Source organism: Apium graveolens, chromosome 5, assembly GCF_009905375.1.
Source record: "Apium graveolens cultivar Ventura chromosome 5, ASM990537v1, whole genome shotgun sequence".
NCBI classification, from domain to species: domain Eukaryota; kingdom Viridiplantae; phylum Streptophyta; class Magnoliopsida; order Apiales; family Apiaceae; genus Apium; species Apium graveolens.
Window position 1 is genome coordinate 10,505,494 of NC_133651.1, and position 72,089 is coordinate 10,577,582.

Genomic DNA, 72,089 nt, shown 5'->3' on the forward strand with positions numbered 1-72,089 from the left:
ATAGTAGGGGGCTGATAGTTTATTCCATACTTGAATCCAGTTGGGCACCAATCAACAAACTCAATTATCCGGTTGGTCTTGGTAGTGGTTCTGCAAATTTTGTTCTACCAATACTTTGGTTCTTACTCGAGTGTAACCCTTGTCAATGTATATTATGTATCTGAGATTATTAAACCATCTATTTATTTGAGAATTAAACTCTGAATGCAATATCAGTAGTAGTTTATTACAGAAACCGGTACATCTTCAGTTGGCTTAAGATGTGGGTTCAGCTCACTAAGAGACTGTTACAAGGTTCAAAATCAGAAAATATACAATACACTCTGCTCAAGCCAGCATGGTAGTTTATTTTCTAAGGCAAACATGTTTATTTAGTACACACAATTGGTTCACGCATCCTCACAAAATAAATATAGATATTCTTTCTACAGATCAACATGACCAAAAAACTTTGCTCAAAGTTTTAACTTTTAAGCATAAACCTGATTTCTTAATGTTAACCAATAACGTTAAAGAACCCCAAGCTTTCACAATCCCAAGTCTCAATAATTAACATATGCCATGTAAAGATAAAACCTAAGAACATATTTGCTTGCATGTCTACATTTATAGAACTTCGACATCAAAGAAAATATGTTATTTAAATAAGAGGAGAATAGATCAGCCAATCCACATTACTTGCTTTCCCTTACCAGTTGAGGTATTTTTTGCGGATTTGGCTGGGGCTTCCTTCTTCTTGAGAAGAGCCACTGGGTCTGCATATGATTCTGTGCCAGCAGACCTATAAAATTATTACTACCATATTATTTAGGTATATGTCCAATTCCCAACAATGGTAACGTAACATATGATTTTCTTTCGAACCTGCCTGCCTTTACACCTTCTACTCCAGATTCCTTATATAATTTTCCTACAAAATTCATAATTTAGTTGAAATGCATGATTTACAAGTTAAAATCCATGACATATTCAAGCATTTTAATTTTGTTTACTTTCCAAGTTTATATAACTACTAATCTGCCAGAGACTGAGTAGGTTTCCAAACTCAGAAACTTATAATGTCCAACAAGTATTTGTATACATCATGAGCATATTGGTGGTATTCTAGGAAAAGGAAATCTAATGTACCATCTTCAGTGAACAATTTAAACTAAATAAGGAGCAACATGCATACTCGAATGTTCTTGTTGAAAACATAGGTACAGGACCACTGAGATTATTGAATGAAAAATCCCTAAATAATAAGAGAACCTAATTCATTATTCACAATATGATAGTAGCCATTTTAATCATCCTACTGTATGTTTAGAAATTCCTACTGGAATAGTATATATAACCCGTAGGATGATTAAGTACCTGCAAAATTAGATATAGTGACCAGCAACAATTGCTATCAAAGAGCAGTAAATAAACTATGAGCCAGTAGTTGTCAATGACTAAAGTGGCTATGGCTTGTCGATGAACCATGAAAATTCTGGGCTCATTCCTTACAGAAGAGCAGCTCTGGTAGATAGAGCAACTGCTGCATGTAATATCATTACAACTGTCAAATAATACGACAAAGTGAAAGTTTAATTTTCGAATACTAAGAAATTATATTACATACACCTCAAAAAATGAACTAACCAGAAATACTAATTGCTCCAGACTTTCATTTTCCTTTCATGCTCATTATCGAGGCCCTCCCCAGTAGCTCTTAAACTGTATCAGAGTTAAATGGTTTCACAATATACAAAACATGTTATCAGTTTCTTTCTGGAAACTTAATGGACAAAAAACTAGTGACATGGCCTCCAATAATTACTAGAGCTGATACAACAATTCGTGTTTTAATAGCCAATTCAAAATTATAAAGAAAGGGCACCACACATAAGCATACACATTTACACAAAATCATCAAAAACTGTTAAGCTACACTCTCCAATTCCAAACCATGAATAAGTATACAATAATAACTATCAAAAAAAGTTCTTATTGCTGACACACGCAAGAGTTATCCTTAACATCAGAAATTGAAACAAACTACATAAACCTATTTTCACCAAAAAAAGGATGAAAAAAGAAAATACCTTCGGGAAGCCAACCGTAACCGACTCTCGAAAGCGTAAGCATAGTAGTCATCAAAGCAGAAGCAGTGGTCATGTGATAGGGTTGCATCGAACTCATTTCAACCGGACAACTACAAAACACACATAAATATCATCTTGTGTAAATAATAAACGTAATAGCACAATATAAAAGGCAAGAGTGTGTATAATAATTAGTACCTGAATAAACGAGTGGAGAGAGATGGCTTTCTGGTGGGCATACGAAAGGGAGACAGAGAGGGGACAGCGTTGGTTTTGGTAGCGGAAGCAATTCTCGATAGTGCCATTATCCCCTTTAAAATCTTTCCCTTCTTCCTCATTTATATTGAGTGACCTGTTGGATTTCTTGAGTTCCTTTTCTCTCAAAAGCCTCTCCAATCTCATCTTCAAAAGCCTCTCCAGACAACCTAATTGAACAAATTAAACCTAATTGAACAAACAAAACTAATTAAACAAATTAAACCTAATTGAACAAACAAACCTAATTGAACAAACAAACCTATTCAGAGATTAGGGTTTCTCGTAGATGGGGTTTGATTAATTAAAGGTGTTCTTCAATTTGGGGTTTAATTGAGACCCTATATACTTGTAATCAACTGATATGTTGTGTGTGTGAGAGAGAGATGGAAGAGAGAGAGAGAGGTAAAGAAGCAGAGTGATGGAAGAGAGAGAGAGAGAGAGAGAGAGAGAGAGAGAAAGAACCAGAGAGAGCTTAGAGAGAGAGAGAGTAGAGAGATTGAGAGTGAGAGAGAGCAGAGAGAGTGAGAGTGAGAGAGAGAGAGATAAGAAAACAGGTTTTTTTGTTAAGGGGGGAATATTTGGGGAATAAAGGGGGGAAAGTTTCCGCGTGTTTTTTTTTAATTTTTTTAAGTTAACCATCGACAACGGTTGTAAAATATAACCGATGTCTATAAAACTAAGACATCGGTTATATAGAAAACCGATGTCTAACTAACGTTTCTAATTTTTGAAAAATAACTATAGACAACAGTTATTTTCTTGACCGATGTCTAATATAAGCAGTAACATCGGTTTTAACATATCCGATATCTAAAAAAACTTTAACATTGGTCGTCTGAGCAACCGATGTCTAACGACCGATGTCTATTGACAGAATTCTAGTAGTGGGCTCCTGGATCGATAAAAGACTATGCCAATAATGGCTTTCTGCAATATTCCAAAAAAGTTGCAAAAGGCCCAATAAATGTTGCAAAAGATTAAAAAAATTTAACGACAACACTTTTCTGATGTCAGTATATCTGATGTTGCCTGAGGGTTCAAAGGCAACATTTTATCAATTAGGGCAACAGCGGAAATTATGTTGCCAAAAAATGGGCCCACATAACAGGTTGATTGTCACGTGGACTGCCACGAAGCGTGACACGTGGCTATTTGACATGTGGTTTTTTGACACGTGGAAGGTGGGGGCCCACTAACATGTGGGGCCCACTTGCAAGATTTTTTAATAAGTACTATGCAATGGTCAATTTGTTTTGTTTTGGATAAATTAGAGCGGCACCTCGTAAAGATTTTATAAGAATTTACAATGGGAGTACTACTCTAAAAATAATCTCTCGGAACAAACTTCAAGAGAAAAATAAAAGGAAAAGAAAAAAGAATAACTAAAGAACAAAAACACAAAAAGACAAGCACAAAGAAGCACAAAGACACCTTATACCATGCTTTAGCACACAGGGAAAAAATAAAAGCACAAAAACACCATGTACCCTGCTTTAGCAAACTAATTTCCAAAACCAAGAAGTAACAACAACCTCCTCTTACTATCAAGCACATCCTACCACATTAAGACTCTTGGTAGCAAATTCAACACCAATAGTTGACTTTGATTCAAGATTAAACTCATTTCTAGTGAATCTTGAAAGCAGATTTGATTTACCCACACCTGAATCACCTATTAAAACCAACTTGAACAAGTAATCATACTCATCTTCACCTCTGTATCCAACTATCTCGCTCATTCTCTCTGTATATATGTGTAATGACTGATCAACAAGAAGAATGCAATTTTTAGAACCACATGTGCTAACAATATGTGTACCGAAAGTAAAAATATAATAAATCATAAACATTTTCCCAATCTGTTTTTCTAATTGGGAGGGAAATTTGCGGGTTATGAAAATAACACACAAGTCACAGTGGACAATTCACCAGGATCCTACAATGTTACTGTCAGGAAATTACCAGTAGATAATGAGAGAAACCCAGTGAATGAGATGGATATATATGCACCTTCATCGAGTAATAAGACAATAGAAGTTGACCAAGACAATGGCCAAAATAAAGATTAGAATGAAAGAATGGTCAAGGACAACAATGCATCAAGTGCACAAATAACAGAACATCACAAAAATATTAAACTACTGATGTAATGTGTGCTGTATTAATGTACTATTATTAGGAAAATTTATCAATGTCTGAAAGAGTTGATGTTGTACTATTTTTCCTTAACCACCTTTAAATTTTAAAGAAGTCCATACAAACAAATAACCTTGCATTGTTTTTCTTTAATAAAAATAACTATTACCTTATTAATGACATAGGGTCGCGCTCCATTGAGAACCTTTTTTTGGTGAGATATGAGATCTCATCACAGCCGTCCATCTGAGCAAAAAAATGCAGTACAAATTTGGTGGTTTTTTTGTAAATAAATCAAAAATCAGTGGCAATTTCTAACATTTACATTTAAAACAGCGCGCCTATAAACACACTTTAACACACACATCTATTGCCTAACAAACTGATACACAAATACACACACCATTAACGACATCTCTCACTAAATCTCTCCCTCTCTCTCTCTCTCTCTCTCCCTCTCACTCTCTCCCCTCTTCTCTTGGTTAAATCATCGATGATGCACTCCGAATAAAGGTAAGAATCGACACATTTTAAGTGATTTTCTGATTTTCCTTCAAGTTTAATAGTCTAATTCGGTACTTATACTCTTTATTTTCAGAAATCGACCCGTTTCTAAGTAATTTTTAGAAAATTATGGATGAATTTCCTGGAGGTATGTAAAATTTAACTTTAACTTATTTTTTTATTATTAAACTTATTTTTCAATATGCATGTTGATATTTTTGATTTTTAAAGTAGAGTACTTATTTTTGTTGATTTTTTGTGATATTGTCACTCTTATGATGATTATCCCAGCTTATTGATGATTTTTTTCGAGATTTATTGGTGATTTTATTATTTAGAATTACAAATATTATTTAAGAGTAATGCCTTGATTTTTTGTTTGACTGACACTTGTATGATGATTAGATCTAATTATTCATTATTTTTTGCTTATAATATAGGCTTACACAGTGTTGAGGAGATTTAGTAATGATTTTGTTAGTATATGATTATGCAGGAGATTATTAGATTAATGTTGTGATTTTTTGTTGTATTGACAGTCATATAATCAGGTTTGTGGTGATTTAGGATGGTTCTTATTAAACTTTTGTTTTGTTTTGTGGAGCAGCTGTAATAGGGCTTATTTAACAAAGAATTAGGAATAGATTTTTGCAGATAGTGTAATGAGTCCTGAGAGTTGTGAGACTTCAAATTGGATTCCAGAGAAGTTGTATTATGTTTAGTTTGGTATTTAAAAACACTTATGTTCTATTTTTTGCATGTATTATGATAAATTGTTGTGTAATTTCTAGTATAGATCATGTATGTACTGCAGGATTAAAGTGAATATAAAGGACATCTTCATTTTCTGTTTCTTGCTCTTATGTACTTAAACCGATAATTGTAGTCGCTTTAACCTTTTATAGCATTTCTAAAAATAAATATTTATATGGTTAATTTACATTTTGCATTTAACATGAACTTTGAATGTGCTCTGTATTTTACGGGTCGAGATCAGCTGCTTTGTTTGCAATGTCACCTCTGTAGCACATCCTATGGTCTTGGCTGAACTGTCTGATTTGGTTTTAATATTTGTTATGGACCAAATTCATTGACTAATTTTAAATTAATATGGTGATTTTTTGTTGTATATGATTACACAGAAGATTTTTAGATTAATGTGGTGATTTTTTGTTGTATTGACAGTCATATAATCAGGTTTGTGGTGATTTAGTATTGTTGTAATTTATTCTTGTGGTGATTTATTGATGATTTTGTTAGTATGAGTAGTTACGGTTTTAAGAATGATGTGGTGATTATGCAGATGATTTTTAGAATAATATTTTTAATGAACCGTTTTAAACAAAGGTGGCAGCATCTTATAAACTTCCCCAATTCCTTTTATATTATTCCCATCTCCTCTATTTTCTCCATTAGACCAAATGCTAATCTTAGGCTGCAATCCTCTCACTGCTTCGTTGTTAACCTTTGCTATTTCTTGGTACATTCCCCCATTAATCATCAAGTAATCTCTTAATTCACTGTAATTGCCTCCCACGGCTTTCAAAAGTTTGCTTACATATGTGCCTTGTGCTTGTGATATCGCGACTAGTCCTTGGGCTTCCTTTTTTTTGCATATAATTCGAAACTTGTTGTCGGGTCTAAAATGTTGCATCGGCTATGGCTTTTTGAGCTTCTGCTTCCTTTTCCTTTTGGTATAGAATTGCTTCTGTCTCCTTTTGTTTCTTGTACAACTCCAAGTTTGCTTCTTGTACCTGTGTTTTAATTAAATGGCAAGTGGAAATTACAGTGATAAATATCTAATTATAGATTGAGAGTGATACTACTGAAAATCGATCACTAATTTGTTCTTTTGCAGAAAGAAAATGTAAAAAAATGGATGATAAGGAATTGTGAATGTAATCATCAAGTAATCCTCTCACTGCTTCACTGTTAACCTTTGCGATTTCTTGGTACATTCCCCCATTAATCATCAAGTAATCTCTTAATTCTCTGTATTAAAGTTTGGAGGTGTAAAAGGTAGGGAACGACGTTAATTGTTAGATTGACAAAGTGATTATGTGCGAAGTAGTTAAATGTTCTACGATTTTAGGCTCTTAAAATTAGGGTGTTATGACAAGGGGTTAATATGTATGTCATGCAAGTTCCTAAAAGTTCAATATTGATCACCTTGGTTTCATATTCAACACTAACCTTGCTCAAGAACTCGGCCTTGAGCTTCTCCGTCTGAGTCAATGCATTCATTTTATCCTGCTCTTTCTGCAAATCTTCCTCCCGTAGTGCGATTGCCTTCTTTACCTCCACCTCACCCACATGTGCGTCTTTCGCCCACCCTGGCTTCCTCTTCGCCAGCTACTTCAGCCTCCCTCTAATTCTCAAAAACCTTCACCTCCGCCTTTACTCTTATCTCCTCATTCCTCCCCTGCCCCTGCCTTTGTGTCGAAATAATCTTCGTCTCTGCATCAATTTTGACATGGTTTGGAAGCTTGTCAATAATACCCTGAACAAGCTCTTTGACATGGTTTGGGAGCTTGTCATGCTGAGAAATGAGCTTGGCATACTTCAAAAGGTTGTCATTGTCGAGGCGCGGGCCAATGGTGAAGACAGCAGGGAGAATCCATGATTTTTTAAGCACCTTGATAATGTTATCAGAGGTGCTGATTTATTGATGTTATGATTAGGATTTTTGTGATTTAGTAATGATTTTGTTAGTATGAGTAGTTATGACTTTTAGAATGAGGTGGTGATTATGCAGATGATTTTTTTGTTATTCTTACAATTTTGTAATGATTAGTTCTGATTATTGATAATCTTTTGTTTTACATATAGACTTAGAATTACGCAAAAATGTTTTTATGTATCTTTTTTGGATATATTGAGACTTATATGATGCTTGGATTATGATATTTGCAGGTAGTATAAGACGTAGCGCACGCCTTATACTATATAAACTATGCAGACCAGTTGCTGCCCAATTCACATTAATTTGGAAGAAGCCGAAGTGGAAATTATTGACGCGGGAGGCAATAATGTAGAAGATAATATAGCTGTAGAACAAGAGATAGAAAATGATGTTGATAAGGTGATTAGCAATATACAAACTGATGAACCAGCAAGAGGTATTTCCTTATTTCTTCTTCTATAAAATTATTGTCTTATAAATTCATCCATTATATTAGTACTTGTCTTCTATTACAGTGGTTTGATGTTTGGCAGTATAAGTGTCATAAATTTGAAGAGCTTAGTGATATTTTTTGATATTAAAAGTGGAGTGTGGTTTATTCCGTTGTGTTACTTAATTTTGTTGCAGAACCTGAAATAGAAAATGATGCTGAGCAGATGATTATCAATGTACAAACAGATGTTCCAGCAGGAGGTATTTCCTTCTTTAATTTATAAAATCATCCTCTAATGTTTTGTTATAATATTAGTGCTAAACTGCTGATTTGCCTTGAAATATTGCTTTCTGCAGGGGAAGTTGTTTATAATTCGGATGATGATTTTGTAAATCCAGCACCGTGGTCGAAAAAGAAAAATGAAGCCTGGGAATCAAAGAAAGTCAACAAAAGACATGCAGTTAAGGTAAAATCATATAATCTATCGGGTATTAACCAGTTAACTAATTGTCTAATTTTGTAGGGGGGAAATGATGAAAAGCAAAGAAAAAAACAAAGAGGAAATTGCGGGAATGATATAGAAAAAAAGAAGTTAAGAATCATAGATGAGGTATATAAATCACCTTAGATTTGCAGAGATTATTTAATAGTAAAAAACATTTCACCATTGAATTTATACTCCATATTTTGTTTAGAAAACTGATGAAGACGTTCCCGGACAACAAAAAATTGTAAACAACGAAGCAGAAATGAAGGGAAAGATGAGAATTCTGAAAAATGTAATTTGTAGCATTTAAAATTTTAGGAGTGAGTTACAGGTGCTATCTGTGTTGCGCTATGTAGCTTGCCAGCTTACCCACCTCACTGTACTTTGTTGTTCTTGGGGTCTTCATATTTTTGAGAGAGAAGTGATTATTTAAGAGACTTATGGTGAGATTTTACATGAATGAAACTGTGAAAGTGCTGTGTTTATAGGTAGGCTAGTACATGAGTGTAAGACTACTCCTTTGGTTTTAGATACCAGATATTAAAAAAATGAAATGATACAAGAAAAATGAAGAAATGTGAATAAAGTGACGGAAATATTTATTATTTTTATATAAAATTAGTGTAGAGAAAAATAGTTGTGAATATAAATGAGTGTAATTAATTTTATATTATAATTTTTTTTACAAGTTTGATAAATTTTAAAATATATAAAATCAGATGAAAAAAGTATTAATATGTTTAATACTTGTAAATGTGTTTCAAGGGGAATGTAAAAGGGAAACCTGAAAGAAGAATAGCGAATGGGAAAATTGAGCAAAGAACTGAGATTGCAAAGAAGGTATAATCAGTATCCATTTTGAGAACCTTTTTAATTGAATACACATTAAAATCAGCACTATATATTACAACATGTAGAAACCTAACTTTTTACGTTGTGCAGGACGATGACATTGCAAAAATTCGCAACTCCCTTAGGTTGTTGAATGACATGATATATGCACTGTCAGATGAACAACAATAATGGGTTAGAGATTCCGGTTTTGAGAGTCTCTTAAATTTTGAGTTGGTGGAAATCCCCTAGAGGATAGCTTATAAGGTTCTTGAAGCATTTGATGATAGAAGTTTCACATTAATACTGAAAAGGGGGGATATAGAAATCACTGAGCAAGCTGTGCACGATGTAATTGGACTCCCATGTGGAGGAGCAGAAATTGAGTTTGGAAACGATGAAATGATTAGTGAAAGAATTGATAATTGGAGATCACAATTACCGGTCACTGAAGGCCAGAGTTTCGTAAAAGCTTGTGAAGTGGTTGATCGCATTAAACAAACAGGGGAGGTCAATGAAATTTTTAAGATGAACTTTTTGGTGGTGATGACAAACGTGTTGATACGATCAAACACTAATAATTTTGTGAGCCAAATGATTCTGTCGTTCAAAGATAACCTTGACAAATGCGCCAATTATAACTGTGTAGCATATTTGATAAAAAGTTTAGTGATCACAAAAAAAGGTGGCTACGGACTTCTTCATTATTCTATACCGGACCAATGATTGTTTTGCTCATAAGTTCTGTTTATATGTAAGTAGATAGAATTTGAACTTTTACAAAAATTATTTGACCACTTGTTCATTTTTGACAGATAATGTACGTTGATCGAGTATGTTTTCAAGGCAAAAAACTTGTCCTAAGACTTTATCCAGCTTTTAGAGGATGGACAAAAGAGAAATTGAAGGAAAGGGAAGTGATGGAAGCTGAAGACAATGCATTTAGTTCTGGAGTAATTTTGAATTTGGCAACAATAGAAGAATTGGAAGAAAATGAGAGATTATTTTGGAAGGTAAGTACAGTACACACATTTGTGTATTATCCAATGTAATTTGTTTCTAACAATTTGTTTTGCATGTTTAGAGAAAAGCTTATACAGAAAATGAGGAAGAAGTTCCTGAAAATGAAAACGAAGATACATGATTCAATAATAGACAGAACATAAATGACAAGCAAAATGAGGTATATTCATGCATTTAATTCTTTTTTTTAATTAATCATCACATTGTCATAGAAAACCACCATAAACACACTTAACTACCATAAGACAGATAATTAACCATGTAGGTTTATATATGGCTAACTTTTAACATCTTCGTTTTGGAAAATGGTATTTCAGAAATTGAGACGCGAGTGGCCCAAATGGGAAAAGACGATGTAGAAGATGTTAATGGACATAACGAAGCACATGAGGTATATCAGTTCATTTTTTTAATTTAAATACTATCATAGCATTCTCAAACTAACCACCACACACAATAGATTTCACCATATATAACAATGTAATTTGTTCTTCAGGAGTGGTGGAACACACTTAGTATGAAGGTAACTTTATTGATAGAGGCAAATATGGAACTAATTGAAGCCAAGAGTCAATATGAATCTAAATTGGAAAAAGCAAAACAATTGCATCCAAATGACGAGAAAATTGATGAAATCGAGATGAATATTAAAGGCTTGTTCAAAGCAAATAAATGGATGGATAGTGAGAGTTATGAAGATGATTTTCATAAAAATGACAGCATTCCAATATTTCCAAGTCAAGAAGAGCAAGCTCACATTGATACATTTACTGGAGTTGAAAAAGGTGAATTACCACCAGATCATGATGACTATCTGGACATTATAGATTGGTTAAAATCTCTCGAAGGGATGTTGGATATTGAAAAAAATTATGAAGATCAATTTTGTCCGTCATTCTCTCTTGGAATAAGTCAAGTCTGTAAAGAAGTGATGGAAGAAAATGGAAGCGACATTGAAAACAAAAACCCAATGCCACCAAAAGAACTGGACAAAAAGACAAAAAAAGAGATCAAGGTGGGACCAGCTTTCCGGTCACCATACATACAAAGAAACATTTACATCAATTCAAGTTACTCTAGGCAAGAAATTGCCGTCTACAGGTGGATGATTGATGAAAATATGGATGACACGTAAGCATCTACAAATCACTACCTGTATTGTAATAATCACCTACTGTATTACACTAATCACTTACAAAAAATTAGCTAAAGCACCACATGTTAGACATTAATCACCTAAAATAACAACACTAATCACTTACACAAAATTTATTTTAATTATGTAACGATGCAATTAATGACAATGACAAATCTGGCTACTATAATGTTAACAGGCATCTCTTAAACGGTAGTGTTTAACAGTTAGTACATCGAGTCTCCTGATATTCTTTAATGAAATAATATCTTAATGGCACCTAACTAGTATAATCAGTAGTATATTCAAATCCTAGCTCTTAAAAGTGGTCGTTATTAAATTCCACTAAATAAATGGTTCATACTAGCTGCATGTCAATTTTAGGTGACATTAAGTGACTCTTACACTCAGGAGCCCATCTTAATACTGCTAATTGCTGTATTAAACAGTCTTTTTAAATGATTAAAATTCTTCTTTTCTGCCACAATTTTCCTCCTTGTCTGCTAAGTTAAAAGTATTTTATCTTAATCTCCAAGATTTCACAACTAATTTACTTAGAAGTGCACCACAGAGGTGTCTCACCTAATTATCAATTCATCAGTGTCACACCAGGACATGGAATTACTTTTAGTTTATAAATGAGTACTTTTAGTAGGCGGAGATTATATTTTCTTGCTCATTATTTTCACTGAAAAAAATATATGTCCTAGTTAATAATGAGATATATTATTAAGTAAAGAACTACATGTTAGACATTAATCACCTACCGGAATACACTAATCACTTGCACAAAATAAACTAAAGCACCACATGTTAGATATTAATCACCTAAAAGAACAACATTAGTCATTTTATTATTTACATAGCGAAAGTTTTTGTCTCTGGGGATTACACATGTTTCGCAGAAGTGCTCTAAGACATTAAAGCCAAAAGAAAAGTTGTCATGTGCTGTTATGGATATATGGTCAATTTTGATGAATGCTAGAGAAAATTATAAATCCACAGAATCACCAATGCATCTCTATATGGATATTGGTCTTTCGGTAAGTATTTGTGTATTATTGTTATTTTCTTGAGAGCTTCTGTGATAAATATATTAATGTACTAACTTGATAATCTCAAAAATATCCAGATTGCACCTTTGGACGGAACAAAGACTAGAGAAGCATAATATAAACTTTTTAAAAATGATATGAAGCATTATTTTGAAAGATACTCAAGCAGAAGGATAGAAAATGATGATTTGGTATGTCTATGATGCATAAAAATATATTCTTTATTTTGGAACTTTTATTTTTGAACTACAGACTTAACTATTTAACAGAAAAAAAATGCAGATATTTTTCCCGGTGCTTGCATATGAACACATGTACTTGATGAGCTTCAATTTAAAGAAACCAGCATTTGAAGTAATTGACAATATTAGGTGAGGGAGAACTGCTTCAAAGCAGTATGGTCAAAAGCCTAAAATGTTGGTAAGTTGAAGTCAAACTAGATTGTTATTTAAATCAACTCTTTAATTTTACTAATCTTAAAATCTAAAGTGTAACATTAATTATAAAATGCAGCTCCGACACTTTGTGAATTACTTGATGGAAAATAAGCTTGAGTACATTGCACATTTATTGAAAAAGGTCACGCCTAAGTACATGGTAATGCCGTGGCAAAAACTTGGCAATTACATGGATTGTGGAATATTCTTGATCAGGCATATAGAAACGTACAAAGGGGATCCAAAAACCTGGATAACTGATTTAAAAGTTGAAAGTGTAAGCACGTTTTCTTACACGAACACATTATCACTGTGAGAAATGTCGTATTTTCTTTCTTTAAACTGAAATGCTTTTTTTCTGGTTTTACTCTTTAAACAGGTTGCCCAATCAGCACAAATGTTAAAGCTTCATGCAAAGTATAGTCACGCCATTCTAACATCTTCTCTCAACGAAAAAAGAAACCACGTACTGGATGAAGCAAAAATTTTATACAACAAAAAGGCATCAGAGAAAATGATGAGCATAGTGCTTACAGCAAGTGAAGGAAAAATTGCAACTATCCACGGAAGGAAAGATATTAAAGGCAAGGTTTTGTTCCAAGATGACGACACCCCAGAAGAAGACACACCTGAAATGTGAATCAATTTCATATCATTAAAACTACTTTAATATTGATCTGGCTTAAAGATTGAGAAATTAAATTCATCATCTGAGATGTTGACATTTTCTATAACTATGAAATTGTAATCAAAATTTATATTGACTTAATTTTTGTGATCATTTTGTCTGGATGAATTAAAAGGATGCCTGATGAATCTCGCTCATACAGGAAAATCAGGCATCCAATAAGCATATCTTGAGTTGGTACTAAGATAGGATACCCAATCACCAGGAGAAAGGTTCATTTCACTTTAGCCTCATAAGATAAAAATCTCTCATCTGTTCATGTTCGAGGAGTTCTAATAATAGGACTTCTGGTCATATATATCTTATCATGTATAAAATATTGGAACATGATATGCTTAAATTATAGGAAAGGTACAAAGAGAAAACTTAAAACATTCTCTCATGGAATGCCACTGTAACACTTGGATACTAAAACTGAAATGCAAAAAAATATAATCTCTTTTACTATACTGTGATACCATTTTATTTTGGTTCTATTGATACCATACTATTCAAGTTCACCAGAGAGATTTTTAAACTTTTAATAATGCATGTCATTTTGGTATTGTTGATTATGACAAATTAGACATAACTCCACAAAAGCACCACAAAGAACTGAAATAATCACCAATATTACAATGTACTAAAAACCTATATTAAATGTCAAAATAGAAAGATGTCATTTACATAAGTGACAAATTACAAAAATGTTCTGCAAATTCAGAAAACTAAATATAGCAAAAAAAGAAATATACTTCACAAAAACATTCTGTTAGAAAAAATTTTAATATAAGTATTTTTAATATCGATGAAGTCATTTACATAAACGAAACACATACAATCCATAAAAACATCATACGAAAAAATGAAAATAATTGCTATCTAAAAATGTATATTAATAGGTCAATGTTGCTCCAATCAAACAGCCAGGCGTTTCTTCTTTTTGGGACAAGCCGCAAATTGCTCCTTTTTTGGACAACCTCTTTTATTGTGCACATACGAAAGACATAATGAGCACTGCCTCTTCCTCTTCTTGGCTTTCACTATGGCTTTTTCCCTTTCGCTAAGAAGCCTCTTTAGACCGGAACTTTTGTTTTTACACTGGAGAGGTGGATGAATAGTAATTTCTCCATCTGGCTGCTTACCTATCAAAGTTGCCAAAAAATCTTTTTTGGTAGAAACAGAATCATCATCACCCAGAGAAGAATGTAAATCTGTGATTGTTTTTCTAACTAGCTCGAGTTTAGTAAGATCACTCCCTACTTTACTCACACACTTAGGGAAGTTAAACCATATATTTGTCACTTCCGCAGATACAATCTCCATATTCAGAACTTCATTTGAAACAGCAACTTGTGACGAAGGCTTACTTTCAGCATTTTTCATCCAGCGATTAAGAAGAAGTCGCCTAGGTATCTTGAACACTTCAAAATGATTAAGAGCACAAAACACGTGTCTGCATAAAATGCCGCACAAAAGGAATTTCTTACAAGAACAATTAGCATATGTCTTACTGACTTCAACCTAAAACACAAAACAAAGAGTTACAATGCAAAACTAAACAAATCATAAAAAAATCACCAAAAGAAATGGATTAATCACTGGATATAGATTAATCAAAAAAATAACATGAACTAAAAAATTACCTTAAAAATCATGTCTTTCATTTTGACATCTCTCATTTCATAACACTTAATGTCATTTATCTCCGGACCAATAGTTTGAATTCGCATATCATCACGAGCTGCCACAATTTCACCTTGCACTTTGTAAAAAATTTCACGCGTGTATAACTCCGCGGCATCATCCTCAAGGAAGAATTTAGGAACATTAGTTGGTTTACCAGATGTAGATTCATGATTCAATCTTTTTGTTTCGTTACGTTGCTTATCCATGGCACATTCAAAGCGAATATAGAACTCTGATAATATACTGCCATTTTGATGAAAATGACTAAAAATATAATTCTCACTTTCAGATCTAGACGTCGTCCGAATTAAACCATACATTGGCTTATCACGAAAATATGCAAGGATCCATGACTCTATCATATCATACATGTCAAAGAACCAAACATGATCTTATAACTTGAATTCTTTCATAATTACTTTCCAACCTTCTTCAAACTCATCAATATCTATACTTGTGGACCATATAACCTTTTTAATCTTTTCCATGAAATCAGTTTCTTTGCACAAGAAGTTGCCTAGATACAAAATTTTTAAAAATACAAAGATCAAACAAATAAACAACTAAGAAGGACAACCACATCACATTAAACAACTAAATCGCCACTCTCATAAAAAATACTAATAAAGCAAAATAAATATACCTTAGCAGGGAACTTTTCAGTTATATGCCACATACACAAGTACCTTTATCTTCAGTACCTTTTTCTTTTTCTACAAATATTTAAATTATTTACACTTTTAAAAACTTACCCATGTTAATGCAGTAACTATACAATATTCAATTATGTACATGAATTTCAAATTTAAAATAATTAAGGGAATATTAACCTCAACACCGGATGTGAGGATGACCATATCTTCAGGCCACGCTAAAAGCGAGCCAACAGTTTGGTGCGGGGTTTCAATTTCACCAACAATTGGCACCAGAACCAATGCATCTTCCTTGATAGCCCCGTCTTGTGAGACACAAACATATCCTGATTGAAGAGGCACTCCATGTACAAACTTACTCATGTCTCCATCAGAAAAAGTCATACCAAGGGCTACCTTGTTGTCAATACTGTCTCCTACCAACTCACATTTTTTCGGATCCTAAATTCAAAAAAAGTAAGAAATTATGATACATACTAATCTTGAAAGTTTTGTAATTTGCAACTGTTTATAAAAATTGCTATTTTTACCTTTCCTCCTGCTGGTGGGGAAGAGTGTGCGGGAATAAAACCCTTTCTTGTAGAGGCTGGTTTATGTTTAAGCTTTCACTTCTCTTCATCAGCATGTTCTTTTTCTTTACCATCGTGTTCTTTTTCTTCACCATCATATTTTTTTTCTTCATCCTCTACACAACTAGCTTTCTCCGAAAACAACGGTGAATGCATAATGGATGCACTCATCTATGACTTCATCTCAACAAGTTGTGAGTTGAAATTTTTCTACGCTCTCTCATATCTTTCCTTAGCTTTTTGAAACTCTTCATCCCTTTCTCGATCATGCTCCAACAACTCAACTTTCATAATCCGGTTCTTTTTCTATTTTGGCAAACTGAAATATGTAGAGGGGCTTATAATACTGCCTACACCCCTGACCCTCCCTGAATGCTCATGGGTTTCCAATACAACAGTTAGCACATCCTCGCATCCAGACGGTTTGAACTCGACTTTACGCTTTTTCCATTAACTCATCAAGTCATCAAAATTATAATTAATCGCAGAATGAACCTGTAAATAAAATACTTTAAAAATGCAGTTCACCTACATTTTTTTTAAATTTCTCTGCAAATTTTGGATCAAGAATTTCTTCGTCATCGGGACTACGTGCTATTTTCCAAACAATTGCTCGATCAGGATCTTCTCAATACTAGAAAAAGTAGAATAAACATCAGCTAAAAACCGATGTCTATGAAAAAAAAATCTGATGTCTTCGTGGGTGATGTTAAAAACCCCCCATTTAACATCAGTTTTAATCTGATGTTAAAGAAGACATATAATATCAGTTTTTAGAGATGTTAAATTTCTAATGTATATCTAATTTTCATATATTATCATAATATGATATTTTTATCAATTTAAACATATTTGAGATAAGCAAAATATTTCCATTTAGCTATTAAACTGATGTTACTAATACTAGTAACAACGGTTTTTAAGATAAACCGATGTAAAAATAACTTTTGACATCAGTTCCTTATTTCAAACCGATATCTTTTGGTGATAAACCGATGTCTATAAAGCTTAATAACATCGATTTTTTGTTTTAAGACTTTTTTTGTTGTAGTATTTAACATCGGTTTTATTCGATATTACTGATGTCAATGTTCCACTAAAACTGATGTATTAAGTTTTGATAGACATCAGATTTTTATTTTATAACAGTTGTTGAAGAGTTAAATTAACATCATTTTCCATTGTAATGATGTCTGGTTACCTGTTTCATTAATGTACATTTTATAAAGATGGAGGGAATGAAATATTTGGTAAGGGGGAAAACGGGGAAGGCGCACTGATTAATTCTTTTAAAACAAACATATAACATCGGTTTAGCTAAAACACTGATGTTTATAAAACCAAAAGACATCGATTGCTCAAAACTGACGTCTAAAACACCTTTTACATCAGCGCCAAAAACAACCGATGTCTTTGAGGCGATGTCTATTCTACTTTTTCTAGTAGTGTCTTCTGGATCGAGCCGCCCTGCTTTTACCTATTAAAAATAATTAATAAGAAAATAAACAAACATTGAAAAATATTTAACCAACAAGAAAACTATAAGAAATTATGAGAATAAATGAAAATCATACTTCATCCTCTTGAACGCCAATATATCCTTTTCTTGATGTTGGATGGGATACTTTCGTTGCCTCACTCTCCCACTCTGCTCTTCACTAAGTGACTGCATAAAATAATAAAATAAAATACTAGTCACTAGTTGACTCATGGGAGGCTAAGTGAATTAAAATATATTAATTAAAATATATTAATTAAAATATATAGTAAATTAATAAATAAAACGCATACCGCCCAATCAGAGGAGGTCCTCATTGCGATGAATTGCTTTCAAGCATCTTTACCAACAAATGCATACTTCCTAGGGGGTTTGACAACATTCTTTTTCTGTCCAACAAATGGCTTCACATAATCAGCTGTTAAATTTGACTTGAACTGTCTCCACTTGGCCGCTACCTACTTCAAAATTAACCCCTCACTTTCTGGCGCCACTTTAAAAGTTTCCTAAATGACAAACATAATTTATAGTTGCAATTTTTTATGAGAAGTGTCCATTTATTATGAAACAGGACAAAAATAATATTTATTTATACCTGAATATCACTCTATATCTTAGATTTTAAATCATCGTCCACTTTCGGCCAAGACGGAATACCAATAGGCACCATTGTCCTAGCACACATGCCTATATATGACTGCAACTTGTGTCTAGTATCTTCAACTGGAACTCCCAATCTATTGTACCTGATTTTTATTTTCTTTCCTTGAGCTTTCTTCATCAGCACCTTGTGCATAGCAGAAACACCTAGCGCTGCACCCGAAACTCTTTTTTTGGATTCTGTAGTAGTAGTTGGCTGTGGAACTTTAGAACTCTGCCGGTGGGGGTGTCTGTACCTTGTGGAACTTCTTCCAATTGCTCATGGGGATATTGGCTTCTTATATTTATTCTTCTTGCTACCTTGTTTAACTGGATATTTGCCTTTTTTCCTGCTTCTTTTCCATCCGTTTATTTCACTAAAATTCCTCCAAAGACATGTCAATACAATATATAACATTAGCTCTTCAAATTAATGAGTAAACAAGTGAACAATTAAGTAAAAAATTAACTAATGCATGACATTTAAGCATAATTTGAGTAAACAATGATGAAGTGCACAAAATTGGTATGAGTAAACAATTAAGCATGTGATGATTATTAAATATTCTAAAAATGGTAAACTAAAACTTTAAGTTAAAACCAACTAGTAGAATTTCATATTAAATATTTATAAATTAAGGTACATTATATCATCTTTTAAGCCAAATCCCCTCAACACCCTCTCTCTGATTTCCAATACTAGGCTCATCCTCATCGATAAAAATATCAACTTCAGGGATTTCCGTACAGAATGGGGGATTTTCCAAACTCGTGTCTACTAGGTCATCATCATTATACACCTCGTGGTAGTCTCGAGTCGTGGAGGTCAACACAACTGACCAGCTAGCATCTACCGGATCTTCGATATAGAAAACTTGCTTCACTTGGTCAACCGACAGGTATTTATCATTTTTGTGACCTTGTCAACTTAGATCAACAAGTGTGAAACCAAGATTACCCACCTTGACGCCTCTATCGCTATCTGCCCATTTACACAAGAATAATGGGGCTTTAAATGCATGGTAATCTAACTCCCATATTTCTTCAATAATTCCATAAAATGCCATGTCACTCTCGATGGGATTCAGATCCTTGGTACTGGATACTTGGACAATCTTAGCAACTACAGAAACACCACTATTTTGGACAACCCTTGCAGCATCCCGCTCCTTTGTGAAATATCGGACTTCATCAACTATCAACTAGATAACCTTCAAAAGTGAAAACATAATAACATGGCTTGCCAAACAACCATCTTAGCGTGTCCGAAACAACTTCTCCATTCTCGATCATTTCACTAATCATCTTTTCAAAGCAGTGAGCAAATAGCCGATTGTTCTTTCCAATCAGCCATTGCATGCTTTTTTTTCCTTATGTAAGTGTCTTCCAATAATTCCTTATACATCCTTAAAAAATACACAAGTAATTCTAAAATTAAACAAATTTTCTTAACTTATAGATGAATCGTGAATAGAAAATATGAATTAACTTACATATTGTACGGATTAACTTCAGAATTGTTCATAAGAACATGAAGATGTGCCTCATCGTGTTCGTTTTCTTCAACTGACTTCATTACTGAAGTGGACAGTGGACCTGAAAGCTTTTCGTCCTTCGGAAGACCCGCAGTTCTGGAACTCTGGCGAATAAATTCCGTGCAGAATTCTACAGATTCTTCTTCTAAATAACTTTCATCCATGCAAACTTCCGGATGATAACGATTGCGCACATAGCTTTTTAACACCTTATTTAACCGTTCAAACAGATACATCCATCTATAAATGACAGGTCCACACAAACGTAATTCCCTCACTAAATGTACTATGAGATGTATCATTACATCGAAGAATGATGGGGGAAATATTTTTTTGAGTTCGCACAAGGTCAATACAACAAATGACTGTAATTTATCTAATTTTGATACATCTACAACTTTACTGCACAATGAGTTGAAAAAGAAACATAATCGAATGATACTGAATCTAACATTTTTTGGCAGGATTGAACGAATAGAAACTGGGAGCAGCTGTTGTAGGAGTATGTGACAATCGTGAGACTTCAGCCTAAACAACTTCAAATCTGGCATCGACACATAGTTTTTGATGTTTGAAGCATGTCCATAAGGAAGTTTCATATTTTGAAGTGATGACAACATGGTCTTTTTTCTTTTCTGGAAAGAGTAAAAGAAGACGGGGGAGATATGTTTTCCTTGCTCCTACTTTTTGCGGAGCCAAATCTTTCTAACTCCCATCTCAACCATATCAAGACGGGACGCCTCACTATCTTTAGATTATTTTTAAATTCAGTAGTGTTCCTATTATATTATCACACACATTTTTCTCGACGTGCATAACATCGAGACAATGACAAATATGATGAAACTTCCAATACTATAACTCAAAGAAAATTAATTTTCTTTTCCACAAACAGTTGACCTTCTTTGAATTCCTAACTTCATTTCCAAAACTGAAATTAATCCGCTCCTGCTGCACTAACACCTCATCTCCAGATAGAGGTTGACGTGCATTTCCAAATTCTTGTTCACCAATAAAAGCCGCCTTTTTTCACCCCTATGATTACAGATGAAGCAATCGCATGATTTGTTTTTTAGGCTCAGATTATAAATTTGAATAGTATGATTTCATATTTTAATCGATGGCACCACTCTGTTCAAAGACAAAGACAAGCATAACTATAAAGGCAATCGTATACAGAGATGCGGAGGTATTACAATTAGGTCACCAGTTGAACAAACTATGCAGAAAAGGGTAATATCTAGATGCGGAGGTATTACAATTAGGTCACCAATTGCAAAAACTACATAAAAAAGGGTAATATAGCTTTCAAAACTAATCCCTTGTTAAAAAGCCGCAGTCAGTGGCAAATACATAGTAAAATATTTAATACCAAACTGTAAAATATTTAAAACCAAACTGTTAATGGAAGGACATTGCATTACAAATCAGATACGTCGCATCGTTAAAGATAAAATGCTTACAAAAAGCATTAAATCCACGTCTTCCATGAATCCTGAATAGGAGAGCCACATAGGAAATTTTATATGTAACTACTTCATATTTAAAAAGAATACATATAAGTACTTAACAAAAACTGTCTTAGCCCCAACTAGAACAAAATTTTTAAAGAAATATATTAGCTATAAATTTTTTTCTTCTATTTTAGCCCCCACATCAATAATTTTCTGGCTCCACCACTGGTGAATAGTGCATGTTGTCGCCAACACCTGGAGTGTCAATAATAGTGCAGCTGCTATGTCATGAAAAACAATTCATGATGTTAGATAAATCATAAATTTGTCAGTGTTTAGATAAAGTTAGCAGACCCCAGCTGCATGGTTTCATACTTTTCTGTTTCCAGCCATAACCATAATGATGGATATCTTTCACATATTTCAAGAGTTTCCAATGATGTAATGCAGATTAAGGAACTCCCTTTGCCTGCTTAGACCTTTTAGAGTTTCGGTCTAAACCTTCCCATTCTGAACACCAATGAACTAAATGAATTATAGCTTCCAAAAGTGTAGGTGCACAAACTTACCTACACAATGTGTACTCTGTACCTCAGATTGACGTCATGCTCAAGAACTGCTTCAACAACACAGTTAGTCAAAAATCCACATTCCAGTTTTAGTATTTCTGGTCGTAAATCCTCATTTCTATGGTGTACCCACGGATACATAATAAACACAAATTCTCATGAGTTTGACTTATTTCATTGGAGAAATCGATTTTAATGTTTATGGACCCTGCATTCACACCAATTCACCCAAAAAAAAATAAGTTTGTGCTTATTGTGTGCCCATAGAAAATTGAAAATAGTTTGTTTGAGAAATTATAGGAACTCAAGTTTGAAGTTTTACAAGAGACATTAAACACATGGACTCTTGAATTTATATCTCTACCCAAGACAACCCCCTAAGATACATTCAGAAAATTATGGACATGTTCCTCAACTAAGCTGTTCATCCTGGTTATCATCAGTAATATCAGTATCATCAGTTGTTTCCAACGACTTCGTGCAATCGAGAAAGTTTCGAGCCTTTCAGCTTTCATGTCTACCAGGTTTTCACTGTCTCTGTCGCTTAAATTCATTGCCTGTTCTTTAATTATAATTGATACGTACATTTCAACTTTTGATTGGTGTGCTATTTAAGTAGTCGGGTGAGGGTTTTATAGCTCGGGTGAAAAGATCATTAAGTCCTATACAAAACTGGAATTTTGATGTAGATGCGGAGGTATTACGGTTAGGTCACCAATTGCACAAACTACAGAGAAAAGGGTAATATAGCTTTCAAAACTAATCTCTAGTTAAAAAGCCGCAGTCAGGGGCAAATACATAGCAAAATATTTAATACCAAACTGTTAATGGAATGACATTGCATTACAAATCAGATATGTCGCATCGTTAAAGATAAAATGCTTTCAGACAAAAAGCAGGGTTTGTTCCCGGAACTCTTGGGGGAGATTTTTGGAAGGCCGAATTCTTACAAAAAGCATCAAATCCACGTCTTTCATCCTGAATAGCAGAGCTACATAGGAGCTAGTGAAGTCTAAAACCCACACTAAGATAGAAAATTTTATATGTAACTAATCATTTTTAGAAAGAATACATATAAGTACTTAACAAAAACTGTCTTAGCCCCCACTAGAACAAAGTTTTTAAAGAAATATATAAGCTATAAAAAATTTTCTTCTATTTTAATCCCACATCTATAAATTTCTGGCGACACCACCGCTGAGTAGTGCATGTTGTCGCCAACACCTGGAGTGTCAATAATAGTGCAGCTGTTGCTATGTCAAGAAAAACAATTCATGATGTTAGATAAATCATAAAATTCGTCAGTGTTAGATAAAGTTAGCAGACCCCTGCATGGTTTCATACTTTTCTGTTTCCAGCCATAACCATAATGATGGATATCTTTCATATATTTCAAGAGTTTCAAATGATGTAATGCAGATTGAGGAACTCCCTTTGCATGCTTCCAAAAGTATATGTGCACAAACTTACCTACAGAATGTGTACTCAATACCTCACATTTGCTTCATGCTCAAGGACTGCTTCAACAACACAGTTAGTCAAAATTCCACATTCCAATTTTAGTATTTTTTGTGGTAAATCGTCATTTCTATGGTGTGCCACGGACACATAAAATTCTCAAGACTTTGACTTATTTCATTGGTGAAATCGATTTTAATGTTAATCGACCCTGCATTCACACCAATTCACCAAATAAAATTGAGCTTGTGCTTATTGTGTGCCTATAGAAAATTTAAAATAGTTTGTTTGAGAAATTATAGGAACTCAAATTTGAAGTTTTACAAGAGACATTAAACACATGGACTCTTGAATTTATATCTCTACCAAAGACAACCCCCTAAGGTACATTCAGAAAATTATGGACATGTTCCTCAACTAAGCTGTTCATCCTGGTTATCATCAGTAGTATCAGTATCATCAGTTGTTTCCAAGGACTTCGTGCAATCGAGAAAGTTTCGAGCCTTTCAGCTTTCCAGTCTACCAGGTTTTCACTGTCTCTCTCGCTTAAATTCATTGCCTGTTCTTTAATTATAATTGATACGTACATTTCAACTTTTGATTGGTGTGCTAGTTAAGTAGTCGGGTGAGGGTTTTATAGCTCGGGTGAAAATATCGTTAAGTGCTATACAAAACTGGAATTTTGATGTAGAGATTGTGAAATATAGAATTGTGGATTGCTTTGCAAAGTTGGGCTGAATGAATATATGGATATTGTGGCCCAATAGCTAGAACAACAAGATTAATAGGCGATATCCACAATCGTTATTAGGAACCCTAATTGGCGAAAATATATATAACTCGCATCGCTTGCTGTGATGTAGAGATTGTGAAATATATATAGAAATTGTGGATTGCTTTGCAAAGTTGAGTTGGGCTGAATGAATATATGGATATTGTGGCCCAATATCTAGAACAACAAGATTAATAGCGGATATCCACAAGCGTTATTAGGAACCCTAATTGGCATCGCTTGCTGTCACTGAAGCCGCAAAGAAAGAGAGTGAGATAGATACAGAAAAAAGAAATGGAGAGCTCCTCATTCGACTCTTCACCTTCATCAACAGATGAATATTTTATGAATACACCTATTCAAGATGATGTTTCATCTGCTGATCCATCTGTGGAAGAAACAAGCGGATCTGGAGAAGCTCAAATCGGAGGACGTGAGAGCATCGGAAATGGAACTCTAGAAGGAGGAGGCCGGACCCGAGGAGGATTCATGATGCGAGGAGATCGAGCCGCAAGACATAGGCGTTACGATTTAACCAGAAGTCCCTTTGGATTCACATCTATTGAAGATGACGATATATTTGATAATTTAGAAGGAAGAAGAGCGCAAGCCGGAGGGCGCGGACGAGGGCGGGGACGAGGTCGACCTCGTGGCAGCGGACGAGGTCGACCTCGTGGCAGCGGGCGAGGTCGACCTCGTGGCAGCGGGCGAGGTCGTGGGAGAGGACGTGGGAGAGGAAGAAGGCACGAGGAAGATGAAGAAGCAGCAGCAACAACAATGGTGGTTAGAAGTGCAGATACTGAGGGAGAAATAACTGGAAATATTGCAACCCTTGAAAACACTAATATGTTGGATTGCTGTATTTGTCTCGAAGCTCTTAACATCCCTGTCTACCAGGTCTCTCCCTGTCCTCCCTCCCTTCCCCTATTTTATCAAGCAATTTTAGTTTTTAGGTTCTTCTTCTATGGTATATTTCTAGCTGTTGACCTTGAAGTAGTATTTCAATGGTCAATTATAGTCAGATGAGGGGGTCTTCTGGTTAGGGGCAAAGGAAAACTAATTTACCAGCTGATAACATGGGTTTAACTCTAAATTTAGGCATGATGTTTTAAAATGTTGCAGTGTTGTTGCCACCAAAGCCAAAAAATTAAGGTCATTGAGGCCTAGAGGATTAAAAAATGGCATACTGGATAGATTTGTTATTTGTACTCCATTGCTCCTAACAGATTCTTCAATAAGTGTCTCTTGTGGGCATGCCAATTATAGGTGCATAGGACTGCCACCCATATGTAGAGCCCTTGAGGTCAACAATCTGTATTTGTTGTTACTATTTGGGATGCCGCTGGGAAATATTTATAAAGTTATAAAAAACTAATTTCTTTGATAATATATAGTTATAAACTAATGACTGAGAGGTGTAAATTATAGTCTAGTTTATCTGAAGTCTGTAATTTTTACATTCATAGAGTTTGGTTGTAGCAATGAAACTAGAAGTGCAAATACCGAGGGAGCAATAAGTGAAAATATTGCAACGCTTGATAACACTAATATGTTGGATTGCCGTATTTGTCTCAAAGCTCTTAGCGTCCCTGTCTACCAGGTCTCTCTCTCCCCTGCCCCCTCCCCTACGTTATCCAAGCAATTTTAGATTTTTGTTTCTTCTTTTGTGGTATAATTCTAGTTGACAGCGGTCAATTATAGTCAGATGAGGGGGTCTTCTGGTTAGGGGCAAAGGCAAACTAATTTAGCAGCTGATAACATGGGTTTAAATCTAAATTTAGACATGATGTGTTAAAATGTTGCAGTGTTGTTGCCACCAAAGCCAAAAAATTTAGGTCAATGAGGGCTAGAGGATTAAAAAATGGCATACTGTGGATAGTTTTGTGATTTGTACTCCATTGCTCCTAACACATTCTTCAATAAGAGTCTCTTAGGACTGCCACCCATATGTAGAGGTCAAAAATCTGTTTATGTTGTTAATATTGGGATGCCGCTGAGAAATATTTATAAAGTTATAACAAAGTAATTTCTTTGATCATTATAAACTAGTGACTGAGAGGTGTAAATTATGGTCTATAGTTTATCTGAAGTCTTTATTTTTCATAGAGTTTGGTTGTAGCAATACTGGTGATACTAGAATAATACTAGGATAGTAGGATTGTAATGCTCACTTTGCAAATATTAGTATGAAATATGCAAAGGTTACAATCTTGTCATAGTTTCTTCCTTTGAATTAACTTCCTAGAGTAATTTTGCAATATTTTGCTGCTTGTGTTATACAAATATCACAACATATCGTGATCTTTCAACCTTTTTATACATGGTAACTTGAATGCATTCTGTATATTATTCTAGTACAATATAAAACCTTGAGAAACTTACTATTCCTTGCAATCAAAGGATCATTCATTTGCATTGTTTACTAAATGAAATATGTGGTGTATAATCTCTTACGTTTTTTGCTTGAATTACATTGTAGTGCGTGAACGGGCACATTTCTTGTTCTAATTGCCGCGACAACCATCAAAATATATGCCCTACTTGCTGTTTTCCCAGTGATTATATTCGTAACCATGGACTGGAGGAGGTTCTTCAAGCACTTAAAATCACTTGTCCGAATAGCAAGTATGGATGCAAAGAAAAAGTGAGATACATCATGAAACGTGAGCATATGCGAACTTGCCGCTACGAACCTTGTTATTGTCCTCTTCCTGGCTGCGGTTTTGATGGTTCCTACAAGGAATTATATCTGCACTTTTCCAGCAAGCACCCAGCAGCAGCCACACGCTTCACCTTTGACTCTTCTTTTTCTGTTCATATGGGTGCAGATATGAAGTACAAATTCCTTCAGGAAGATGACCACACACTTTTCATCCTTATTTATGGTGTCCAGACTTTTGGATTTGTTGCCAATATAATCTCCGTGGGCCCAATCTGTTTATGGAATGAGTATTCATATGAACTGGAAGTTGCTGGTAGCGAACACAGCACCACCAAATTTACTTCGTCCGTGCCGAGACTGCCAAAATGGACGGAGGACCTTCCTGAGATATGCGGTCTTCTGGTCCAAAAAGTTTCCATTGATTCTTCATGGGATCACAGAATCCAGGTTTGCATCCGGAGAATAGGTGAAAAAGCAATTCTGCCAGTTTAAAATCGAGGACGGGAACCAATTGAGATTTATTGCATATTTTTGACTGTCAAACCCTTCAACAGCATTTTAAGATAACCATTTCTTAGTCAAAAAGATTTATTTCTATGTAGTATTGTGGACTAATCGTCCAAGAATGTCTGTTTTTTTACTTATTTATTTTAAGATTATCATTTGTTAGTCAAAAAGATTTATTTCTGTTGGAGTATTGCGAACTAATCATCTAAGAATGTCTATTTTTTTACTTAATTTCTTTTTTGTAATCTTATTCTGATCAAGGTCGATAACTTTTCTGAATTCAAATGTTCCTCCTTAAAAGTACAGTAGTTTCATCCCTGGCTAACCATAGGAACATAACTAAGGCAAGCTCCATCCAATTCTCAGGACATGGCTTCTAAACCATTGTAACTATCAATTTTGACCCAAATGCATATGATTTATGGTTCTTTCAGAATTTGTTAAAGTTTATGATAGAGCTAAGTGATTATATCCTATTGTCAATTGAGTTACTTATTGTATCTCGTTATTTGTGCATTCGTGTTTTGTTTTGTTATTGCACTACAATAAAATATGGTTAAATACAACTAATTTAAATTTGACCGGGGTTATATTCGACCGCAGGCGGTCGAATCCTTTGGACACGGCTAAATTCGAGCGGCCTCGGTCGAATTCAAATGGTCGTATTTAAACGGTCGTATTTACAACAAATTTTAACCGAAAACAGTTGAAATTAAAACGGTCGAAATTAAATCTGTCGAATTTAGCCACTAAATTCGACCAAATTTTTTTTCCGATTGAATTTAGCCTCAATAAAAAGTGGAGAGAATTTTTCCGCAAATAATTTAATTGGCACTCCTAAATTCAACTGATTTCGATTAAATTTTATATTTAAAAATGGCGGTAAATTTACCCATACTTTTAAAAAAAATTAAAAAAAAGTGCGGGAAATTTCCCACCCTTTTCAAAGTTATATTTCAACGGAATTTGATTGTATTTAGGATTTTTCAGAATTTTATTTTTTAATAAAAAATTTATTTAAATGTTATTGAATATTTTGAAATTATGAATATAGGTGAGAATAAAAGTTATCCAAAGTAAAAAAATTTAGTTCTTGAAAAAATAAATTATGCGCTATAAAAATTTTTAAATTTATTTATTTGTTAAAAAAATAAAATTGATGCTAGGTAGTTATACTAATCAAGCTCAAAATAAAATTATTTGATCTTAAACTTTGATTATATCACTAATATATATATACTAACTTAAAATCCGTGTGATGCACGGATTGCACGTATTTTTTTTAATATTATATATAATTTTTAAGAAAATTATTTTTAATTGATTATTAAATCTACTCATTTGAAATTTTAAATGATATGACTTCATGATAATTAGATTAATTCACATATAAAAAAATATAATATCCGCATTATGTTTGCGACCTTAAAAAAATACTATTTTAACGAGATTATTACTTAATGGATTAACCATAATAGTTATTTGAAAAAGATAATGTTGATTTGATTTATCCTGGGTCACGGATGCCCATTACTCCGACTAAATCCAACTAATTAATTTTAGTTTAATTTTAATTTTTTTAAGTCCAGATCAATAAAATAATTTTGTTTTAATCCAAGTAATTAGTATATATGATTTAGTTTATGTTGGTCAAATTATATTTTGATTTTAACTTTTAATTTTGTGTTATTTTGCATTAATTATGTAATAAACTTTTTATGCGAGATCAATAATATATGTTAATTTGTCATCTATTATAATATATATATATATATATATATATATATATTAACAGTCATATGGTTAGATCACTAAAAAAATATTTTTAAAATACTTTAAACACAAATTCATGTTCGACTTTTAAAATGGCAAACACAATAAAATTATTTGTATCTGAAATTTTCGTTATATCACTAGTTTATATATCTATTTATATCCATACGGTTGGATCGATGATAAATATTTTTTAAAAAATCGAAACACCAATTCTGGACTAAACACTATGTATTTGTACTAGTCAAACTGATATTTGACTTTTAAAATGTCAAACCAGATAGAATTATTTTGATATGAAACTTTGGTTATATCACTAATATATATCTATTCATTTCCATACAGTTGGATCGATGAATTTTTTTTTAAAAAAAATAAAATACCAATTCATGACTAAACATTGGTTAGTCGTACTACCCAAACTGATGCATCACTCTTAAAATGGAAAACCAAATTAAATTATTTTGATTTGAAATGTTGGTATATCACTAATATATATATATATATATATATATATATATATATATATATATATATAATTAAATTTAAGTTACGTTTACAAAATCAAATTTAGGGGTTTTCAAACCTAGAATGTTCCTTATATTCAAATAAATATTAAAAAGTCCCACCGTTTGGATACTAAAATGAATTCAAAAAAATAATATATGAACTTTTTAAATATATTTTAATCATCAGACCTTGATTATTTTTACCAATAAAATATAATTAAACTTTATACTAAATTTCACTACACATTAACATCAGTGGAATTTATGATAAAATCAACCAAAATCATGATTCATTCTTTTTTTCTTAAAATGATGTATTGTTAAAATAAGATTTTGTAAAATTTTAGTTCTAGCATAAAATAATAATATTAAATTAATTTAAACAAAAATAAGATCTAAATCATAATCATTAAAAAAATTATAATTAAAAAGGGCTTAATTAAATCAAGACCCAGCCCATTAACAGAAACCCTAGCCATTTATCATTTATATCTAAAACCATCACAAACAGAACCAATTATTGTGTTTGCCTCATCTTAGATTTACAATTTTCTCTGTCCTCCTACTTCGACTTCCCCACCTTCACCATCCCCTCATCCTCACACCTTCATCTTATATTCTCATGTACTATCATCAGATTGGCTTTTAACTGAAAGCTATGGAGTCAAAATACAACACAGAGATGATGAAGAAGAGCAAGATATTAATTAAAAATGACGAGAAGATGAAGAAGATGAAGTGCGGAGAATGAATTGAATCTATAAAAAAAAGAGGAGGGTTTGCGAGAGGTAGGGGCGGGGAGTGTGTGCGAGAGAGGTAGGTGCGGCTGGAGTTGCTCGCCGGAAGTTCGGGTGGAGGATGCGGAGATGCGGCGGCGACGGTGGTGATTGATCCGTCGGTGATAGCGTTTGAGGAGTTTGTGGAGCAGTATGTAGGTAGGTTTATTAGTTGTGCTAAGAAGATTGGGGACAAGTTGAGAAACAACCCTTTTGTTGAATTTTGTTAATTGCTCTGTTTTTAATTGTTGTTTGAATTTTTTAAGAGTTTGTTCAAGATTTTGCACAAAATATATCTTAATTCGAATTGAATTAAGTTATGAATAGAAGTGTTTGTATTGGAATTTTAGTCTTTAATGAGTATGTAGAGTATAGCTGTGTTAGTTATAGTGTTTGTGTTAGTTATAGTGTTTCTGAGTTAAATGACTTGCGGGGAGATAGAGATTGAGAGCTTGGTGATATGTTGGGGTTATTTTGTAATGTTTGCTGGTGAAATGGCTTTTGCAGAGATAAAGAGAGATTGTTGATATGATACGGTTGTTTATAATATTTGAAAAATAAATCACTGATATATAAAGAGAGATTATAATGAAATAAGTTTTGAGTTGAATTGGGTTATCGGAGTATGCTCGGAATTTTGACAAACTCACTGGTTCTGGAAATTTCCAGTTTCTGGTGAAATTTTTTAAAAATTTAGTTTTAATTAATTCAACCGAAATCAGTTAAATTTAGAATTTTTATTTTTGACTGGATAACGTCAAATTTAAGTTTTGGGCGGTTTTTTTAAAAAATTTCTGATAATTTAATTTTTTGAGTGGGATTTTTAAATTTTAAGTGAAAATTTTAATTTGACCGTTTTTTGGTTGAATTTGGGTAGTCAAATTTAAGCGGTTGTATTCATCCAGTTATAATTAGCCAGTCGAATTTAGTTAAATATGACCGAACTCCTAAATTCGACTTCCTTTATTACAACTGATTCAAAATCGGTCGAATTTAGTTATATTCGACCGCGCACGGTCGAACTAAGCTAAATTTGACTGATTTTTTCTGGTCAAATTTACCTTCTTTTCTTGTAGTGTTGGTTTATTGCATGTTTTTGTTAATCATGATTATATAACTATCCCATTCTTACATTTTATTATCTGGACACCGATGTTCATATTCAAGTCTTTGGTGCTAAATAGTCAAAATAAAAATAGAAACACTTTTGCTCGATCATTCATGAACAATATAATTGAAATTCTGATAATAATATCCTTGGCATTTGTACATATAAAATGCTCAAAAACAGCAACAGTTCTGTTTTTGTTGACAATGATTAATCTAATATCCTAGACTTGTATTCTTTTGAATTAACCCAATTTTTCTCAGATTTAAATTATTTTGTTAAATTATATTATATGAGCATCGAATAATGTCTATATGTAATTTGTAGTTCTTTGAAGTAGAGGTTTTCGTATGTTGAAATTTTGTGTGTAACTTCATTTAAATTGTTCTTATTGAACAAGTAAAGTTATTAGTTTTGTATTGGGTTCACACTTTTTCTATAGCGGCGTAACATTTTGTAAGCTGTAATTTGCAGTTCACGTATGTTGTGATTTGGTCTAACTCAGTTTTTTCTCAAAAAACCAAAGTTGAACGTTTAAAGAAATTGTACTACTAGGAACTTTGTCATTTATAAACAAGTTAACACTCTCTATATATTATCTTTTATTATTTTACGGGCAAAAAATGAGACTTAGTGCTCGTTTAGGAAATATTAAAATAAGTAACTTATGACTTAAAATAAACAAGTGACTTAAAAGTGATAAGTTAATTAATACTTAAAAGTTATTTAAGTGTGTGGATGTAAATCAAAATTTTTTTTACTAGAATAAATTAAATAAATAATTTTTAAATATACTTATCTTAATTCATAAAATTTAAGTTATATTAACATATAAAAACATATTTTTATGAATTAAAGTTAATAAAAAAGAGAAATTTCAAAATAAGTTGAGAAAAAGTATGTTCTTACTAACATTCAATTTATCAGTTTACACTACTAGAAAACAAGGCTAAATACAACCGCTTAAATACAACCGGGGTCAAAATTCAACCCCTTTCAGTTAAATTTAAGGAGTGCGGCTAAATTCAACCCCATGCGATCGTATTTATTTACGGTCGTATTTACGAGGTCGAATTTAGCAACAAATACGAACGTATGCGGATGAATTTAGCAGTACTCTTAAATTCAACCGCATTCGGTCGAATTTATCCTTACCAAAAAAATGGGGGGAATGTTACATTCGACTGTGTACGGTTGAATTTAGCGGTACTCCTAAACACTGCCGCATCCAATCGAATTTAGCCTTTCCAAAAAAACTGAGGGGAATTTTTCCGCCCGCCAATTTTTTGACACTCCTAAATTCAACCGTTTTAGGTAGAATTTGATATTTTGAAATGGCGGAAAATTTCGTGCACTTTTAAAACATTGGTTGCAGAAGTGGGTGAAATTTTCCATTTTTTTTAAATTGTAATTTTAGTAGAAATCAATTGTATTTATCTATTATGAATGCATTCGGTATTAATTATTTTTAGAATTTAATTTTTTAAAAATAAATTATTTAAGTAACTTATTAACTTTGTACAAGTTATTTGCGAAACAAATATTAAGATTTATATATATATTTTAGTGATATGATATAAATTTTAGAAAAAAATTAACGAATTTGGTTTGCTATTTTAATAGTCAATCAATAGTTTGACCACTACTTCTTGCTAGTGTTTAGTCCCAGACTAACTTTTTGATTTTTTTTAAAAATATTTATGAATGGTCCAACCGTAAGGATATCAAATCTATATATTTTAGTGATCTGATAAATTTTTAGAAAAAACTAATATATTTGGTTTACTATTTAATAGTCAACTATTATTTTGACCAGTACTTCTTACTAGTGTTTAGTCACATACTAGTGTTCAATTTTTTAAAAAATGTTTCTGAATGATCCAACCGTAAGTATGTCAAGATATCTATATTTTAGTAATAGGGAAAATAAATTTTTTCGTTACTCAACTATTTTCCTTTTTAGAAACTTACCATTGAACTGTATATTAACTTATTTAAAATACTAACATTACAGGTAAATTTGAATATCAACATTCCGTTAGTTTTTTAAACTTTTCGTTAAACCAAGACGCCAGCGTGGATGCTACTGCTGATGTGTCGTGCTGATGTAATATATTCTATTATACACATATATAACCCGATTGTTATATGTCACTAACGGATCTCTCATTCAAAATCGTTTGAAATTAGGAAAACATAATAAAATTAGGGTTCTAAAATATCCTCTTAAATTTGAATTCAATGGCTTCCATTCTATTTTATTCTTCGATTGGTTCTCAAGCTCGAAAGGCTAAAATTATACGATGCTATTGTGGAGTTGAAGCACCAGTATAGATATCCTCTAAACAAAAAACGAATTGATTAAAAATTTATGGGTGTCCATATTACAAAGACAAGAACTGTAAATTTTTTTATGGTATAATCAGGCTGTATCGGAGATAAATGATGAAGTGAAGCAATCCATTGAAGACATTGATATTGATAAGGTGGCATTGGAAAGAAGAATTCAAAATTTGGAGGCTAAACTGGAGTGTTCCAAGACTGAAATTTGTTGCTTAAAATTATTGTTGAAATCAAAAGATCAAATTGTAATGTGGAACACAATCACAATTGTTGTTCTGTTTAGCATGTTGGTTTGTGCAATAGTTAAGTTGATAGGAATGATCTGATGTAATGTTGAATGGACTGTTTTTTATCTTAATAAAATGGCAAGTTCATGGTTTACAAGTTCTTATATATTGTTTTGTGAAATAAAGAAATGTAAAGAACAATTACTTATACCAAGTAGTTATTCTGATATCAAAAGCAATACCACTAGTACATAACAAAAGACCAGTACTAGAATCTGATTACATCTTATAACTAATCATCTGAAAATTGGTTAAAACAATACATAATAAGAAATTTAAGTATAGTAATCCAAACTACTTTCATTATTTCTTCTTCAGTTCATTCCTGGGGAATACTTGTTTGCATTTTTTAAAGGAAAATGAAGGTTGAATATTGTAGGCTAACTGGAACTATGCCTCTGTACCTCCTCCATTGTTTCAGTTGGATTGTTTGGTTGTGAACTTGTCACTCTAACAGTGGTTGTTGAAGAAGATAAATATGCATGTCCGTCATCACCAATCAATACTCCAATACCAGCTGGAGTACTCTTAGTCTTAACTTCAGGAGATGAGACCTTGGGAGGTCTTCCTCTTTTCTTTATTTGCACTGTCTCTGTTGCAGCTTGTTTTCTAGATGGATTAATGTTGCTTGAATTTGTAGGCTTGTCTCTTTTTTTGACTTGTCCAGTCCCTGCTACAGACTGCATAAAAAATTGAAATTATATTATATAATGAAAGTTACATACATGAATTAACAATGACTGGGCTACTCAATCAGCATACCTGTGATGTTTTTTTCTCATATTATGTTTGTTTCTCAAAGAATGTTCCTTTACATTCTCAGCTTGGGCTTTTTTGGCTTCATCAGCCTTCCTTTGATTTTCAACAACCTCAGCTTCATCTGCTTTACAAGTTGCCTTATTATGGCCAATCATCAAACATCTACTGCATTTCATTGTAATGCCTTTGTTTTAGATCTTAAAGCCATCACCAACATCATCAGCTTCCCTCCTCCTATGTTTTTTTGGCCTTCCAGGCATTCTCCTTGCCTTTGGAGGCAAAAGTTTATTTTATTTTGCTATTGGCCATTCCTTACTACCTTTCATAGGACACATAAGATTTGTATATGACTTCAGGTATGTTGTCTTCTTAAAACAGTCATCAACAAAATTTTCTGGTAAAACATTGATGCTCATAATGGTTTGACAACCATGCATACATGGTATCCCTGTCAAGTCCCATTTCTTACAGCTAAAAATCCTTTTTTTCATATCCACCTCAAACTGGTTACCCTCCATGTCTTTAACCTCACACTTATCTCCACCATCCCAAGTAGAACTACACATCTTTGACCCCATAATATTATAATTTAGCTTTCTGATGATTCTAGGGCATAATTCAGTATCTAATTTAGCCATATAGTCTCTCTTTAAATGTATCATTTCCATTCATTATACTCTAATATGATCCAGCATACTAATTATTGGTTTATACTTAGCTTCCAATATCCATGAGTTAAAACACTCAGAAATATTATTATCAACAACATCACAATGGCTCAATGTCTTAAAATAAGCCCTACTCCAATATTTAGGATTAGTTACTACGTGAAAAACTGGAATAGACATCACACGTTTTACATCAGTTACAAAAAAACCGATGTAAAAACAATTGTTGACATCAGTTGCTCTCAAACCGATGTGAACCAACATTATTCAGATCAGTTTCATGGCCGACCGTTGTATATAACTGCTTTTTAAAAAATTAAAAAAACACGGAACAAATTGTTCCCCCTTTACAACTAAAAAAACACGGGGGAAATTTTTACTTAAACAAAATTCATTTCCCCCTTCTCTAAATAATCTGACTATAATCTGAATTTGTGTATCTTTGTGAATTGATGTGTATGCATTGTTTTTACTTGTGTAAAATGGGGCTTTGTTGATATATTTGTGCTTATGTTATTTAAAATGATTGTAATCCTCTTTCTTTTTTGATTGTATATTTTAAAATGTGTATGTATTTTAGTAATCCTCTTTGTGTTTTGATTGTCTGTTTGTGTTGATATGGGGCTTTACAATTTTTTTTATTTATATAAACTGTGCAATTAATGGAAGCCAGTTGTGTTCTGTATGAGCTTGTGAACAAGTTCACAAGCTTAATTAGATATTTGTTAAAAAAGGTCTAAAATTAGTGAAATATAGAAGAGATGTTAATGATTTTGAGGAAAACTAGTCGTAATTGTAATTTAGGTATTCGTTAAAAAATGGTATAAAATTAGTGAAATGCAATGTAATTGTATATGGTATGATATGTTTATCATAATTTGTTAAATGGGTAACCATGATAATTTAATAACTGCCATTATCCGAATAAAATTATGCGTAGTTATTATATACTCAAGAAAATGATTAGGTGTTAGCAAATTATGAATTTTTATTTAATATTCGAAATTATGATCAGGTAGGTTATATGGATAATTCATGGATATCTGCAGATAGGGATTCATTAGACTATGAAATTGGGGTTGAAAAGTTTTTAATATTTGCTGATGAAAACTGTAAGGATCCTAAGATGTTACCCTGTCCATGTGCACGTTGCTGTAATTTTAAGAAATTCTCGGTAAAAATCATTAGGGGGCATCTATATGAAAAGGGTTTTATTTAGGGGTACATCCATTGGATTTGGCATGGAGATAAAGCTTAGCTATAGGTCATCGGCTGGTAGCACAATGCCACCTCCGTGTTCGGAAAATTTTGAAGAGAACGTTGAAGAAAATTTTGTTGTATCACAGGTAGGTGATATTTGTGAAGCAGCATATAATAACCGGTGTAATTTGGGTGATGATTGTGATAAGGATTCAGAGGAGTTTAAGAGGTTTTTGACCGATGCCGAGCAACCTTTGTTCGAAGGCAGCGATTCTAGTAAATTAGATTCGATACTCAAGTTAAATAACTAGAAAGCAAGATTTGGTATTAGTGATAGTGCATTTACGGATTTACTTTCTTCCGTTGGCTCCTTACTTCCTAAAGATCACATCTTGCCAAGTAATGCATACACAACTAAGAAAACCCTATCCGATTTAGGTCTTGAATATATTAAGATCCATGCATGTCCGAACGAATGAATTCTATATAGACGTGTAAATTCTGATTTTGTCGAGTGTCCCAAGTGTCACATATCTCGCTGAAAGTTAGGCAAGGATGGTAAAGTCAGAGTTAACGTCCCGGCTAAAGTTATGTGGTATTTTCCAATCATTCCAAGACTTAAACGGATGTTTAAGTCGAATTCTACCGCTGAGCTTCTGACTTGGCATGCTAACCAAAGAAGTCAAGATGGGCAGATGCGTCGTCCAGCCGACTCTCCTTCATGGTGGAATGTCGATTATAAATAGCCAGAATTTGGTAATGAGCCGAGAAATCTTCGATTAGCCATGGAGGCAGATGGTATAAACCCCCATAATAATGGCATGAACAATAGGTATAGTTGTCGGCCAGTAGTGTTAACAACATATAACCTTCCTCTGTGGTTGTGCATGAAAATATAGTTCTTGATATTAACAATATTAGTGTCTGGTCCGCAAGAGCCAGGTAATAACATTGACGTCTTTTTGCAACCATTTATTGATGATCTCAAAAAGCTCTGAAAAGAAGGTGAACCGGATATGTACGACGCTCATACTAAATCTTCTTTCACTTTGAGGGCAATATTAATGTGGACAATAACTGATTTTCCCACTTATGGGAACTTGTCCGGTTGTGTCAACAAGGGTTATATGTGTTGTCCAGTTTGTGGAGACGATACCGTAGCCAAGTACTTACCTCATACCAAAAAAATGTGTTTTCAAGGCCATCGTCAATATTTACCTAGGAATCATCCTTATAGGAGGAAAAAGTCGGCTTTTAATGGTGAGCAAGAGTTAGGAAATGCTCGTCAAATTCTTTTTGGAGAAGAGGTGTTAAGGCAGCAGGAGCGGATTAAATTTGCTTTCGGGAATGCAGTAAAGAAGTCCAAAAAGGTCGATTGTCCATTGAAGAAAAAGTCAGTTTTCTTTGAGTTAGAATATTGGAAGTTTCATCATGTTCGTCACTGTCTCGATATTATGAACGTCAAGAAGAATGTGTGCGACAATCTTATTGGGACACTCCTAAATATGAAATTTAAAACTAAAGACAGCGAGGCCTCCCGACTTGATATGGTTGAAATGGGCATTAGGACAGATTTGGCTCCACAAAAAGTAGGAGCACGGAGAACGTACTTGCCCCCTGCTGCTTATAAATGAAACTTCCCTATGGACATTCATCAAACATAAAAAATTATGTCTCGATGCCTGATATGAAGTTATTTGGGCTGAAGTCTTACGACTGTCACATACTGCTTCAACAGCTGCTCCCAGTTGCAATTCGTGGAATTCTCCCAAAAAATGTCTGGGTTAGCATAATTAGGTTGTGTTTCTTTTTAATTCTTTGTGCACTAAAGTTATTGAGGTATCAACAGTTGGATAAATTACAGTCAGATATAATATTAACCTTGTGTGAGCTGGAGAAAATATTCCATCCCTCTTTTTTTGATGTAATGATACATCTTACGGTTCACTTGGTTAGAGAATTGCGTTTGTCTGGTCCAGTTTTTTACAGATCGATGTATCCATTTGAACGGTTCAATAAGGTGCTGAAAAGTTATGCGCGAAACCATTTATATCCGGAAGGTTGTATAGCTGAAAGCTATCTCGGAGAAGATTCTGTAGAATTTTGCAGCGAGTTTGTTCGGCAGAGTTGCACAACTACAGGTCTTCTGAAGGACAAAGCCAAACTTGATGGTCTGTTATCTCCCACAATAATAAAGTCAGTCGAAGAAAAAGAGCGAGATGAGGCACACCTACATGTTCTTCAAAACAACTCGGAAGTGTATCCATACATCACGTAAGTTAAATTAAATAACCCTTGTCTCAATCTTCTTTTAGCGAGTATTTATGGTATTTCCTTATCATTACTTTTATTTCTAGGTAGCACAAGGAATTATTAGAAGAAACCTATCGAGGGAAAAAAAAGACCGTGCAATGGCTAATCGGAGAGCACAATTGGTTATTTTCTAGTTGGTTTGAAAAAAAAGTCAGTGAAATGATAAGGAATGGAGAAGATGTTCCTGAAACGATAAGATGGCTTATTCGCAAACCGTCTTTTTCCGTATTGACTTATGAAGGCATTCTCGTTGATAGGGTTCGATATTTCACAAAAGACCGAGATAATGCGCGGGTGGTCCAAAACAGCGGCGTGTCTTTAGTTGCTAAGACTGTCCAAGTGAGTAGTGCCAAGGATTTAAATCCCGTGGAGAGCGATATGACATTTTATGGCGTTATTAAAGAAATTTGGGAGTTGGATTACCGTGCATTTATGGCTCGGCTGTTCTTGTGCAGATGGGCAGATAGTGATAGAGGTGTCAAGGTCGACGATCTCGGCTTCACACTTGTGGACCTTAGTCGACAAGGTCACAAAAATAATAAGTATGTATCGGTTGACCAGGTCAAGCAAGTTTTCTATGTCGACGATCCAGTCGATATTACCTGGTCAGTTGTATTAACTTCCACGAATCGAGATTACCATGAGGTGTATAATGACGACGATTTAGGGGACACAACACTGGAAATTCCTCCATTTTGCTCTCAAATCCCTAAAGTAGATGTCCCAGTAGATGTAGATGATGATGTAGATGAGCCTAGTCTTGGAAATCAACGAAAGGATGTCGAGGGAATTTGGATTAGAAAATGATTACATTCTGAATTTGGATGTCAATGTATTTTTAATTAATTTCGATATTTGTATTATTGTGAGAGACAGAAGTATGCTTTTGGGACATGTTTAAAATTGTACTTTTGCTAAACCCAGGATAATTTGTCTTTGATTTTCAGTTGTTTCATAGTTAAAATGCATTTTACATTTGTTATATTCGCATTATTTCTATATAATTGTCTGCTCTTTATTTTATTTATTTTTTTATGTTTTACTATAATGCGAATATATAGCTAATTATGTACACCATGTATTTCAGGAATTGCAAGCACAGGATTGGGGAAGAAGCAACCTAGAACAATGATATCTAAAAAAGCAGTGACAGGGGAGGGCAGTGAGAAAAATGAAGAAAAGCAACTAGAAGTGAAGCAATTGACACCTAAAAAGCAAACTGATGTGAATCAATTGACACCAGAAAAGCAACTGGATGCCGCACATCCTATAGATGACCATGGAGAAGATGGAAAAAAGGAAGACTCTGATGTTCCACAAGAGACGGTTACAAGTATAGAATCTAGGAAAAGAAAAACTGGAGCAGCACGTGGTGTTTGTGCTATGCACAAGGTCGTGACGAAGAAAGCTCAAGGGAAAAAGTTCAAAATAAGATACAACAGAATCAGAATTCCCATTGGTGACACAAGGCACACCTTGTAGTCTTATATTGGCATGCTGGCGAGGATGATGGGGCCAATTGACCTTGAAAATTGGCTAACAGTGGATGAGGAGTTAAAAGCGAAGATATGGAGTGATGTGTAGGTAAAATAAATCACGTTTATTTTACCTAAATATTGTAACTTGTTTAGTATATGAGTTTTTACCTTATACATGGTTATTTTTTCCTCTCATGATACTTTCAAAGTAGCTCTATAAAGTGAGGGGTTGGTCTTAAAGTCAGTGGGTACGAAGTGGAGACAATTCAAGTCTGAATTAACCATAAAATTTGTGAAGCCGTATATTGGAAAGAAGAAGAAGCTAAGCAAGCCCCCTCCAAAATATGTGTATGTTGGCAAGGACTGTTGGAGAAGATTTGTGGCTGTGAGGACCGGTAAAAGCGAGGAGGTATATCTTGCGTATTTATATCTTTCACATTTATCGTGGTATATTTGAAATAGTGTTGAATTTAATATATCTTGTGTGCGGGAGATTAGTAAAGTGCAAAGCGAGCGAGTTAGCGAGCGAAAATATCCACAGAGAACCTCAAGGAAAGGATATATTGGTTTGGAGGAAGATGAAGTACGGGTTTCTTGCTATTTCTGAAATTTAGTATAGTATTGCACTTATTTTTTTAAATATTTTTATTTCTTTATTTTTTAATAGATCAAAGCAGGGCAGCTGGCCCCTGAAGAATTACCTAATCGAGCAATTTTCTGGCAAAAAGCTCGTACGCCACCAGACAGAGTTATTGATGAAGAGTTGGCTAGGACATTTGAAAAAATTGTAAGTTCCAGATTTAATTGAACTTCTTTTAATTTTAGTTGCACCATTTTTCAATTTAATTGCATTTTTAAATTCATTTGCAGTTTTAAATTTAATTGTACTACCTTTCAATTTAATTGCATTTTTAATTGCATCTGTTTTCAATTTAATTGTATTTAAAATTTTAGTTGCAGTTTTAATTTTAATTGCACTTCTTTTTAATTTTATGTGCACTTCTTTTTAATTTTAATTGCACTTCTTTTTAATTTACTTGCACTGCTTTTTAATTTACTTGCTTTAATTTTAATTGTACATGTTTCCAATTTAATTGCATTTTTAAATTTAGTTTTAATTGTACTCCTGTTTAATTTGTTTAATTTTAACAAGATGAACTACTTGAAAAGAAACGCAAGGGTGAGTTTGTACCGTCTGGAAGCGAGGATGTGCTTTCTGTTGCACTGGAAACTCCTGAACATTCTGGTAGAGTTCGAGGAGTTGGAAGCTTTGTAAATCCATCGACGTACTTTAATTTACCGAAAGGGAAAGACAAGAAGAGCAGAGTGAGCAAACCAGAGTTTCAACAAACAAAGAATGACTTTGACCAAAGAAATGAGGATTTTATGTTGCAGATTGCTGAGCTGAAGAATGCGATGAAGGAAATGGCTAGTGCAGCCAAACTCCACTCCCTTATGTTGTCTGATAAGGCAAGTTGTCGAGTAGAAGAAAAAGAAGGAGTTGCTGAAATGAAGCAAAAGTGTGGTCTTACTGCTCTACGTGAATTGATGGTTGAAAACAATAATGGTAATGGTGATGACTATGTGGACATTAATAATTTTGACCCTCCGCTTGGGAAAAAGGTAAAAAAGTATTGTACGTATATCTCTCAATATTTTTGCAATTGTTGCCAGACTTATTATTTGACAATGCTTATAAATGTAATTTAGGATCCGCAAAAGTGCGAGCTGGCAGTGGATGTAATTGAAAATAAGGTAGCTTTTGGTATGGTAATCTCCGAGGATGGAATGTCTACGTTAGTACATGGAGTGCCTCTTGAGCCCGGATATGCTCGTGTCCAGGTAGATGGAACCATCAAGGAAGACGCCTTAGTTTCGGTACCAATAGATGGTGAAATAGAGACAGTCTGCCAAGTGGTTGGCTCCCTTGTAGCGGTTGATCATCTTCAGTCCCCCCACTACTGAGGTATTTTCTTAAAAATCAGTGAATTATAAATGCATTTTCTAAAAACTGTTAAGGTTTATGGAATACTTGTTTATTTGTTTATTTGTTTGTAGAAAAAGAAGGAAGTGAAGCCAAGGAAAACAAAGATTGTCAATGCGTATCAGAAACTGTCGGCTGAGATGAAGAGTGTGAAACCTACTGACAATGTTCCTCGAAGGTTTATGTTGTTGTACAGACATGCCATGGTCATATTGAAAGAAAGTCAAGACTTGATACAAATACCGTGTGATGCTGAGGTGTTTGGAGTCGAAAAGTCATTTTTTATTGCAGTAGAATGTTGTGGCCTTGTTGGAGTTTAAAATGATTGGTTAGGGCATAATATCCACATATATGGTGTATGTATTTTTTCCTTTTTATTTTTCATTTTCAATTCATTAATATTGTTTTTTTTTCGTGAGAACAAATTATGGAGAATGTTTTATTTTTATTTATAGGTATTTGTATACCGAGGTTCGTAAGAGAAAACTATCCGACATGTATGCATTTGTTGAAGCTTATATTATCGAACGGATGAATACAGGAGATTCTTGCATATTCCTCATGCCTCATAATGAGAAGTAAGTTTTAGCGTTTGGAAAATTATAAAAAATTATAAACTATCTCTATATTTTATAATTTCTTGCTGATTTTTTTAACACTAAACAGTTATCATTGGATTTTGATTATGATTTGGGAATCAAAAATCTTCTTTCTCAACCCCTTGGCCCATCCGACAAATTTTCCCAAATTGGAAGTAGCATTAATGCAGTAGTGCTAATTGAACTTTTTTTTATATATGTTTGTTGTCTATATTTTTTAGAATTTTTAATTTATGTATACTGCATGTTTACTCTGTACAGAGCGGTGAGATATTATAATGCTCAGAAAGGATTGGTAAACAAAAACCCCAAGATTAAGAACCTTAGCGTAAATATTCATTTGTGCACATTTGACTGTAGTAGGGTTTTTTTGTAAATTCTTTCTTTTTTGGGATTGATTGATTGTTAATTTTTTGTTGGTTTAGGGATCCCCGAAACAACAGGGTGGATACGAGTGTGGGTAAGTTGTCATGCATTACATGAAAGACATATTTGATGATAAAGAAATGAAATTCATTACCAAGGTAATAAATGTACATTTAGCGCAATGTGCAAACACCTAGAATAAATGTACATTTATCAGGACATATTTATATTGATATTATAGTATGCTAATTCGCTGTTTTTGCACTCTGTAAATTTCACAGTGGGCAGCTAAGACTCGAAAGTGCTATACAAGGGAGGAACTTGATGAAGTACGATTCGAGAGTCTTCAATGTGTCCAAGAGTTTATTTAGTTTTCATGTTACCAGGGAACAATATTTAGTTTGATCAGTACACTGTCATCTAGTTGGTCGTTCGTTCGTTTGGTTGGTCTTGTAATCTGCTTAAGTAGTCTGCTACCCCGCTAGTACCACGCTTTGCTGGAAATTACTTGCGTAATTAGACTAGTTATGGAAGATCATGAATAGTGGATATTCAGTCTGACTTGTTTAAATTATTGTTATAACTTTTGTTGGATGATTTGCAAGTTATTATATAACTTTTGTTGCATTTCCGTGCTTGTTTGGTGTTTGATGTATAGATAAAAAGCTTTTAGTATTTTAGTTTTGGTTTGCGATTAGTCAATTTCAGTTTTGATAGTTTTGTTTTGCGATTGCTTTGGTTTGAGATTGGTAATTTTTGGCTAGTTGAATATGTGAATAATACACATCACTGAAAATGTAAAAACCGATGTCTATGCTAATAAAAAACAACAGGCATATTGTGTTTTTTTGTACCCAAAAATGATGCATATACAACTCAATAACATTAGGCTAAACAATTCCAAACTGATGTTAAACCAAATAAACAACGGTTTTGAACCGATGTCTTTGATTTTAACATAAATTATATACTTTAGACAACGGTTCAAAACCGATGTCTTTGACCTTAAGAAAAATTATATACTTTTTACATCGGTTACTAACTGATGTGTAAAATGTGTTTTAACATCGGTTGAATGAAAAACCAATGTAAAGTATAGACATCGGCTAAAAAGCGATGTCTATGTTAATCTTTAACATCAGTTTTTAAACGGGGGTGATGTTAATAGTCTTAATAAACATCATTTTTTAGAAAAAACTAATGTAACAGGTTATAATCACACTGTGTGTGATATCTTTATATTGATTATAATCTCTTAGTTTGCAAAATTAAAATGCTATTAGGTACTTATATAAGATAAAGGACATCAGTTTCTTGCCAAAAAATGATGTGGAAAGTTATGTTTTACATCGGCTAAAAACCGATGTCAAAGGGGGGGACATTTCTCTACACCGACAAAGACATCGGTCAGAATTTTTTTTACATCGGCTAATAACCGATGTGTATTCCAATTTTTCAAGTAATGAGTTCTCAGAAGATCATCATAGGCAAAAGGTGATATAGACCTGATCTCATCCATGTAAATATTAAATTCTGTAATTGTACTTGCCTTGGCTGCTCTCCAGAATGCATTCTTCAATGCATTTCCAGGATGATTTTTCTTCCAATTTGTATGTATGTGTCTTGCACAACATTTATGCTCTGCTGCTGGCAAGTATTCATCAATAGCATTCTTCAAGCCCTGTTTTATTAATAGTAATTAGGAACTAGTATAATAAGTAACACTAAGTTTGAAACAAGATTGAGATTAAGATCATTACCTTTTGTTGATCTATAATGATTGTGTAAGAATATCCATCAGGAAGATTAAGATCATCTTTCAGTAATTGGATGAACTAGACCCAAGATTCCGTATACTTTACTTCAACCACAACCCATGCTATAGGAAACATCTGGTTATTAGTATCTCTTCATATAGTTGTCAGTAATTCACCCTTTACATATCCTTTTAAGAAACATCCATCTAGCCCAATCACTTTTTTGCAGCCATTTAAAAAACCATTTCTCAATGCAACAAAACAGATGTAAAGTCTCTGAAATGTTGGATTTTCACTTTTTTCAGATGCTTCTCCTTTAATGAACAATGAACTTCCAGGATTTGTTCTCAATACTTCAGCTCCATAGTCCCATAATCTAGCATAATGTTCTTTTAACACTGATTCCAGCTCACTCATTGTTGCTTTTTTAGCCCACCAACACTGGTTCAATGTGCATTGTATTTTATATTTGGCATTTATGGCTTCATCAAATTCCTTGAGTTTCCATCTGGGGTTGCTTCTTATTGTACTCCCAAATTCTTTATCCAACCGGTCAGCTTTATCCATTATGTGTTTGCTAACAATAATGCAAATATGCTCTCCTTTGTAAGTCTTTATTTGAAATGCTTTATCATTTTCCATCTTACTTGCCCATAATTCCCGCTTGCATCCTTCTCTGCATTTGGCCTGCATCCTCTTAAAATCACTTCTTTTTACAAACATTCTTCATTGTCTAGCCATACCTATTTCCTGATTGCATCTTTCAACAACTCCCTTGAGGTAAAAATGAGGCCTGGTTGAAACTCTATATGTTCCATCTTTGTGTCTGGATTGGAAATAGGGTAATGGGGCTGTTTTTGCTTCTTTTTGCTCCTTCTTGGTTTCACTAACCCCTCAATGTTATCAACTACTTCATTATCACTGGAATCAGATGATGGAAGGCTTGGTACATCAAATGAATCACTATCATCTTTCTCATCCATTTTTGTTTTTACCTTGTCACACCCAAGCTCCTGATTATCATCATATTTGGGAAATTATTTGCTCAACGTTGCATACTCATGCTGCACAAATTCAGTCCATTAAGGAATTTCACCCATATAATCATTATGCTCATGATGTGCTTCCTGCCTCTCAGGTCTCTCATGTTGTGCTTCCTGGTTGTCTAAAGATTCCACTATCACATGATATGTACCATTACTAATGTGCATTTTAGTAAGGTTACCATATTTCAAAACATCAAGCTTTCCTTCCGTTAACATTCTTTTCTTTTATCTAATTTCCTTTAATTCTTTATCAACATCTGACTCAACATCATTATCATCATCAGAAGACATCTCCTCATCAGTACTACATTCACTATCAACATCTTTTTCATAATCAGGATCCTCTAATTCATCACCATCATTTTGCATATTTATCTCATGTGTAGCACTATCAGGTTCAACACTATCAGGTTCAACACTATTACTAACATTTGTTTTCTTCTCTTCAGCACAATGATCGGCATATATTGAAACAGAACCATATTTTATTGCATCAAAACGCAGCTCATTTTAACCGACTCATGATTCTATAACAATTTATAAGCTTCGTTACTAACGGGCAGAGGTTTTTTATAATAATTATTGAGACCATTTCCATAACAAACATCATCAAAATAAGCAATGAAACGCTCTAATAATAAATCATTAACCTCAACCCCATAGATAGTATCGCATTTACCTCATTTGTAGTAGTATATTCTTTCCTTCGTTTTGAACTCACCTCATGATATATTTCAAGCTTGACCGTGTCCATTAAACCTATCAAAATTAATAGTAATGGGAATTGAAAGTTATGATTTAATCGTACCTTACTGTCCTTCTAATTGTGCCTTTCTGGTTGTTTTGATTAGCAAGAACCCTAATCTCCCATTTATAAATGTAATAGTGAAAATAGGGTTTTTTAATTTGATCGTGTTAGATGGGGAGGGTTATGTACCATTTTTCATTTTATTTTATTACTAATATATATTATAAGTATTAAAATTTACACGTCATCTGCCATGTAGACACAGATTAACACGCTAGTTACTAATTGTAAAATTAGTAGAGTTCTAATCTTGAGAGACTTTATAGTTCGGTGGTAAATATATTAAAAAGGAAAATAGTTGAATAAAAAAATTCATTTTCCCTTTACTGATATGATAAAAATTTTAGAAAAAAAATAAATGTATTTGTGTTGCTATTTTAACAGTCAACTAGTAGTTTGACTAGTTATTCTTACTAGTGTTTAGTCCCGTAACGATATTTTGATTTTTTAAAAAATGTTTATGAATGATCTAACTGTAAGGATGTCAAGATCTATATATTTTAATGATATGATAAAAATTTTAGAAAAAATAAATATATTTGGTTTGCTATTTTAACAGTCAATTGGTAGTTTGACTAGTTATTCTTTCTAGTGTTTAGTCCCATACCGATGTTTCGATTTTTTTAAAAATGTTTATGAATGACCCAACAGTAAGTATGTCAAGATCTATATATTTTAATGATATGATAAATTTTTTAGAAAAAAATAAATGTATTTGGTTTGCTATTTTAACAGTCAAGTGTTAGTTTGACTAGTTATTTTGTGATAAATATATTAATGTACTAACTTGATAATCTCAAAAATATCCAGATTGCACCTTTGGACGAAACAAAGACTAGAGAAGCACAATATAAACTTTTTAAAAATGATATGAAGCATTATTTTGAAAGATACTCAAGCAGCAGGATAGAAAATGCTGATTTGGTATGTCTCTGATGCATAAAAATATATTCTTTATTTTAGAACTTTTATTTTGGAACTACAGACTTAACTATTTAATAGAAAAAAATATGCAGATATTTTTCCCGGTGTTTGCATATGAACACATGTACTTGATCAGCTTCAATTTAAACAAAACCAGTATTTGAAGTAATTGACAATATTAGGCGAGGGAGAACTGCTTCAAAGCAGTATGGTCAAAAGCCTAAAATATTGGTAAGTTGAAGTCAAACTAGATTCTTATTTAAATCAACTCTTTAATTTTACTAATCTTAAAATCGAAAGTGTAACATTAATTATAAAATGCAGCTCCGACACTTTGTGAATTACTTGATGGAAAATAAGCTTGAGTACATTGCACATTCATTGAAAAAGGTCACGCCTAAGTACATGGTAATGCCCTGGCAAACACTTGGCAATTACATGGACTGTGGAACATTCTTGATGAGGCATATAGAAATGTACAAAGGGGATCCAAAACCTGGATAACTGATTTAAAAGTTGAAAGTGTAAACACGTTTTCTTACAGAAACACATTACCACTGTGAGAAATGTCGTATTTTCTTTCTTTAAACTGAAATGCTTTTTTCTGGTTTTACTCTTTAAACAGGTTGCCCAATCAGCACAAATGTTAAAGCTTCGTACAAAGTACTGTCACACCATTCTAACATCTTCTCTCAATGAAAAAAGAAACCACGTACTGGATGAAGCAAAAATACTATACAACAAAAAGGCATCAGAGAAAGTGATGAGCATCGTGCTTACAGCAAGTGAAGGAAAAATTGTAACTATCCATGGAAGGAAAGATATTAAAGGCAAGGTTTTGTTCCAAGATGACGACACCCCAGAAGAAGACACACCTGAAATATGAATCAATTTCATATCATTAAAACTACTTCAATATTGATCTGGCTTAAAGATTGAGAAATTAAATTCATCATCTGAGATGTTGACATTTTCTATAACTATGAAATGTAAATCAAAATTTATATTGACTTAATTTTTGTGATCATTTTGTCTGGATGAATTAAAAGGATGCCTGATGAATCTCGCTCGTACAGGAAAATCAGGCATCCAATAAGCATATCTTGAGTTGGTACTGAGATATGATACCCAATCACCAGGAGAAAGGTTCATTTCACTTTAGCCTCATAAGATAAAAATCTCTCATCTGTTCATGTTGGAGGAGTTCTAATAATAGGACTTCTGGTCATATATATCTTATCATGTATAAAATATTGGAATATGATATGCTTAAATTATAGGAAAGGTACAAAGAGAAAACTTAAAACATTCTCTCATGGAATGCCACTGTAACACTTGGATACTAAAACTGAAATGCAACAAAATATAATCTCTTTTACTATACTGTGATACCATTTTATTTTGGTTCCGTTGATACCATACTATTCAAGTTCACCACAAAGATTTTTAAACTTTTAATAATGCATGTCATTTTGGTATTGTTGATTATGACAAATTAGACATAACTCCATAAAATCACCACAAAGAACTGAAATAATCACCAATATTACAATGTACTAAAAACCTATATTAAATGTCAAAATAGAAAGATGTCATTTACATAAGTGACAAATTACAAAAATGTTCTGCAAATTCAGAAAACTAAATATAGCAAAAAAAGAAATATACTTCACAAAAACATTCTGTTAGAAAATTTTTAATATACCTATTTTTAATATCGATGAAGTCATTTACATAAACGAAACACATACAATCCACAAAAACATCTTACGAAAAAATGAAAATAATTGCTATCTAAAAATGTATATTAATAGGTCAATGTTGTTCCAATCAAACAGCCAGGCATTTCTTCTTTTTGGGAAAAGCCGCAAATTGCTCCCTTTTTGGACAACCTCTTTTATTGTGCACATACGAAAGACATAATGAGCACTGCCTCTTCCTCTTCTTGGCTTTCACTATGGCTTTTTCCCTTTCGCTAAGAAGCCTCTTTAGACCGGAACCTTTGTTTTTACACTGGAGAGGTGGATGAATAGTAATTTCTCCATCTGGCTGCTTACCTATCAAAGTTGCCAAAAAATCTTTTTTGGTAGAAACATAATCATCATCACCCAGAGAAGAATGTAAATCTGTGATTGTTTTTCTAACTAGCTCGAGTTTAGTAAGATCACTCCCTACTTTACTCACACACTTATGGAAGTTAAACCATATATTTGTCACTTCCGCAGATACAATCTCCATATTCAGAACTTCATTTGAAACAGCAACTTGTGACGAAGGCTTACTTTCAGCATTTTTCATCCAGCGATTAAGAAGAAGTCGCCTAGGTATCTTGAACACTTTAAAATGATTAAGATCACAAAACACGTGTCTGCATAAAATGCCGAACAAAAGGAACTTCTTACAAGAACAATTAGCATGTGTCTTACTGACTTCAACCTAAAACACAAAACAAAGAGTTACAATGCAAAACTAAACAAATCATAAAAAAATCACCAAAAGAAATGGATTAATCACTGGATACAGATTAATCACAAAAATAACATGAACTAAAAAATTACCTTAAAAATCATGTCTTTGATGAAAATAACATAGAACTCACTTTCAGATCTGGACGTCGTCCGAATTAAACCATGCATTGGCTTATCACGAAAATATGCAGGGATCCATGACTCTATCATATCATACATGTCAAACAACCAAACATGATCTTATAACTTGAATTCTTTCATAATTGCTTTCCAACCTTCTTCAAACTCATCAATATCTATACTTGTGGACCATATAACCTTTTTAATCTTTTCCATGAAATCAGTTTCTTTGCACAAGAAGTTGCCTAGATACAAAATTTTTAAAAATACAAAGATCAAACAAATAAACAACTAAGAAGGACAGCCACATCACATTAAATAACTAAATCGCCACTCTCATAAAAAATACAAATAAAGCAAAATAAATATACCTTAGCAGGGAACTTTTCAGTTATATGCCACATACACAAGTACCTTTGTCTTCAGTGCCTTTTTCTTTTTCTACAAATATTTAAATTATTTACACTTTTAAAAACTTACCCATGTTAATGCAGTAACTATACAATATTCAATTATGTATATGAATTTCAAATTTAAAATAAATAAGGAAATATATACCTCAACACCGGATGTGAGGATGACCATGTCTTCAGGCCACGCTAAAAGCGAGCCAACAGTTTGGTGCGGGGTTTCAATTTCACCAAAAATTGGCACGGGAACCAATGCATCTTCCTTGATAGCCCCGTCTTGTGAGACACGAACATATCCTGATTGAAGAGGCACTCCATGTACAAACTTACTCATGTCTCCATCAGAAAAAGCCATACCAAAGGCTACCTTATTGTCAATACTGTCTACTACCAACTCACATTTTTTCGGATCCTAAATTCAAAAAAAGTAAGAAATTATGATACACACTAATCTTGAAACATTTGTAATTTGCAACTGTTTATAAAAATTGTTATTTTTACCTTTCCTCCTACTGGTGGGGAAGTGTGTGCGGGAATAAAACCCTTTCTAGTAGAGGCTGGTTTATGTTTAAGCTTTCACTTCTCTTCATCAGCGTGTTCTTTTTCTTTACCATCGTATTCTTTTTCTTCACCATCATATTCTTTTTCTTCATCCTCTGGGCAACTAGCTTTCTCCGAAAACAACGGTGAATGCATAATGGACGCACTCATCTATGACTTCATCTCAACAAGCTGTGACTTGAAATTTTTCTACGCTCTCTCATATCTTTCCTTAGCTATTTGAAACTCTTCATCTCTTTCTCGATCATGCTCCAACAACTCAACTTTCATAATCTGGTTCCTTTTCTATTTTGGCAAACTGAAATATGTAGACGGGCTTATAATAATGCCTACACCCCTGACGCTCCCTGAATGCTCAAGGGTTTCCAATACAACAGTTAGCACATCCTCGCATCCAGACGGTTTGAACTAGACTTTACGCTTTTTCCATTAACTCATCATGTCATCAAAATTATAATTAATCATAGAATGCACCTGTAAATAAAATACTTTAAAAATGCAGTTCACCTACAATTTTTTTAAATTTCTCTGCAAATTCTGGATCAAGAATTTCTTCGTCATCGGGACTACGTGCTATTTTCCAAACAATTGCTCGATCAGGATCTTCTCAATACTAGAAAAAGTAGAATAAACATCAGCTAAAAACCGATGTCTATGAACAAAAAAATCCGATGTCTTCGTGAGTGATGTTAAAAAACCCCCATTTAACATCAGTTTTAAACTGATGTTAAAGAAGACATATAACATCAGTTTTTAAAGATGTTAAATTTCTAATGCATATCTAATTTTCATATATTATCATAATATGATATTTTTATCTATTTAAATATATGTGAGATAAGCAAAATATTTCCATTTAGCTATTAAATTGATGTTACTAATACCAGTAACAACAGTTTTTAAGATAAACCGATGTAAAAAGAACTTTTGACATCAGTTCCTTATTTCAAACTGATATCTTTTGGTGATAAACCGATGTCTATAAAGCTTAATAACATCAATTTTCTGTTTTAAGACTTTTTTTGTTGTAGTATTTAACATCAGTTTTATTCGATATTACTGATGTCAATGTTCCACTAAAACTGATGTATTAAGTTTTGATAGACATCAGATTTTTAATTTATAACAGTTGTTGAAGAGTTAAATTAACATCATTTTCCATTGTAATGATGTCTGGTTACCTGTTTCATTAATGTACATTTTATAAACATGGAGGGAATGAAATATTTGGTAAGGGGGAAAACGGGGAAGGTGCACTGATTAATTCTTTTAAAACAGACATATAACATCGGTTTAGCTAAAACACTGATGTTTATAAAACCAAAAGACATCGGTTGCTCAAAATTGATGTCTAAAACACCTCTTACATCGGTGCCAAAAACAACCGATGTCTTTGAGGCGATGTCAATTCTACTTTTTCTAGTAGTGTCTTCTGGATCGAGCCGCCCTGCTTTTACCTATTAAAAATAATTAATAAGAAATTAAACAAACATTGAAAAATATTTAACCAACAAGAAAACTATAAGAAATTATGAGAATAAATGAAAATCATACTTCATCCTCTTGAACGCCAATATATCCTTTCCTTGATGTTGGATGGGGATACTTTCGTTGCCTCACTCTCCCACTCTGCTCTTCACTAAGTGACTGCATAAAATAATAAAATAAAATACTAGTCACTTGTTGACTCATGGGAGGCTAAGTGAATTAAAATATATTAATTAAAATATATTAATTAAAATATATTAATTAAAATATATAGTAAATAAATAAATAAAACGCATACCGCCCAATCAGAGGAGGTCCTCATTGCGATGAATTGCTTTCAAGCATCTTTACCAACAAATGCATACTTCCTAGGGGGTTTGACAACATTCTTTTTCTGTCCAACAAATGGCTTCACATAATCAGCTGTTAAATTTGATTTGAACTGTCTCCACTTGGCCGCTACCTACTTCAAAATTAACCCCTCACTTTCTGGCGCCACTTTAAAAGTTTCCTAAATGACAAACATAATTTATAGTTGCAATTTTTTATGAGAAGTGTCCATTTACTATGAAACAGGACAAAAATAATATTTATTTATACCTGAATATCACTCTATATCTTAGATTTTAAATCATCGTCCACTTTAGGCCAAGACGGAATATCAATAGGCACAATTGTCCTAGCACACATGCCTATATAGGACTGCAAGTTGTGTCTAGTATCTTCAACTGGAACTCCCAATCTATTGTACCTGATTTTTATTTTCTTTCCTTGAGCTTTCTTCATTAGCACCTTGTGCATAGCACAAACACCTAGCGCTGCACCCGAAACTCTTTTTTTGGATTCTGTAGTAGTAGTTGGCTGTGGAAATTTAGAACTCTGCCAGTGGGGGGGTCTGTACCTTGTGGAACTTCTTCCAATTGCTCATGGGGCTTCTTATTCTCACTATTGTTGCTGTCTTCATTGACTGGAGATATTGGCTTCTTATATTTATTCTTCTTGCTACCTTGTTTAACCGGATATTTGCCTTTTTTCCTGCTTCTTTTCCATCCGTTTATTTCACTAAAATTCCTCCAAAGACATGTCAATACAATATATAACATTATCTCTTCAAATCAATGAGTAAACAAGTGAACAATTAAGTAAAAAATTAACTAATGCATGATATTTAAGCATAATTTGAGTAAACAATGATGAAGTGCACAAAATTGGTATGAGTAAACAATTAAGCATGTGATGATTATTAAATATTCTAAAAATGGTAAACCAAAACTTTAAGTTAAAACCAACTAGTAGAATTTCATATTAAATATTTATAAATTAAGGTACATTATATCATCTTTTAAGCCAAATCCCCTCAACACCCTCTCTCTGATTTCCAATACTAGGCTCATCCTCATCAATAAAAATATCAACTTCAGGGATTTCCATACAGAATGGGGGATTTTCCAAACTCGTGTCTACTAGGTCATCATCATTATACACCTCGTGGTAGTCTCGAGTCGTGGAGGTCAACACAACTGACCAGCTAGCATCTACTGGATCTTCGATATAGAAAACTTCCTTCACTTGGTCAACCTACAGGTATTTATCATTTTTGTGACCTTGTCAACTTAGATCAACAAGTGTGAAACCAAGATTACCCTCCTTGACGCCTCTATCGCTATCTGCCCATTTACACAAGAATAATGGGGCTTTAAAGGCATGGTAATCTAACTCCCATATTTCTTCAATAATTCCATAAAATGCCATGTCACTCTCGATGGGATTCAGATCCTTGGTACTGGATACTTGGACAATCTTAGCAACTACAGAAACACCATTATTTTGGACAACCCTTGCAGCATCCCGCTCCTTTGTGAAATATCGGACTTCATCAACTATCAACTAGATAACCTTCAAAAGTGAAAACATAATAACATGGCTTGCCAAACAGCCATCTTAGCGTGTCCGAAACAACTTCTCCATTCTCGATCATTTCACTAATCATCTTTTCAAAGCAGTGAGCAAATAGCCGATTGTTCTTTCCAATCAGCCATTGCATGGTTTTTTTCCTTCTGTAAGTGTCTTCCAATAATTCCTTATGCATCCTTAAAAAATACACAAGTAATTGTGAAATCAAATAAATTTTCTTAACTTATAGATGAATCGTGAATAGGAAATATGAATTAACTTCAGAATTGTTCATAAGAACATGAAAATGTGCCTCATCGTGCTCGTTTTCTTCAACTGACTTCATTACTGAAGTGGACAGTGGACCTGAAAGCTTTTCGTCCTTTGGAAGACCCGCAGTTCTGGAACTCTGGCGAATAAATTCCGTGCAGAATTCTACAGATTCTTCTTCTAAATAACTTTCATCCATGCAAACTTCCGGATGATAACGATCGCGCACATAGCTTTTTAACACTTTATTTAACCGTTCAAACATATACATCCATCTATAAATGACAGGTCCACAAAAACGTAATTCCCTCACTAAATGTACTATGAGATATATCATTACATCGAAGAATGATGGGGGAAATATTTTTTCGAGTTCGCACAAGGTCAATACAACAAATGACTATAATTTATCTAATTTTGATACATCTACAACTTTACTGCACAATGAGTTGAAAAAGAAACATAATCGAATGATACTGAATCTAACATTTTTTGGCAGGATTGAACGAATAGAAACTGGGAGCAGCTGTTATAGGAGTATGTGACAATCGTGAGACTTCAGCCCAAACAACTTCAAATCTGGCATCGACACATAGTTTTTGATGTTTGAAGCATTTCCATAAGGAAGTTTCATATTTTGAAATGATGACAACATGGTCTTTTTTCTTTTCTGGAAAGAGTAAAAGAAGAAGGGGGAGATATGTTTTCCTTGCTCCTACTTTTTGCGGAGCCAAATCTTTCCTAACTCCCATCTCAACCATATCAAGACGGGACACCTCACTACCTTTCATAGGACACATAAGATTTGTATATGACTTCGAGTATGTTGTCTTCTTAAAATAGTCATATACAAAATTTTCTGGTAAAGCATTGATGCTCATAATGGCTTGACAACCATGCATACATGGTATCCCTGTCAAGTCCCATTTCCTACAGCTAAAAATCCTTTTTTTCATATCCACCTCAAACTGGTTACCCTCCATGTCTTTAACCTCACACTTATCTCCACCATCCCAAGTAGAACTACACATCTTTGACCCCATAATGTTATAATTTAGCTTTTTAATGATTCTAGGGCATAATTCAGTATCTAATTTAGCCATATAGTCTCTCTTTAAATGTATCATTTCCATTCATTATACTCTAATATGATCCAGCATACTAATTATTGGTTTATACCTAGCTTCCAATATCCATGAGTTAAAACACTCAGAAATATTATTATCAACAATATCACAATGGCTCAATGTCTTAAAATAAGCCCTACTCCAATATTTAGGATTAGTTACTACGTGAAAAACTGGAATAGACATCACACTTTTTACATCAGTTACAAAAAAACCGATGTAAAAACAATTTTTGACATCAGTTGCTCTCAAACCGATGTGAACCAACATTGTTCACATCAGTTTCATGGCCGACCGTTGTATATAACTGCTTTTCAAAAAATTAAAAAAACACGGAACAAATTGTTCCCCCTTTACAACTAAAAAAACACGGGGGAAATTTTTACTTAAACAAAATCCATTTCCCCCCTTCTCTGAATAATCTGACTATAATCTGAATTTTTGTATCTTTGTGAATTGATGTGTATGCATTGTTTTTACTTGTGTAAAATTGGGCTTTATTGATATATTTGTGCTAATGTTATTTAAAATGATTGTAATCCTCTTTCTTTTTTGATTGTATATTTTAAAATGTGTATATATTTTAGTAATCCTCTTTCTGTTTTGATTGTCTGTTTGTGTTGATATTGGGCTTTACAATTTTTTTATTTATATAAACTGTGCAATTAATGGAAGGCAGTTGTGTTGTGTATGAGCTTGTACACATGTTCACAAGCTTAATTAGATATTTGTTAAAAAAGGTATAAAATTAGTGAAATATAGAAGAGATGTTAATGATTTTGAGGAGAACTAGTCTTAATTGTAATTTAGGTATTCGTTAAAAAATGGTATAAAATTAGTGAAATGTAATGTAATTATATATGGTATGATATGTTTATCATAATTTGTTAAATGGGTAACCATGATAATTTAATAACTGCCATTATCCGAATAATATTATGCATAGTTATTATATACTCAAGAAAATGATTAGGTGTTAGCAAATTATGAATTTTTATTTAATATTCAAAATTATGATCAGGTAGGTTATATGGATAATTCATGGATATCTGCAGATAGGGATTCATTAGATTATGAAATTGGGGTTGAAAAGTATTTGATATTTGCTGAAGAAAACTGTAAGGATCCTAAGATGTTACCCTGTCCATGTGCACGTTGCAGCAATTTTAAGAAATTCTCGGTAAAAATCATTAGGGGGCATCTATATGAAAAGGGTTTTATTTTAGGGTACATCCATTGGATTTGGCATGGAGATAAAGCTTAGCTATAGGTCATCGGCTGGTAGCACAATGCCACCTCCGTGTTCGGAAAATTTTGAAGAGAACGTTGAAGAAAATTTTGCTGCATCACAGGTAGGTGATATTTGTGAAGTAGCATATAAGAACCGGTGTAATTTGGGTGATGATTGTGATAAGGATTCAGAGGAGTTTAAGAGGTTTTTGACCGATGCCGAGCAACCTTTGTTCGAAGGCAGCGATTCTAGTAAATTAGATTCGATACTCAAGTTACATAAATAGAAAGCAAGATTTGGTATTAGTGATAGTGCATTTACGGATTTACTTTCTTCCGTTGGCTCCTTACTTCCTAAAGATCACATCTTGCCAAGTAATGCATATACAGCTAAGAAAACCCTATCCGATTTAGGTCTTGAATATATTATGATCCATGCATGTCCGAACGAACGCATTCTATATAGACGTGTAAATTCTGATTTTGTCGAGTGTCCCAAGTGTCACATATCTCGCTGAAAGTTAGGCAAGGATGGTAAAGTGAGAGTTAACGTCCCGACTAAAGTTATGTGGTATTTTCCAATCATTCCAAGACTTAAACGGATGTTTAAGTCGAATTCTACCGCTGAGCTTCTGACTTGGCATGCTAACCAAAGAAGTCAAGATGGGCAGATGCGTCATCTAGCCGACTCTCCTTCATGGTGGAATGTCAATTATAAATAGCCAGAATTTGGTAATGAGCCGAGAAATCTTCGATTAGCCATGGAGGCAGATTGTATAAACCCCCATAACAATGGCATGAACAATAGGTATAGTTGTTGGCCAGTAGTGTTGACAACATATAACCTTCCTCTGTGGTTGTGCATGAAAATAAAGTTCTTGATGTTAACAATATTAGTGTCTGGTCCGCAAGAGCCAGGTAATAACATTGACATCTTTTTGCAACCACTTATTGATGATCTCAAAAAGCTCTAAAAAGAAGGTGAACCGGATGTGTACGACGCTTATACTAAACCTTCTTTCAATTTGAGGGCAATATTAATGTGGACAATAAATAATTTTCCCGCTTATGGGAACTTGTCTGGTTGTGTCAACAAGGGTTATATGTGTTGTCCAGTTTGTGGAGACGATACCGTAACCAAGTATTTACCTCATACCAAAAAAATGTGTTTTCAAGGCCATCGTCGATATTTACCTAGGAATCATCCTTATAGGAGGAAAAAGACGGCTTTTAATGGTGAGCAAGAGTTAGGAAATGCTCGTCAAATCCTTTTTGGAGAAGAAGTGTTAAGGCAGCAGGAGCGGATTAAATTTGCTTTCGGGAATGCAGTAAAGAAGTCCAAAAAGGTCGACTGTCCATTGAAGAAAAAGTCAGTTTTCTTTGAGTTAGAATATTGGAAGTTTCATCATGTTCGTCACTGTCTCGATATTATGAACGTCAAGAAGAATGTGTGCGACAATCTTATTGGGACACTCCTAAATATGAAATTTAAAACTAAAGACAGCGAGGCCTCCCAACTTGATATGGTTGAAATGGGCATTAGGACAGATTTGGCTCCACAAAAAGTAGGAGCACGGAGAACGTACTTGCCCCCTGCTGCTTATACTCTTTTAAAGGAAGATTTTTTTTTAAAGTCATTGTCATCGATGAAACTTCCCTATGGACATTCATCAAACATAAAAAATTGTGTCTCAATGCCTGATATGAAGTTATTTGGGCTGAAGTCTCACGACTGTCACATACTGTTTCAACAGCTGCTCCCAGTTGCAATTCGTGGAATTCTCCCAAAAAATGTCTGGGTTAGCATAATTAGGTTGTGTTTCTTTTTAATTCTTTGTGCACTAAAGTTGTCGAGGTATCAATAGTTGGATAAATTACAGTCAGATATAATATTAACCTTGTGCGAGCTGGAGAAAATATTCCATCCCTCATTTTTCGATGTAATGATACATCTTACGGTTCACTTGGTTAGAGAATTACGTTTGTTTGGTCCAGTTTTTTACAGATCGATGTATCCATTTGAACGGTTCAATAAGGTGCTGAAAAGTTATGTGTGAAACCGTTTATATCCGGAAGGTTGTATAGCTGAAAGCTATCTCGGAGAAGAATCTGTAGAATTTTGCAGCGAGTTTATTCGGCAGAGTTGCACAACTACAGGTCTTCCGAAGGACAAAGCCAAACTTGATGGTCCGTTATTTCCCACAATAATAAAGTCAGTTGAAGAAAAAGAGTGAGATGAGGCACACCTACATGTTCTTCAAAACAACTCGGAAGTGTATCCATACATCACGTAAGTTAAATTAAATAACCCTTGTCTCAATCTTCTTTTAGCGAGTATTTATGGTATTTCCTTATCAATACTTTTATTTCTAGGATGCACAAGGAATTATTAAAATAAACCTATCGAGGGAAAAAAAAGACCGTGCAATGGCTAATCGGAGAGCACAATTGGTTATTTTCTAGTTGGTTTGAAAAAAAGGTCAGTGAAATGATAAGGAATGGAGAAGATGTTCCTGAAACGATAAGATGGCTTGCTGGCAAACCGTCTTTTTCCGTATTGACCGAGATAATGCGCGGGTGGTCCAAAACAGCGGCGTGTCTTTAGTTGCTAAGACTGTCCAAGTGAGTAGTGCCAAGGATTTAAATCCCGTGGAGAATGATATGACATTTTATGGCGTTATTAATGAAATTTGGGAGTTGGATTACCGTGCATTTATGACTCGGCTGTTCTTGTGCAGATGGGCAGATAGTGATAGAGGTGTCAAGGTCGACGATCTCGGCTTCACACTTGTGGACCTTAGTCGACCAGGTCATAAAAATAATAAGTACGTATCAGTTGACCAGGTCAAGCAACTTTTCTATGTCGACGATCCAGTCGATATTACCTGGTCAGTTGTATTAACTTCCACGAATCGAGATTACCATGAGGTGTGTAATGACGACGATTTAGGGGACACAACACTGGAAAATCCTCCATTTTGCTCTCAAATCCCTAAAGTAGATGTCCCAGTAGATGTAGATGATGATGTAGATGAGCCTAGTCTTGGAAATCAACGAGAGGATATCGAGGGAATTTGGATTAGAAACTGATTACATTTTGAATTTGGATGTCAATGTATTTTTAATTAATTTCGATATTTGTATCATTGTGAGAGACAGAAGTATGCTTTTGGGACATGTTTAAAATTGTACTTTTGCTAAACCCTGGATAATTTGTCTTTGATTTTCAGTTGTTTCATAGTTAAAATGCATTTTACATTTGTTATATTCGCATTATTTCTATATAATTGTCTGCTCTTTATTTTATTTATTTTTTTATGTTTTACTATAATGCGTTTAGAACGCTTATTCCCACTGTTGATTATTATATATAGCTAATTATGTACACAATGTATTTCAGGAATTGCAAGCACAGGAATGGGGAAGAAGCAACCTAGAACCCTGATATCTAAAAAAGCAGTGATAGGGGAGGGCAGTGAGAAAAATGAAGAAAAGCAACTGGAAGTGAAGCAATTGACAACTGAAAAGCAAACTGATGTGAATCAATTGACACCAGAAAAGCAACTGGATGCCGCACATCATACAGATGACCATGGAGAAGATGGAAAAAAGGAAGACTCTGATATTCCATAAGAGACGGTTACAAGTACATAATCTAGGAAAAGAAAAACTGGAGCAGCACGTGGTGTTTGTGCTATGCACAAGGTCGTAACGAAGAAAGCTCAAGGGCAAAAGTTCAAAATAAGATACAACAGAATCGGAATTCCCATTGGTGACACAATGCACACCTTGCAGTCTTATATTGGCATGCTGGCGAGGACGATGGGGCCAATTGATTTTGAAAAGTGGCTAACAGTGGATGAGAAGTTAAAAGCGAAGATATGGAGTGATGTGTAGGTAAAATAAATCACGTTTATTTTACCTAAATATTGTAACTTGTTTAGTATATGAGTTTTTACCCTGTACATGGTTATTTTTTCCTCTCATGATACTTTCAAAGTAGCTCTGTAAAGTGAGGGGTTGGTCTTAAAGTCATTGGGTACGAAGTGGAGACAATTCAAGTCTGAATTAACCATAAAATTTGTGAAGCCGTATATTGCAAAGAAGAAGAAGCTAAGCAAGCCCCCTCCAAAATATGTGTATGTTGGCAAGGACTGTTGGAGAAGATTTGTGGCTGTGAGGACCGGTAAAAGCTAGGAGGTATATCTTGCATATTTATATCTTTCACATTTATCGTGGTATATTTGAAATAGTGTTGAATTTAATATATCTTGTGTGCAGGAGATTAGTAAAGTGCAAAGCGAGCGAGTTAGCGAGCGAAAATATCCATAGAGAACCTCAAGGAAAGGATATATTGGTTTGGAGGAAGATGAAGTATGGGTTTCTTGCTATTTCTGAAATTTAGTATAGTATTGCACTTATTTTTTTAAATATTTTTATTTCTTCATTTTTTAACAGATCAAAACAGGGCAGCTGGCCCCTGAAGAATTACCTAATCGAGCAATTTTTTGGAAAAAAGCTCGTACGCCACCAGACGGAGTTATTGATGAAGAGTTGGCTAGGAAATTTGAAAAAATTGTAAGTTCCAGATTTAATTGAACTTCTTTTAATTTTAGTTGCACCGTTTTTCAATTTAATTGTATTTTTAAATTCATATGCAGTTTTAAATTTAATTGTACTACCTTTCAATTTAATTGCATTTTTAATTGCATCTGTTTTCAATTTAATTGTATTTAAAATTTTAGTTGCAGTTTTAATTTTAATTGCACTTCTTTTTAATTTTATGTGCACTTCTTTTTAATTTTAATTGCACTTCTTTTTAATTTACTTGCACTGCTTTTTAATTTACTTGCTTTAATTTTAATTGTACATGTTTCCAATTTAATTGTATTTTTAAATTTAGTTTTAATTGTATTCCTGTTTAATTTATTTAATTTTAACCGTATGGAAGCGAGGATGTGCTTTCTGTTGTACTGGAAACTCCTGAACATTCTTGTAGAGTTCGAGGAGTTAGAAGTTTTGTAAATCCATTGACGTACTTTAATTTACCGAAAGGGAAAGACAAGAAGAGCAGAGTGAGCAAAACAGAGTTTGAACAAACAAAGAATGACTTTGAGAAAAGAAATGAGGATTTTATGTTGCAGATTGTTGAGCTGAAGAATGCGATGAAGGAAATGGCTAGTGCAGCCAAACTCCACTCGCCGATGTTGTCTGATAAGGCAAGTTGTCGAGTAGAAGAAAAAGAAGGAGTTGCTGAAATAAAGCAAAAGTGTGGTCTTACTGCTCTACGTGAATCGATGGTTGAAAACAATAATGATAATGGTGATGACTATGTGGACATTAATAATTTTGACCCTCCGCCTGGGAAAAAGGTAAAAAAGTATTATACGTATATCTCTCAATATTTTTGCAATTGTTGCCAGACTTATTATTTTACAATGCTTATAAATGTAATTTAGGATCCGCGAAAGTGCGAGCTGGCAGTGGATGTAATTGAAAACAAGGTAGCTTTTGGTATGGTATTCTCCGAGGATGGAATGTCTACGTTAGTACATGGAGTGCCTCTTGAGCCCGGATATGCTCGTGTCCAGGTAGATGGAACCATCAAGGAAGACGCCTTATTTTCGGTACCAATAGCTGGTGAAATAGAGACAGTCTGCCAAGCGGTTGGATCCCTTGTAACGGTTGATCATCTTCAGTCCCCCCACTGCTGAGGTATTTTCTTAAAAATCAGAGAACTATAAATGCATTTTCTAAAAACTGTTAAGGTTTATGGAATACTTGTTTATTTATTTATTTGTTTGTAGAAAAAGAAGGAAGTGAAGCCAAGAAAAATAAAGATTGTCAATGCGTATCAGAAACTGTCGGCTGAGATGAAGAGTGTGAAACCTACTGACAATGTTCCTCGAAGGTTTATATTGTTGTACAGACATGCTATGGTCATATTGAAAGAAAGTCAAGACTCGTTACAAATACCGTGTGGTGCTGAGGTGTTTGGAGTCGAAAAGTCATTTTTTATTGCAGTAGAATGTTATGGACTTGTTGGAGTTTAAAATGATTGGTCAGGGATAATATCCACATATATGGTGTATGTATTTTTTCCTTTTTATTTTTCGTTTTCAATTCATTAATATTTTTTTTTTCGTGGGAACAAATTATGGAGAATGTTTTATTTTTATTTGTAGGTATTTGTATAGCGAGGTTCGTAAGAGAAAACTATTCGACATGTATGCATTTGTTGATCCAGCGGCCCCTTTTAAGCTCAATGACGATTTTGAAGCTTATATTTTCGAACGGATGAATACAGGAGATTCTCGCATATTCCTCATGCCTCATAATGAGAAGTAAGTTTTAACGTTTGGAAAATTATAAAAAATTATAAACTATCCCTATATTTTATAATTTCTTGCTGATTTATTTAATACTAAACAGTTATCATTGGATTTTGATTATGATTTGGGAATCAGAAATCTTCATTCTCAACCCCTTGGCCCATCCGATAAATTTTCCAAAATTGGAAGCATCATTAACGCGGTAGTGTTAATTGAACTTTTTTTTATATATGTTTGTTGTCTATTTTTTTAGAATTTTTTATTTATGTATACTGCATGTTTACTGTGTACAGAGCGGTGAGATCTTATAATGCTCAGAAAGGATTGGTAAACAAAAACCCCAAGATTAAGAACCTTAGCGTAAATATTCATTTGTGCACATTTGACTATAGTAGGGTTTTTTTGTAAATTCTTTCTTTTTTGGGATTGATTGATTGTTAATTTTTTGTTGGATTAGGGATCCCCGAAACAACCGGGTGGATACGAGTGTGGGTACGTTGTCATGCATTACATGAAAGACATATTTGAAGATAAAGAAATGAAATTCATTACCAAGGTAATAAATGTACATTTAGCGCAATGTGCAAACACCTAGAATAAATGTACATTTATCAGGACATATTTATATTTATAGTATAGTATGCTAATTCGCTGTTTTTGCACTCTGTAAATTTCACAGTGGGCAGCTAAGACTCGAAAGTGCTATACAAGGAAGGAACTTGATGAAGTGCGATTCGAGAGTCTTCAATATGTCCAAGAGTTTATTTAGTTTTCATGTTACCAGGGAATAATATTTAGTTTAATCAGTACACTGTCATCTAGTTGGTCGTTTGTTCGTTTGGTTGGTCTTGTAATCTGCTTAAGTAGTCTACTACCCCGCTAGTACCACGCTTTGCTGGAAATGACTTGCGTAATTAGACTAGTTATGGAAGATCATGAATAGTGGATATTTGGTTTGACTTGTTTAATGATTGTTATAACTTTTGTTGGATGATTTGCAAGTTATTATATAACTTTTGTTGCATTTCCGTGCTTATTTGGTGCTTGATGTATAGATAAAAAGCTTTTAGTATTTTAGTTTTGGTTTGCGATTAGTCAATTTCAGTTTTGATAGTTTTTTTTTGCGACTGGTAATTTTTGGCAAGTTGAATATGTGAATAATACAGATCACTGAAAATGTAAAAACCGATGTCTATACTAATAAAAAACAACAGGCATATTGTGTTCTTTTGTACCCAAAAATGATGCATATACAACTCAATAACATCAGACAAAGCAATTCCAAACTGATGTTAAACCAAATAAACAATGGTTTTGAACCGATGTCTTTGATTTTAACATAAATTATATACTTTAGACAACGGTTCAAAACCGATGTCTTTGACCTTAAGAAAAATTATATACTTTTTACATCGGTTACTAACTGATGTGTAAAATGTGTTTTAACATCGGTTGAATGAAAAACCAATGTAAAGTATAGACATCGGCTAAAAAGCGATGTCTATTTTAATCTTTAACATCAGTTTTTAAACGGGGGTGATGTTAATAGTCTTAATAAACATCATTTTTTAGAAAAAAACTAATGTAACAGGTTATAATCACACTGTGTGTGATATCTTTATATTGATTATAATCTCTTAGTTTGCAAAATTAAAATGCTGTTAGGTACTTATATAAGATAAAGGACATCAGTTTCTTGCCAAAAACGATGTGGAAAGCTATGTTTTACATCGGCTAAAAACCGATGTCAAAGGGGGGGACCTTTCTCTACACCGACAAAGACATCGGTCAGGATTTTTTTTACATCGGCTAATAACCGATGTGTATTCCAATTTTTCACGTAATGAGTTCTCAGAAGATCATCATAGGCAAAAGGTGATATAGACCTGATCTCATCCATGCAAATATTAAATTCTGTAATTGTACTTGTCTTGGCTGCTCTCCAGAATGCATTCTTCAATGCATTTCCAGGATGATTTTTCTTCCAATTTGTATGTGTGTGTCTTGCACAACATTTATGCTCTGCTGATGGCAAGTATTCATCAATAGCATTCTTCAAGCCCTGTTTTATTAATAGTAATTAGGAACTAGTATAATAAGTAACACTAAGTTTGAAACAAGATTGAGATTAAGATCATTACCTTTTGTTGATCTATAATGATTGTGTAAGAATATCCATCAGGAAGATTAAGATCATCTTTCAGTAATTGGATGAACTAGACCCAAGATTCCGTATACTTTACTTCAACCACAACCCATGCTATAGGAAACATCTGGTTATTAGTATCTCTTCATATAGTTGTCAGTAATTCACCCTTTCCATATCCTTTTAAGAAACATCCATCTAGCCCAATCACTTTTTTGCAGCCATTTAAAAAACCATTTCTCAATGCAACAAAACAGATGTAAAGTCTCTGAAATGTTGGATTTTCACTTTTTTCAGATGCTTCTCCTTTAATGAACAATGAACTTCCAGGATTTGTTCTCAATACTTCAGCTCCATAGTCCCATAATCTAGCATAATGTTCTTTTAACACTGATTCCAGCTCAATCATTGCTGCTTTTTTAGCCCACCAACACTGGTTCAATGTGCATTGTATTTTATATTTGGCATTTATGGCTTCAGCAAATTCCTTGAGTTTCCATCTGGGGTTGCTTCTTATTGTACTCCCAAATTCTTTAGCCAACCAGTCAGCTTTATCCATTCTATATTTGCTAACAATAATGCAATTATGCTCTCCTTTGTAAGTCTTTATTTGAAATGCTTTATCATTTTCCATCTTACTTGCCCATAATTCCCGCTTGCATCCTTCTCTGCATTTGGCCTGCATCCTCTTAAAATCACTTCTTTTTACAAACATTCTTCATTGTCTAGCCATACCTATTTCCTGATTGCATCTTTCAACAACTCCCTTGAGGTAAAAATGAGGCCTGGTTGAAACTCTATATGTTCCATCTTTGTGTCTGGATTGGAAATAGGGTAATGGGGCTGTTTTTGCTTCTTTTTGCTCCTTCTTGGTTTCACTAACCCCTCAATGTTATCAACTACTTCATTATCACTGGAATCAGATGATGGAAGGCTTGGTACATCAAATGAATCACTATCATCTTTCTCATCCATTTTTGTTTTTACCTTGTCACACCCAAGCTCCTGATTATCATCATATTTGGGAAATTATTTGCTCAACGTTGCATACTCATGCTGCACAAATTCAGTCCATTAAGGAATTTCACCCATATAATCATTATGCTCATGATGTACTTCCCGCCTCTCAGGTCTCTCATGTTGTGCTTCCTAGTTGTCTAAAGATTCCACAATAACATTATATGTAGCATTACTAATGTGCATTTCAGTAAGGTTACCATCTTTCAAAACATCAAGCTTTCCTTCCCTTAACTTTCTTTTCTTTTCTCTAATTTCCTTTAATTCTTTATCAACATCTGACTCAACATCATTATCATCATCAGAAGACATCTCCTCATCAGTACTACATTCACTATCAACATCTTTTTCATAATCAGGATCCTCTAATTCATCACCATCATTTTGCATATTTATCTCATGTGTAGCACTATCAGGTTCAACACTATCAGGTTCAACACTGTTACTAACATTTTTTTCTTCTCTTCAGCACAATGATCGGCATATATTGAAACAGAACAATATTTTATTGCATCAAAATGCAGCTCTTTTTAACCGACTCATGATTCCATACCAATTTATAAGCTTCGTTACTAACGGTTAGAGGTTTTTTATAATAATTATTGAGACCATTTCCATAACAAACATCATCAAAATAAGCAACAAAACGCTCTAATAATAAATCATTAACCTCAACCCCATAGATAGTATCGCATTTACCTCATTTGTAGTAGTATATTCCTTCCTTCATTTTGAACTCACCCCCATGATATATTTCAAGCTTGACCGTGTCCATTAAACCTATCAAAATTAAATAAGAAAAGGGTTAAAAATAATAAAATGGTGCAAACACAAATTAATAGTAATGGGAATTGCAAGTTATGATTTAATCGTACCTTACTGTCCTTCTAATTGTGCCTTCCTCGTTGTTTTGATTAGCAAGAACCCTAATCTCCCATTTATAAATGTAACAGTGAAAATAGGGTTTTTTAATTTGATCGTGTTAGATGGGGAGGGTTTTGTACCGTTTTTCATTTTGTTTTATTACTAATATATATTATAAGTATTAAAATTTACACGTCATCTGCCATGTAGACACAGATTAACACGCTAGTTACTAATTGTAAAATTAGTAGAGTTCTAATCTTGAGAGACTTTATAGTTCGGTGGTAAATATATTAAAAAGGAAAATAGTTGAATGAAAAAAAATCATTTTCCCTTTACTGATATGATAAAAATTTTAGAAAAAAAATAAATGTATTTGTGTTGCTATTTTAACAGTTAACTAGTAGTTTGACTAGTTATTCTTACTAGTGTTTAGTCCCGTAACGATATTTTGATTTTTTAAAAAATGTTTATGAATGATCTAACTGTAAGGATGTCAAGATCTATATATTTTAATGATATGATAAAAATTTTAGAAAAAATAAATGTATTTGGTTTGCTATTTTAACAGTCAATTGGTAGTTTGACTAGTTATTCTTACTAGTGTTTAGTCCCATACCGATGTTTCGATTTTTTAAAAAATGTTTATGAATGACCCAACAGTAAGTATGTCAAGATCTATATATTTTAATGATATGATAATTTTTTTAGAAAAAAATAAATGTATTTGGTTTGCTATTTTAACAGTCAAGTGGTAGTTTGACTAGTTATTCTTACTGGTATTTAGTCTCGTACCGATGTTTCGATTTTTTAAAAAAATGTTTATGAATGATCCAAGCATAAGGATTTCAAGATCTATATGTTTTAGTGATATGATAAAAATTTTAGAAAAAAATAAATGTATTTTGTTTGTTATTTTAACAGTCAACAAGTAGTCTGACCAGTACTTCTTAAAAGTGTTTAGTCACATACTGAAGTTCAATTTTTTAAAAAATATTTATGAATGATCCAACTGTAATGATGTCAATATATATATATATATATATATATATATATATATATATATATTTTAGTGATATAATAAAAAATTTAGAAAAAAATAAATGCATTTGACTTGATATTTTAATAGTCAACTAGTAGTTTGACTAGTACTTCTTACTAGTTTTAGTCCAATATCGATGTTTTGATTTTTTAAAAAAATGTTTATGAATGATCCAACCTTAAAACTGTCAATATTTAAGTATTTTAGTGTTATGATAAAAATTTCAGAAAAAAGTAAATGCATTTGGTTTGATATTTTAGCAGTCAACTACGAGTTTGACCAGTGCTTCTTACTAGTTTTAGTCCAATATCGATGTTTCGATTTTTTTAAAAAATGTTTATGAATGATCCAACCTTAAAAATATCAATATTTAAATATTTTAGTGATATGATAAAAATTTTAAAAAAAAATAAATGCATCCGTTTAATATTTTAACAGTCAACTAGGAGTTTGACTAGTACTTCTTACTAGTGATAGTCCCATACCAATGTTTTGATTTTTCAAAAAATATTTATGAATGATCTAACCTTACAGATATTATTTATATATTTTAGTGATATGATAAAAAATTTATAAAAGATAAATATATTTGGTTTGCTATTTTAATAAATGTATTTGGTTTGCTATTTTAACACTCAAGAAGTAGTTTGACCTGTAATTCTTACTCGTGTTTAGTTCCATAATGATGTTTTGTTTTTTTAAATATGTTTATGAATGGTCCAATATTATGGATATTAAGATCTATATATTTTAGTGATATGATAAAAAAAATTAAAAAAATAAATGTATTTTAATCACTAGATCTCGATTATTTTTACAAATAAAGTATAAATAAACATTATTCTAAATTTCACCGCACACTCTTGTTAATGGAATTTATCATAAAATTGATCAAAATCATAATTTTAATTTTTTAATAAAATAATGAGTTGTTAAAATAAATTATAAAATTATAAAATTTTAAGAAAAAGATTAACAAATTACAATATGAAATTATTCGGATTTTAATTTTATAACAGAAAATACGTAATATATGAATTTATAAATTGACACTCCTAAATTCAACTTATTTCGGTCGTATTTAGCATGTCCATGTCAGCGATCCGCGTGATTTAGATCCAATGTGCCAAATTCAATCACTAAACTATAATCTAACGGCTTTACTTTAAAAAAACTAAAAGTCAATATTTTTTTTAAGTTAAACCACCCCCACCCCGCTCATCTGCCCCTTCCCCCTCCCATGTTCTCTTTGCCTCGACCCCCCGTTCTCTCACTGTCGCCACTCAACCCCCTCCCCCCTTTTTTTCGACCCCCCGTTCTCTCACTGTCGCCACTCAACCCCCTCCCCCCTTTTTTTCGGCCTTTTTTTCGACCACCTATTTTTATTTTCTATTTGTGCAAACATCCGCCCCCAACACCCATCTTTTATCTTTATTTTTTTGAACAAAATATTAAATGGGGCTTCAAAATTTTGTGTTTTTATATCATTTTTGATTGTGGGTTTGTATTGAGGAAAATTGTAGGAGAATATATGTGAAAATTTCGAATTGAAAACTTGATATTTGTGATTTGGTATTATTTTTGAATCATATGTTGTGTTCTTGATAGGTTTATATGTTAATATAATTATTGATAATTGCTTTTATAGATTATTGACTTTGTTTTGTGATATTGAGTGTTGAATTTGGTCGAGTTTTACATTATTTCGAGTTTGGCCGGAAGAGTTGTCATTTTGATCGGAAAATTCATTGTATTGTTAGTGATGTTAGTTTTAGATTTTGGAAATGATTTATTATGTGAAATTGAACCGAAAAAATCTCATTTTTGGCAATATCGGAGTTATCGGAATGGTTGCCGGATTTTTTGAAGTTCACCAGAATCTGAGAATTTTCCGGCGATATTTTTTTTTAAAATCTGGTGCTCGTTAATTCGACTGTCGGTCGAATTTAGAACAATATTTTTAACTGTATACGGTCGAATTTATAGTTTAGGCGGACTTTTTAATTTTTTTCAAAAATTCAAATTTTGGGGCGGGATTTTTAAATTTTGAGTGAAAAACAAATTCGACTGCTTTCGGTCGAATTTAAGCGGTCGAATTTAGCCGCGTGTATGCTAAATACGACCTATTTACTAAATATGACTCGAGCGAATGCGACCGGTCCAAAAACCGGTTGTATTTAGTTAAATACGGCAAAAAACATTCGAATTTAACTAAATACAACATATATTTAACCGGTCGTATTTACCCGTTTTTCTTGTAGTGTTATAAGTTAAAATTTTAACTTATAAGTTACAAACTTATAAGGATAAACCCCTTATAAGTATTATGACAACTTTTGGTGAGGAGGGTTTTAATTAATGGTTCTTGAAGCACCCAAATGAGCTGGTAACTTCACTGCTAAAAAATATGATTCTTATGGATGGAGCTTATTAGAGAACTTTACTTCGTAAAAGTAATTCTTTGTACATAGCTTTTCACAAGGCCAACATTCGGGGTAAACTTAAGTTTTAATAATATATTTTTTCAAGTAATTTGAACTTAGTTTCAAGTCACTCTGTTGTTAGTTTCATCGAGCATGCATCATCTCCAAATTTCGAAAATTTTCCTAAAAACCAATTAGAATGAATTTTAACTCATGCATGTTTTTCTAAAGATTCAAGCGCTTGAAATTTAATTAGCTTTTTGGGATTACAGCTAGA

The 72,089-nt window shown here is 33.3% G+C and overlaps 2 protein-coding genes and 1 pseudogene across 2 annotated transcripts; 1 reads left to right on the forward strand and 2 right to left on the reverse strand.

The window, feature by feature from the left end:
* Positions 1–3,871: 3,871 nt before the first annotated feature.
* Positions 3,872–7,588, reverse strand: LOC141659789 (flotillin-like protein 6; annotated as a pseudogene).
* A 7,048-nt stretch (positions 7,589–14,636) lies between these two features.
* On the reverse strand, positions 14,637–15,613 carry LOC141659790 (uncharacterized). The gene is made up of 2 exons (XM_074466716.1): positions 15,365–15,613; positions 14,637–15,242 (listed from the first exon to the last, which is right to left on the reverse strand). Exons 1-2 carry the CDS (start codon positions 15,611–15,613, stop codon positions 14,637–14,639), a joined length of 855 nt encoding a protein of 284 aa, XP_074322817.1.
* A 9,132-nt stretch (positions 15,614–24,745) lies between these two features.
* Positions 24,746–27,927, forward strand: LOC141661478 (putative E3 ubiquitin-protein ligase SINA-like 6). Its single transcript, XM_074468494.1, has 2 exons — positions 24,746–25,451; positions 27,034–27,927. The coding sequence occupies exons 1-2, from the start codon at positions 24,849–24,851 to the stop codon at positions 27,706–27,708; spliced, it is 1,278 nt and encodes a 425-aa protein (XP_074324595.1). The 5' UTR covers positions 24,746–24,848; the 3' UTR covers positions 27,709–27,927.
* The last annotated feature ends 44,162 nt before the right edge of the window (positions 27,928–72,089 follow it).

Excerpts from the sequence above, each read along its gene's own strand:
- LOC141661478 (XM_074468494.1), top strand. The coding sequence starts at position 24,849 with ATGGAGAGCTCCTCATTCGACTCTTCACCTTCATCAACAGATGAATAT. Across the intron at positions 25,452-27,033 it reads TTAACATCCCTGTCTACCAG|TGCGTGAACGGGCACATTTC; the intron begins GTCTCTCCCTGT and ends ATTACATTGTAG.
- LOC141659790 (XM_074466716.1), bottom strand. The coding sequence starts at position 15,613 with ATGGATAAGCAACGTAACGAAACAAAAAGATTGAATCATGAATCTACA. Across the intron at positions 15,243-15,364 it reads TGAAAGACATGATTTTTAAG|GTTGAAGTCAGTAAGACATA; the intron begins GTAATTTTTTAG and ends TTTGTGTTTTAG.